Consider the following 71,576-nt stretch of genomic DNA (forward strand, 5'->3'; position numbering starts at 1 on the left):
TCAGATCCTAGTTCTGAAGTCGGGTCTCAATCCAAATTTGGATCGGGTTCTAGATTGGGAGTTGGTGTTGAAAGTCGGGTTTCGAATCAATGTCGGGTGTCAGATGTCGAGGTAAGATGTCGAGTCGAATTTCGAGTTGGGTCCAAGATCGAATGTCGGGATGAGATCAGAGGTCAAGCCTCGAATTGAGTCTTGGGACAAATGTTGAATTGCATCTTGGGTCGGGAGTCGGGGTCGGGCCTTGATTCGGAAGTTGAGTCCCGATTTAATTGTCGGATGTCGAGGTCGAATTTTGAGTTGGATGTCGGGAGGAGACTCCAAATTAGTCATTGAATTTTGTTTTGTATGATAATTTATTGGGTGAACACCAGTATATGTATCTTCTAAAAAACTTGAAAAGCAAAGTTGAAACTTGGGATGAGTTGCTAATTTTGTAAAACTCTGAAAAAATTAATTACTTGGAGAAACGTATAGATATGGATGTCACGATCCAACCCCGTAGGCCGTAACTGGTGTCCGAATTGAGCATCCAAACGTACCCTTATCCCAAATTAACATTTTAATCGAATAAACATAGGTAGTGATTAGAAAAGATTTCTAAATAGATCACAAAAATAGATGTAGGCACGAGGGCTGACAGGCCGTCACAAAACACACAAAACCCAAACCATAAATACAAAACCCACAACATAACTTTGTCTACAGACCTCTACAGATGATAGCATAGCCATATGACGGGATAGGGCCCCGTCGTACCCCTGACTAAAATATCCAAATATACAGAGATAAAGTCAGTACCAAAATACAAGCTCCGAACAAGGAAGCACTGTCAACGACGCAGCAAATATCCTAAACAGGTGGATCAGCAAATCGAACTTCGGTACCTGCGGGCATGTAACGCAGCCCCCGAAGAAAGGGGGTCAGTACGAAAAATGTACCGAATATGTAAAGCATGAATTGTAATAAATTAAAATCATAATCTGAATAGTATGTGCAGAAAACGAAACAAATGTTCAGAATTTCAAAATACTTATCATAATCCCAAATCATATATGCAAATACATATGCCGTATCCGGCCCCATTTCATGGGACTCGGTGAACAAAATGTGGTCGCCCTCCTGTCATTGGCGCCACAGCACATCATAACACCAGAGTAAGAAATATCTCCGTAACAGATCATATCATATCAGATGGCCATATCAAATCATATCAAATCAAATCATATCATATTATATATGTACATGGCACAACATAACTCCGTGGCATAACATATACCACAACACATGTACTTGTCATACCTGCTCCCTCACGTCGGGGCATGGCGAAAAAAATGCAGAAAAGTACGCTTGATAACATATCCTGGCCCAGGCTCAGTGAAAGAATGGTTAGAGTATGCACGAGTAGAGTAGTGAGAAACTAAATGCAATTTAAAATATAAAAATATTTATAGAGACTCAATAGCTTAATCGTGATGACAAGTCATATAAAAGAAACTGAGCTATAATCATAGTGTACTTCTTTCGGATGTCACGATGGTCTATGTCAAAACAGTCTTTCAGAAATTATTTTCCATATTTCGAAACATAATATGGGGATCAATTAAATAATTGAAATAACTATCATTTAAAAATCAAGATAACAGTTATTTCAAGTAACCTTCGATTGTCATTATGAATTATACTAAAGCATGAATTATACCAAAATAGGATGGCTGGAATCAAACTCATGTATCAAAATATAATGATATAATTTCTAGGAATTTACGAACATTAGCCATCCTAGTGTCTCTAAGAATAGGAGCTTCTTTGGAATTTATACCTTCGTCCGTTTGTTTCATATAAATCATGCCAAAAGAAAGAAGGTTAGCTTTACATACCTTTAGTGTTTATCCACACACAACATGTATATGCTGCCTCATACCTATATTAATACGTTAAGCGTTATGGTTAAGATATGGAAAGGCATAAAACGTTTTTATCGTTAGAAGATTATTTCAAACAAAAAAAAAATGGACAGCACCTCCCCTTAACTTCATCACCCTTTTTAGAGTATATAAAAGTAAAACTGGGTTTTAGAGCCTAAATGAAAGTTTTAGCTCTATCAAATAGCTTTCCAAAACATCTTTAATCAACCAAAACGGAGCTTTACACAGGGAGTTATGCTAAATTTACTAACAGCAGTCCCATCCAAAAACGGGTTTGCAAAACACAAAATTCTGGGCAGCAACTCCCTTATATTGCTCACTTTTTTTCCACTTTCAAATCAGTCATAAAATCCCCAAGCAACATCAATAATCACACCTTCAAATTCCATGTCAAGACAAGCCAAGACGATATTCAAAAATACTCCAAATCTGTCCATTTTAATACCAACACTAATCATGGGATTTTCTTGCTTCCAAGTCCATTTAATACAAGTTAATATCTTCATTATAACCTTATTGGTAAGTTAAGTCAGCCCACATTCATAACACTCAACAACAATTCCAATCCACATACAACTACTACATCTTCCAATTATCCTTAATGATCCATAGTGTTAACGTTTTATTGAAACAATCCTAAAACAGCCCAACCAACATATAATGCAACATATAACCTTAATTATCATTAATATTCCAATCTCAACAAGAACAATAACAACCTATCAAAATAGCCCTTAACTAACAACATAAAGATGCTCAAAAACCTCATGAACACATACCACAAGCCAAGCAAACCACCTATAATTTTTACACCTTATTTCATACTACTTTTCATCAAATTTTCGTGACCTATAACAGCAGCCCCTCAACATAAACATCACTCATTTAAATTCAAGAAAGCCATGTTAATATCACCACAAGTCCTACCATAGCCCACAAACGAATTTCAACCTCAACTTTAACCATTTAATCCCTTCATTCTCATCCCAAAATCCATAACAATAACAATCAAATACTAAGCAAAATTAATTCATTATTTTCCACACCAAAACAGCCCCAAATGTCTCCTACCATGCCTCAACATCAACACCCATAATTTCATACATTTATCAACTCACACAAGCTTCAATTACCTTCAAGATGAGGGAAAAACGAAAAAGGAGAAGAAATCTTACCTTAGGCTTTTATGACACAATTTGCTTGAAAATTTTAGGGCTTGGTCAAAAACGTTTTTGCTTCTTTAATGGACTCATCCTTGCTGCCATAAACTTGAATAATCACCAACCTTGACCCTTTAATCTCTCCCTCAATTTCTTTCTCGTTACTTCCTCTATCTTCATTTGTTGAAAATAAGAGTTCTTCCTTCTTGGAGAACTCTCTAGAGTTGGAAAAGAAGTGGATGCAGATTTTTGTCAATAAGGGGGACCAAGTGACTGACCAAGAGGCCTAATTGTCCCTTAAAAAAATGTGGCCCAATAGGAATTGGCCATGTGGCAGTGGGACCACTTTTCATCCACTATTAACTTAATTAATCTCAATTAATCTCAAATTCCTATTTAATAATTCAACCATGGTTAATTAATCCCTAATCTTGATTAATATTTCTATATCAGTAGAAATTTGAAAACAGGTCGAGCCATTTTAAAATTCGGAATTAAAATTCGCAGCCAACACCTTTGTTCAGTAAAACAGTCATATATCTTGATACCGATATCGAATAAATTACCACAATCTATGGTTGGAAAGATAATCCAATTATCTACAACTTTTATTTTATAAGGTTTCCCAAATTCCTGAGCCATGATGGCGTTATGGTCTCCCCAAGTCAGATTGCCCAAAAACATAACTTAAAAACATCTTTTTGGAGGGCTCACACTTGGATTTGGCTCAAGGGTCCTCCTTGAGTTGTGTTTAACTTCACATACATTATCCATATAAATTATCATATGTCCTTTTTATAAAAATCCATTAAGTGGGCTCCACCTCAGCTCACGGTTAAGCCATCTATAGCCATAGTAAGACAAAAAAAAATTCTGGGGTGTAACAATGGAATACATCCATCAAAATAAATTCTTTAAATATTAATTGATAAGCAAATTAAGGTATACAAATTTTTAATTTGCATTTACTTAATTGAACTCTTACTAGTACTACAAAAATAAACACGAGATCTCAGTAATTGCATCACCTTTCTATCAATTATCATTCAAAATGAAAATGATCTATTGTGTGACTAGGTTGTTATTCTTCAAGAGCTCGTTAGGCGGAATAATAAGTTATTTTGAGATTAATTATCTCGAAATTAGTTAGTTATATTATAATTGTTATTTGACCTTTAATATGGATAAAAATAACATTACAATCCCAAAATAAGTTATCTCATAAATTTATCTCAATCAAATATGAAATAAATTTATTGTAAAATTAATTTTAAAATTAATTATTCATTAACAAATACAAATTTAACAAAAAAAAAAAAGAAGAAAAATCTACAGAATATAGCAATCATCAATATTTATTTAATATAAATAGCTATAATTTATCTTTATTATATTATATGGATATAGTTTAATATTAAATATCAAAGTCAATTATAAATAAATATATTTTTTTAATTTTATACATAATTAACAAATATTTAATACCTAAAAATAATAAATGCACTACTAATCAATTATCGTACTCCTAATCAATTACCAGACATTACTCAAGACATGTGCATGGTTCCCAAAAAAATTTTACCATCTTGAAAGTATTCTCTTTAATTATCCCTAATTCTTCATATATTTTTTTAATCCAGATTTCCATCCATATAGACATTTAGGAAAATCAAGGATGCAATCCATTCTCTTATAAAAAATTAATGTATTAATATATCAAGAAAAGTATTATAACATGTTATCATATAACAAACGCGACAATTAAAAATACATTGCCCTTGAGAATATTGTATTATATATGTATAATCTTGATATTCAAATTCATTATCTTTAAGAATACAATAATACAGTGTGCATATTAATGTCCATGTTATTAAAGAAGAAATTGATGTATTGGACAAACTAGAAAAGGTGAGAAAAATAAAACATAACACAAAACAATATAAAATTGTATTCAAATATGTTAGCATAAGATTACTTATATTTCAAATGAATATAAGCATTTATATAGCTAATGTATACATGTAGCCCTTAATATATTAATATATCAAAACAAGATAAAATCTCGTACATTGGACAACCTCCATAAACAAGATATAATGTATCACATCGTGATTATTCAAGAAAAAGTATTCAAGTATGTTTGTAACGTAAAACAAATTCTTTAATTTAAAATTATAATGAAAAAAAAAATCACTGCTTTATGACGGCTGAAGAAGAAAAATGTAGACAACATATAACAAACAGATGTATCCCTATCTTTTAGGTTAATCTGTTAACAATTTATTTTTGGGGAGTGAATAAAGGGATGTCAGTTACCGTATCAATTTTTTATCTTATTTACTGTAGTACATTTAAGAGTATATTACTGCATAAATTAAATTAAAATAAAATTATACTCTAATACAACAAAAATCTGTTATAAATTATAGTTATTTACGATAAATTAGATACTTATAGCTATTCAAATTCAGTAACCTTACAACTATAACTATTTATGTAAGTTTCTCAAAAAAAAAAAAAAAAAATCGGGCCTAGTTCTAAGATTTACGTCTTATGGGCCATCTTAAAAATCATTGACGAAGATTTCGTCGCGTCCAGCTTCTTCGACGCTTTTGCCCTGGCTTCCCATTTTGTATCTTATAAAATTATAAATCTTTTTTTTCGGGGCTTGTTTTCTTTGGCATAATATTTAAATATAACTCTTAATTTGGATTCAACTGGTAATTATGATCTCTAATTTTATTAGTGCACAAATAGGTACTTTAATTATTTAAAACTTGAACAAATAGACACATTCGTTTTATATGACATCCTACATGGTAATAATGTGTCCTACGTGTATTATATCACATATGACACGTGTGTCTATTTATTCAGTTTTATACAAGTTTAAGTGTCTATTTGTGCACATTCAAAATTAGAGGATATAGATGTCAGCTGAAGCTAAATTAAAACACATATTTATGTATGCCTTTTTTATTATTATTATTTTACCATTAAAATTATTTTTGTTTGAAAATATAAGTATTGTAATGTTTCAAAATAATATAAAATTCATTATTAATTTCGATATTGATGGAGAGGACACATAAATAAAATGTATTCAAAAGAGTTAAAGATATTTTGAATCACTTTATTTGGAGTTGAAGATGAAGTTATGCTTGGTTATAGTTTTGTAAATAATATTTAGTTGTTTAAACATACTTTTTTGAAAAAAAAATGAGCTATAATATATATAGATAAATTTGAAATAAAATACTTTTCAAATTAAAATAAAAATATAATTTTAAATTATACTTGAAACTTTCATGAGTGAACATTAATTTATAAATAAAATGAACTTTTTTTCTTAAACCAAATGGATCCTTTATTTCATTAGATGAGAATTAAAAGGAAAGTTCCTCAAAATAATGCCTATTAAAAAAGTAGTTGGGCAGAACGTTCCAGAAAGAAGACTTTGACTTGGAACCACGGAAATAAAAATTCAATGGGCGCCCCGCGGAACCTTTGAAAAGAACGCCTCTATTAACTTAGACCAGGGACCGCCACTTCTCGTTCTGAATTCTGAAAAACGAAAGAAGAAAAAACTAATAATAATAAATAAACCCAGAAACACGAACATCACTCGTAACTTCCCAATGGACCGTCAACTTTCTCTTCTCCTTCTCTTTTCTCTCTGTTTCCTTTCCATTTCCCCTGATCTCTCTCGTTCTACTTCTCTACGATTCTCCGGTTGGCAGGGCGATATAAAAACGTATCATTTCCGTTTCTGTTTCTTCGTTGATTTTTTTGCTTAAAATGTACGTTATTTGTATTTATCATTTGCCTCTTCTTTTTTTTCTTCCAGAAAATCGTCGGTGTTGAAATTGGTGACTGGTGGATCGTCTCCTATAATTGATCCGACCCGGGTGACGCAAATCTCCTGGCAACCGAGGTTTTTTTTTTCTTTCTTTTTGTTTATGTGAATACATTTTGCTATGCCTAATTGATATTCAAATGGCACTGATAATGATATGAATTGTGCAGGGCTTTCGTATATAGGAATTTTTTGACTGATGAGGAATGTGATCATCTCATTATTCTGGTTAGCTTTTTTCCTTTGTTTCTGTAGTACAATAAGAAATGCGTGATTGTTGCCCTTTCTGAGAAAAAAATGAGCTATCACTCAATCAACTACGCTGCAGTCCCAGATTAGTTTGTATAACAATTTAAGGCAATTAGGATTAATGAATGAACTATTCCTGTACGGATGAATGAACAAATCTCAAACCAGAATGAAAAGGCTCCTGATGAATATTGGACACATTGTATGCGTAGCAATAATAATGAAGACTTAATCCTAGCTATTTTATATTGTCTAATTCCCTGGTGTTGAAAGTGACAAAATATCTCAATTTGCAGAATTAAGACTCACTTTCATTCCACATTTCAATCAATGAATAAGTACAAGTATGTGAGCACCTATTTATATACAATCACAATGCTAAACAGCTGATCTATACAACTAACTACCAATACTAACTAACCAAAGAAATGCTGACAGCTGGATAACTAACTCCACTCGATAACTAACTCTTCTAACAACTTTAACAACTAACTCCAGCTAACACCTCAAGCCTTAGCAATGCTCTTTGCATATTCCTCAATAGAAAGATCTCTCTTTTGCTTAGCAGTTTAACCTAAAACCTCACTTGACATCGTTTATGTTCTTGTGAAATTTGAATGAGAAGGCTAAAGATAAGCTGGAGAAGTCTATGGTGGCTGACAATGAGTCAGGAAAGAGCGTAGAGAGTGAAGTTCGGACAAGCTCTGGCATGTTTCTTAGCAAGGGCCAGGTTAACAAAATACTACTTTGTCTGCAATTTCAAATGTTTGAAGGTTTTCCTCCCTCTTTTGTGATGTATCAATCTTGATGTGCTCTGTCTTCTTCCTTGTGCCAGTTAAATACTATTATATTGTGATGCCTTTGGTATTAAGTATTTTGATTTCTAGTTACTTTTGTTTCTACTTTTACCATCAGAATTTGTCATTTAGAAATAGTGGCATCACATCTTATTTCATATTTATGAAACCATTTGTATGTGAAAGAGCTGGGCACCACCAAAGGTTGTGTGGGATGGATATGATCCCGCCACCCTTAAACAGAAGGGTAGGTCTTGGGTTTGAGCCTTGGGAATAGAAAAATTCTAATTGGGAGTGCTTCCCTTCTTAATGGACCACGCCTGCGCCAATCCGTATTAGTTGGGGGCCTGAAGCCGATACCGGACACCAGTAAGAAACCAAAACAAAAAAGAAAGAGGTTGAAAGATCTCATAAAGAAGTATCTTCAATTGGTTGTGAACCTCATTGGTTACACTACAAACATGATCACTGGATAACTAGATTTAAATCTTCCGGATCTTTAGCATTGGAACCTTTTCTAATGATCAATTTTAATATGAAATTAGTGTTTAAACTTCCTAATAACCTTAGCGGACCATCTTTTGTTAATATTTCCCGTGAAGGGTCTACCCTTGTGGTATTGTGGAACTTTGCCTATTTGACCCAATAAACATTTTGATAGTGGTAGGATATGATCTACTTTCCCTCATCAAGATTGTACTTCCAATTTGGCTATTGTTTATTTGACCCAATAAACATTTTGATAGTGGTAGGATATGATCTACTTTCCCTCATCAAGATTGTACTTCCAATTTGGCTATTGCTTAGATAGGAAGAGACTAAAAAGTGGTAATTTAATCTTTGTTATCGAATGATAATGGACTAATTATTAACATATGATTGATTGCCATATTCCAAGGAATTTGTGTCAAAGCTCTGCCCCTGTACTATCTCTATGTCACTGCTTATGGCCAGAGGTGTGGCTTGTTGCTTAATTTGTCTAATTAGTCAATTGGTCCCCTGTCAGATTCAGTTTACTGTCAGGATTCTCATTTTTGAATACCAGGTCTGCAAGTAAAAAGTTCTTTTTGATCTTTCTTTTTTGCAAACGTCAAAGTAGTCCAGTTATGGGTTTTGTGATTACCGAATTCTCTGAGGAACTCCTTACAGCTAACACTGATGTATGCTTTAAGAGTATGTGGTGTTACCCAGTTGAACTAAAGTAACGAGCTTGCCAAACTGTCCCTGTCTAGTTAAGGTTTAATCCTGTTAGAAAAGACAAACTGGAAAATATAAATGAAGTTTATATCCAGAAAATTGTACCTTTTCAGGTATTTCAGGTTCTTCTTAGACACTAATGGTATGTCTGAAGATTATTTAAGGATTCATCTGGGATAGTGTCAATTCAAACAGTACACCAAGTATGATGCTGCAAAATAATTGGAACTGGACAACTGTTACATGACTGCGAACTTAGAACATACTTTGTTATGTATTTCATAGTTTCTACTAGTTCATATGCATTCTATGAAATGGGTAGCATCATTAATCATGTACCATTGAGTGAACCAAGCATAACATGAACCCTCAGTGATCTATACTTGAGTATTGGAAACCTCTCTTGAGCATTATGCTGTTGACATTCAATGGTTTTAGAAACTCTTAGAGATGGCTTGTCATTTTAACATCCCCTTCAGGTTGAGTCAATGACTTCCCTCAGATTATATTTTCTCACTGGAGTTTTCCTGCTTATTTCTTCAACTGGGCATACTTGTAATTTCATGTCCTCATATTGACTATATGGAAGTTCAACTATCTCTGTCTCAAATGGAAATTGAATTCCTGAATCTGTACCTATGCTGCTTTACTTCAAAAAAATTTCCCTAGTGGATTCATATTAGTCTATGTAATTTTTGCTGAAATAGACCACTGAAATTTGTTTTGTTTTTCTCTTTATAAGGATGAAGTAGTGGCTAATGTGGAGGCTAGGATAGCTGCCTGGACATTCCTTCCTAAAGGTACTACAGTGCTTCAATGATGTTAAGTGGCTTTCATCTCAATGTCTCATGTGTGCATACTGTATATGTATATATATGCATAATCGAGATTCTTACTTTATTAAGTTGTAATACAGAGAATGGAGAATCTATTCAAATACTGCATTATGAACATGGCCAAAAGTACGAGCCACATTTTGATTATTTCCACGACAAAGTCAATCAAGAGCTAGGTGGTCATCGGGTGGCTACTGTTCTTATGTATTTGTCAGATGTTGAGAAGGGAGGGGAAACCGTTTTTCCTAATTCAGAGGTAATCAATAATTGTATGATTAATCCTTTTCTGTTATGCTGGTGATTATGATGCAGTATTTTCTTTTTTCCCTCATTTAACGGGAAACCTGCAGGCAAAAAAATCTCAGCCAAAGGATGATGACTGGTCAGATTGTGCTAAAAATGGATATGCAGGTATGTCTCACACCATGAATAGTTTGAGTATGACATCTATATTTATAGAGGTCCCATCGGTATTCATGTATTATCCATTGTTTTGGAAGTGCATATATTTGGATTCATGATGAGGGATTATAGGGAAGAAGATAAAGGAGGTGCTCTTGCAAATTCTTTGTAATGTAGCATTTGCTTGTGCTTACAATGCGAATAACATGTTCCTTTTTTCTTTCTTTCAAAAGTAGCAAATAACATGTCCCTTTTTCTTCATGTCCATCGAAAGGTCTTGTAGTATGGTAAAATCTCCACAATTGTGCAAACGACTTAATAATGTGCTTCTTTGAATGGTGTCATATTGGTCAATGGATTTTATTTAGCTGCACGAGTCCTTTCTTTCCTCTGTCTGACGACTGCGTAGTCATTGTTGTATGGTTCAACATTAAGTATCTTTTTTCATATTCTCTTGATTCTTCTTGATTTAATGGAAAGCAAACTAATTGCTGTGGTATGCCATTTTGGTTGTGCTTCTCCTTGGCCTAGAGGTAAAGAGCAGTCTCAGTAGTTATCCATTTCACCATCAGCTTACCACAACCTTCCTGTCACTATATAGAGAAAAGGATCTCAGGGACTTGTGTGAGAAGATGGAAGAATCAGTACAAAACACCTTATCCTGTTTCACAGACCACCATAAGATGCTTAAGGGAAAAAAATTGTTGTTAACACAGTAAAACGGAAATAAAACTTGTCATTATAACAACAAAAAAGTCAGTGTGAAATAAAGCTTGTTCATGTCTTATATGCAGTGAAACCTAGGAAGGGTGATGCATTGTTGTTTTTCAGTCTACATCTCAATGCAACAACTGATCCTCTAAGCTTGCATGGAAGCTGCCCTGTTATTGAAGGTGAGAAGTGGTCTGCTACCAAATGGATTCATGTGAGGTCCTTTGAAACTCCATCTAATAATGAATGCAAAGATCAAAATCCGAGCTGCTCCCAGTGGGCTGTTAATGGTGAATGTGAAAAAAATCCTCGATACATGGTGGGTTCTGAAGACTCTGTAGGTCATTGTAGGAAGAGCTGCAAGGTTTGCTCCTGATAGGAATATGTAGACAAAAAATTTCTATTACATATAAATATAACTAGTTGAGTTGTCATCATTCTTTGTATATCCAGGTTTGTACATTTAGCACCCTCAGACAGTTTTAAGGAGATCTTTTCGAAACATGGGATTGATTAACTGAATACTTTTGTAGTCGCACTGAGTAGATCAAGGTTTTGATATTATCCTCAAACTTGCCTGCCTTGTTTTTTCTGTCCATGACTGGACTTGGAACCCAGGGTTGGCCTAATGGTTAATAAGGTAGGAGGAGAATTATGAGGTTGTCTAAATCAAATAAAAAATCACTCATCTTAGTTATTGGTGAGCAGAGTTATATTGAAAATCACTAGGTTTAAAAGTCTTTTATTTCTTTAATAAATTTCGTGTTTAATCAAATAATGCCACATAAATTAAAAAAAAAGGAAATATATAATCTTAGTTGCGAATGTATTCTGACAAAAAAAATCTTAATGGAATCAAAACATAAATGATGACACCAAAAGAACTTCAATATGAGTACTGGTCATTAGGGGTGTTCATGGTTCTATTTGGATCGGGTATTAGTTAAAATCAAAATCAAATCAATTTAATCGATTTAAAATTTTTAAAATCAAATCAAAAAAATAATCGTAGGTTTGGTTATTGTCGAATCGGTTCAGTTTGTTTTTTTTTCTTGTGTTTTTTTCGGTTTGAAAGTAACAAGTTTGTTGAGGGCATAAACATCTTGATAGATACAAACACCTAGTACAAAAGCTATTGTGGATATTAAACAATACAAAAGTTATTATTACATGAACAAAGTAATTTAGTTAAGTAATATTAAAGTCATTATACACTAAAGATCAAATCTTTACAGCAAAAAAATAACCTCAAGCTTAAGTTAATTATTCAAGTGTTGGACTTGAAAAAATGATATAATTAAAGACTTAAGTTAATTAAAATTATATATATCGGTTTGGTTTGGTTATTTTTGCAGTTTTTTTTAGTAAAACCAAAATCAAACCAAATAATATTGGTTTTCAAAATTTAAAATCAAACATAACCAAACCAAATCAAATATCAAAATTTTTAATCGGTTTAATTCAAATTACTGTTCGATTTGATTTTTTAACCATAACCATAAACAACCCTTGTTCAGGCTAGCCAGGGCACGGGAGAGAAGGGCACACGATGTGGATCAAGTGAAGTGCATTAAGGACGAGCATGGAAAAGTATTGGTAGAGGAGACCCTCATTAGACAGAGATGACAGTCATATTTCCATAAACTCTTGAATGAAGAAGGGGACAGAGAGATTGTGTTGGGAGATTTGGAACATTCAGGGAGGCGTCACGATTTTGGGGGTTGCAGGAGTATTACGGTCGAGGAGGTTAAGGGTGTTGTTCGTAGGATGCGCTGGGGAAGAGACCGAACCTGATGAGATTCTTGGAGAATTTTGGAAGAGCACGAGCTCGGTAGGTTTGGAGTGACTGACTAGGTTATTTAATGTCATCTTTAAGATGGCAATGATGCCCAAAGAATGGAGATCGAGCGTAATGACCCCCCTATACAAAAATATGGGGGATATTCAGAGCTGCAACAACTATAGAGGTATCAAGCTTCTAAGCCATACTATGAAAGTGTGGGAAAGAGTGGTGGAGATGAGGGTGAGGAGAGGCGTGTCTATTTTAGAGAACCAGTTCGGGTTTATGTCGGGACGCTCAACTACAGAAGCCATATATCTTATAAGGAGACTGGTGGAGCAGTATATGGAGAGGAAGAGGGATTTGCATATGGTATTCATCGACCTAGAAAAAGCTTACGATAAAGTTCCACGAGAGATACTATGGAGATGTCTGGAGGCTAAAGATGTACCTGTGGCTAGGGGTGTACATGAATCGGGTTGGTTCGAATTTTTTACAAATCAAATCAAATCATTTGTGTCGGGTTATTAAATCTATAAACCAAACCAAACCAATAAAAGTCGGGTTTTTCGATATTAATTTTTCTCGAATTTTTTGGATTTTTTTGGGTTTCTCGGTTTTTTTTATAGTATCTAATAAAAAGCACAGAGCGGTGCTTCTTAAAAAGAGTTCTAGTACAAAATATCAACATATAAGATGGAGGCAGAATACTGTTTGAAGTTTTAACTTTATAATATAACTTTATAAGATGGATTTTTTTTTATATTATTTAGATGGGCTTCTCAAGTCCAAATCTAAATGTAAGAAAGAAAACAAAAATTATGAAAAATTTTAAAAATATATTTATAAATTACATTTTAATAAATATTTTTATGTATAACATAATTTAAAAATAGTATATCTATAATCGGGTCGGTTTGGGTTCGGTTTGACTTTTTTTAGTTAAAATCAAACCAACCCTTTAATGGTCGGTTTTTTTTTCAAACACCAAATCAAGTCAAACCAAATCACTTGTCGGGTTTTTTTTCCGGTTTGGTTCAGTTTGTCGGTTTGGTGCAGTTTATCGATTTGTCCTGTACAGCCCTACCTGTGGCGTACATTAGGGTGATCACAGACATGTATGAGGGTGCCAAAACCAGGGTAAGTACAGTAGGAGGGGATTCAGAGCACTTCCCAGTTGTGATGGGGTTGCATCAAGGATCAACTCTCAGTCCGTTTTTATTTGCCTTGGTGATGGATGGATTAACGCGAAAAATTCAAGGTGAGGTGCCATGATGTATGCTTTTTGCGGATGACATAGTTCTGATCGATGAGACTCATAGTGGAGTTAACGCTAAGGTGGAGGATTGGAGACATACTTTGGAGTCTAAAGGGTTTAAGCTGAGTAGGACCAAGACAGAGTACTTAGAGTGCAAGTTCAGTGAGACACCTCAAGAGGTTGGCGCGGAAGTTAGGCTTGGTGACCAGGCCATCCAAAAGAAAAGTAGTTTCAAGTACCTTGGATCTATCATGCAAGGCAGCGGGGAGATTGACGATGATGTCACACACCGTATTGGGGCAAGGTGGATGAAATAGAGGCTCGCTTCCAGTTTGTTATGTGACAAGAAGGTGCCACCTCAACTTAAGGGCAAGTTCTACAAAGTGGTGGTTAGACCGGCTATGTTATATGGGGCGGAGTGTTGGCCAGTTAAGGTCTCCCACGTTCAAAAGATGAAAGTTGCCGAGATGAGAATGTTGAGATGGATGTGTGGGCATACCAGGAGCGATAGGATTAGAAACGAGGCTATTCGGGATAAGGTAGGAGTGGCCTCGGTGGAAGACAAGATGCGGGAAATGTGACTGAGATGGTTTGGACATGTGAAGAGGAGAGACACAGATGCCCCAGTGCGGAGGTGTGAGAGGTTGGCCATGGATGGTTTCAAAAGAGGTAGGGGTAGGCCGAAGAAATATTGGGGAGAGGTGATTAGACAGGACATGGCCCAGCTACAGCTTACCGAGGACATGACCTTAGATAGGAGGGTGCGGAGGACCCACATTAGGGTAGAAGGCTAGCACATAGTCACATTATTCTACCTTATTAATAGGCGCATTAGCGCACTATAATTTCATGTGCTCTGATTTCTGCTATTATCTATTACTTTCTTTACTTTTGTACTTTGATTATTCTATTTTATCTGTATCGCTATCGTTATTTGCTTTGCCATATTGCCTTGAACTTCTTAACTTTTTCGCCTTATCTAACCTCTTTTTATGCTTATATTGAGCCGAGGGTCTTTCAGAAACAGCCGTCCTACCTTAGTAGCAATAAGGTCTACGTACACTTTACCTTCCCCAGATCCCACGTTGTGGGATTTCACTGGGTTATTGTTGTTGTTGTAACCATAAACAACCCTACTGGTCATTACTCATGAATCGTAAATTGTTAGTTGATTTGTAATATTGATTATTGCGGATATTTGAATAAATTTATAAATTGGTCAAATTAACTTCTAAGTATTTTTTAATGTATTTTAAACTCAAGTGGTTATAATTTATAAGTTATAATCAACAAAAATAATAATTTAATGCTATAAATAATTTTGGTTTAACTAAACTTATTATTTTTAATATTCATTTTTCAATCGTGAAAATGATCTTTCTAAAACAAAATTCCTAATTTCTTTTCACAATTCTTTTTTTTTCATGTAAAAAATACATTTTAATTAATTTAATGATAACTAAATTATTTGAATATAAACAAATAAAATTATCAATGCTTTTTTACCAAGCTTATTATAAGTTTTAGCAAATTTTATTCAAATACACAGTTATTTATTCGTAGATGAGTTTTATTAGTTCAACATTTGCTTATCAACTGCAAATTCTAACATGTTCCTTATTTGGGAAAAAAATTTCCAATTTGACTAGCAATTCAGGTTCATGACTCGTGAGAATGGAGATAAGAGGGGTTGGGAAAAGAAAAAGATAATTCAGAGAGAAAACATTTTGCTCAAATAATTCCCCAGTTCCAACCCTATCTAAGTCAACCAAATTCTGCTCAGTGAGACAACACTGCAATTGAGGCTGTACAAATGGCGGTTTCATCATCACATACTATATTTTCTTTTCTCTCACCTCGTCGCTCAGAGACCAGTTCGCTTAGCTCCAATCCTTCTCTCTTCGGATATCCTTTCACAGCCACCAATCGTCGCCGGCCGTTCATTATCACCGTTTCTTACAGTAAGTTGTTTCGCTTCCTATAGCTTCTTCGCAAAATTGAATGTTTTTGTTGCTAATCTAACAAAAAACATACGGATTCCTTTTACCTGCTATTTGTCAGAATCCAAAAATGAACTCTCAGTTGATAAGAAAAGACAGTTACTTGAACAATACGGGCTTAATCCGGATGAGTTCTTATCTGAACCATCTCCAAAGGTATGTAATTCTCTCCTTGTCCTTTCTGGAGAAAACACACAAACATTTATTTATTCTTGCCTGAATAAAGGATAATGCGAATACTTCATGTAGCTGACATTAACTACATTGAAATTGAGCTTTAATTGATATTAACAGTAGTGTTTTCATTGGAGTTATAGACGAAGAAGAGAAGAGAACAATCCAAGAGCGGAAGAGGGAAACAGGTTCTAGTAGAAGAACCTAGGCCTCCACGGGAGACACATAAATTGCTTCAGGTTTGCATTTCAATGATATGTTAGCTGAATCTGTGGCTGCTAATGAAGGATTTCTTTTCTTTTCTTTTTTAAAACCTGATCCATGTGAAATTTTTGAGTTAGAGAAGACTGATTTTTTGGTGCAATGTATGAAATATTGTAGTATTGGATGCGATGGTGAGATACTTAAATGTGTACCTGAATACTTTCTTCTTTTGTTGCTTCATGAAATGATGAACATGTAAAGAAAAGCTGCAGTAAGAACTAATGCTCTATGCGTACCTAATGAATTTAAATTGCAAGTTGATTAGTGGAAAATCTTTGAATCAAGGAGACTGCTATGATGCATTTGTTGATAATTCAAGCATATCTATGATTCAACTGCAAACTGTTAGTAATTTATTTTCCAAGTACACATGTCATGTGAGAATGCAATTGTTATCAGACAAGCAAGTAGTTGTGATATTTTTGCTATTACAAGGAGATTTTGTTCAGGTTGTTGGGGGGACGGCTCGAAGGAAGAAATTGCTCTCACCAAAGAGCATGGATGTGCGTCCCATGATGGAAGTGGTAAAAGCTGCTGCATTTGGTATTTTGCAGGTGAGATTCTTATTAGCTATTAAGAGCAGTTCGTCTTTCAAGTAATGCAAGATACACCGTTTTAATGTTGTTAAATAAAAATTGTGCTGTCTAGGCAGCCGGTGGTTGCCCTGCATCTTTGAGGCCTGGCCGTTGGTTGGACCTGTATAGTGGGACAGGATCAGTTGGTATAGAAGCCATCAGCCGTGGGTGTTCTGAGGTTAGCATTAAATTTGTAACAAACCTTTCTAGAACATATGCTAGATTTTATTTACTTACTACTAGTGATCCTTTTATTGGCTCCGTATGATTTTAAGTTCGCTGTTGATTTGTGTAGCTTTATATATTATTCAACCTTTCTATGTCATTTTTCTCTCATAGCATTTGTGTTTCATATTTCTGTTTGCAAACTCCTAGGTGCATTTCGTTGAGATGGACCCTTGGGTTGTCTCAGATGTTCTGCGGCCTAATTTAGAATGGACTGGTTTCCTTGATGCGTCAGTCATACATACTGTCCGTGTTGAAAGCTTCTTGGAGCGGGCAGAACATTTTCTTGGTAAGAGCTTCTCTTCCCGTCGATCTGTTAGCCCACAAGCGAAGTAAGTTAGGGAGTTACTAGTATCACGAGTCAGTTTCACATTTGTTGTACCCCATTTTCGACTAGTTCAAAAATGGGACACGGCAGCTTGGCGACTCTGCTGGGGAAATACCCAATGTACTTGACATTTTAGGTTTTAACCTTAGTAGAATTTAGTTTTAGAACGAAGGGATATTTGTTTATTATTTGTCTATTATTTGCTTTAATTATTTCATTGTAATTTATTATATCACTCTTTATTTGAAAGGATGCAAGCCAAATCCAAACTTGCGTCCTTTATTTGTTTGAAAACACTACATGTTACTGCTTTTCTTACACTGTCATTTGCACTTTCTATAGAGTCCTTGGCCGTACACATACACATACTGTGGTTCACGTGAGGAGTGTCTCACACTACTCTAAATTTTCTTTTGGATTCCTTAGTTTCAGAGTCGAGGCAATAACGTTAGTGTGCCTTCTCGCAAATTTTCAGTCCTACTCTTAAAGATCTAGGGAAAAATCCTATCCTATCATGTTGCATACACCTTAGGCGAGACGATTAAAGGCATCGTCTTAGCAATTAGGAAACCACCATTTGTCAAAGGTTACACACCTAACGACATATTTTATGTGAAAGTTGATATGAATGATCCAAACTAAAACATATGACGGATTTGGAGTAAACATACTTGTCATACCCTTTACCTTTCTTTTAGATGAATATCAACCAAAATCTACCAAATATTTAGATGGTTGTTTTAGCCCTACACAACCTACAAAACTAATGGTGAAACATCCGCGGGCACATGGAGCCGAGATTAGAGAGCATTCAGGTGCATTGTTATCACTCATGGGGACCCGAGCCAACAAAACCCTTATTACTCTACTGATGGGAGTTCTGGGATCCAAGCATGGTGACCTTTAAATTTTTGGATGTTGAGATCACTCCTACATTGGAAGAGTTTAGTGTTTTTGCTAAGCTACCAATAAGAGGAAGAATGCCGGTTCTCCCGTCAACCATAAGCAAGGGAGATTTTCTGAGGCTTTTAGGGTTGCATGTCTTTCCATCATTAAGGAATATGGAAAGGTAAAACTAGAATATCTCTTCAAAAAGTATGGTCGTCTCGAGAGCTTTAACGACCAATCGAGAAGAATTCACCTGCACCCGTATACAATGGGTATACATGAGGCCAAGGGTCTTCGTGATGGCCTTTTTGGAAGCCATGGTCTTCCCAATGAGATTTCACTCCATCGACATCAACATTTTGTCGATAGTTATGAACCTCTTCGCAGAGCCGCAAATATATTCCTTGGTGCATATGATTCTCGCCAAGGTATTTCGATTGTTATCAGCATGCACGAGAGGGCATAACTTCTTTGGAGTCTGCAACCTATTGTTACAGATCTGGGTGGTAGAACACTTATATCGTCGACATCCGCAAATGGACTACTACATAGACGCCCATAGCAGGATCCAGAGCCACGAGGATCGTCTCAGATATTGGAACGCGCCCATTAGAGAGGAAGAGTGACGTTTGTTTCTGACCAACCTTATAGGAGATTTCATCTAGTGGAAGTATTCTTGGATGGCAGGATTGGCCTTTGTTAGTACTCGACATCTCTACTTCATTCAGTTGATCGGGCTAGGAGGCATTCAGTCATATGCGCCTTTTCGACTTCTGTGATAATTTGGAGTTGTCCAAGACATACCATTATGGTCGACCATAGCATTACTGAAGATGGTTTTACCTCAGTCCCAGCAACTCGGGCAAGGAACCTGCAAATTGAGTGGGATTATATAATCACACTAAATATGGGAGAGGAAAGATGGTGCATGCCGAAATATTACGCATGGCGGACCACTGTTAGCCGTCTGGCTCGACCAAGTGCAGAAGGAGTCATAGGGTTTTCAGGCAACTAGTGGATCGATTGGTCAGACAAGAAGTACTTCCTCACATAGAACTCACAACATCTATGTATAATCAGATAGTTCCAGGGTCTGCAGATCATTTGATACAAGTAGTAGAGGAGGACCCTGAAGAAGATCCAGATGAAGACCTAGAGGAGCCGGAAGAAGAGATGGAGGAAGATTCGGAAGAGGATTCTAGAGAGCCAACTGAGTAGATGGAGGAAGATTCGAAAGAAGATCCTAGAGAGCCAAACAAGGAAATGGAAGAGGATCCAGAAGAAGATTCTGAGTATGACCTTAACATATATGACCCTAGGGATGGAAGAGTGATGTATATGGGAAATGAACCTATTCCAATAGTAGAAAACGTTCACTCTGAGTATGGTTTTGTAGGGTTTAATGAAGGGGAAGGTTTAAATCACCAAGGATGGTAGATTGATAAGTCCCTCGAGCACCACCCAAGGCCATATTATTATATAAGCGATTAGGAAGATGACGATGATACTCCAACATGGACTTAGATTTGTCATTTTCTTATTTGTACTCTTGTCATATTTCCCCAAAGAGGCGTAAGGCTCATCTTTTTGTATGCCTTATGGCCACCCGTCTACTTCATTGTAAGATCCAAGCTACCTTTGATTAATGGAAGTATGTTTGTTCCGAATCCAAAATGTATTTAAACTGATCAAAATGCACTACAACACCAGATCGAGTCTCTGATCAAAAATGTCACTGCAACTTTTGGGAGATATATTTGGACAGTCAGAGGCTCCTTTAGTTGAACGGTGATAACAGGTTGCGCTAAAGATGCAGTTGGATTGCATTTTATTACTCCTCTTTTGATCAGAGACTCGATCTGGTTCTTCAATCCATAACAATCTTCTGTGTATGTCCTTGGATACCCGAGTGGTAAGCGCATCACTTGTTTCCAGCAAAGTTGCGAAGGATTGGATTAGGGAGTTTTCCTTCAACTGGCTACAACACTTCTGCTATCCTCAGCCTTCCAAACAATTGGCATAAGGTTCGACAATGGGTGTGTAGGTGCGAGTATTTCTGGCTTCGCGATTTGTACGTGGTCTTGGCGCATATGCTGGTCTATTTTGGTGGATTGGTGCTTGGACGTGGAAACTAGTTGAATACCTAGACCATATATTTGGTTTGAAGAGAAATAATGATAAATCGTATATTTTTTTTATAAAAATAATCTAAATAGCCCAAATAATAACAACAAATTATTTTTATAAGGCAATTAATTAAAAGAATCTAAGATGACCTAACTATTGGGATTCATTCTATAAATATATTAGTTTGCAGAAATATGGTATGGGGCCATATCTATTCTTGATTTTTTTTAAAAAAATAAATCTCTAAAGGGAATTTTCTTAGCCTCTAAGCTAGTTTCAAATAAATTTGGGATATCTAAGCGTTAAGTTTTCTTTGGCCTTAATGAATATTGACAAGTAAACTAAATGTTAACCTATTCTAAGAAAATACACTTTCTCATCCTTGATTTAAAAAAGTTGTCTAGAATTTGAAAGACACTATTAAATTTATCGACGAATAACATTGTATCACACAAATAAACTCAAATAAAAGAGCAAGGGATTAATATATCAAAACTTAGAGTTATGCAAACACAGGTAAGAATTATTCAATATGTCAAAGCAACGTAAGCAAAACGGTAGAGGGGCTAAGAAAGGTTGGATTCCTAATTTACGAGACTCCAAGCGTTGTGATGATCCTAATAGCTGTTGGCCCAATATTTTAGGCCAAAAACGTGTTTCAAATTGGAACTCCAACTCCCAAGAGTGTACATGTAGCATAAGAAGAGGAAGGAATTAATATGACTTAAACTTAATACTTGTACAATGTAAATGGTAAAGCAGGTACAAAGCTAGAATTTTTCAAGAATTAAATTTTTTTTAAAAAAGCTTCAAGCTTTATGATAATGGACAAAGGAACACCAACTATAGGAGACATATTTGGTCTTTTAGCTAGAGATTAGAGATTTACTCTAGGACAAAAGGGGAGGGGTTCAAAATTTACTTGAAACAGAGAGATTATGTGAAAAAATGGATAATGAGAATTAGTACTCGTTCATGTCATATTTGAAGGAAAATAAGAGCATCATACCAGAATAAGAATGCACTGGCAGATGTATTAATTATTCAATCAATTCTTATGTATTTAAAAGAAAAGGAAAATGATATGGATAACTAGAAAGAGATAGGCTAAACATAGTTTTTAAGAGAAAATAGTCAAATGACCCCCCAACCTATTGTCGGATTTCCAATTACACACTTATACTTCACGGGAGTCCTATTATCCCCTGGATTATTTTAAAGTAAAATTAATTCCACCCTAAAATGTCATTACCAGTCATGTGTCTTGTGGTGAAATACATGCGCTTGACACGTGTATTTCACCAATTAATAATTTTTAATTTTTTTTTCTCCTTCTTCCTCCTCCTTTCTTCCTCAATCATTTCTTCAACCCTAATCACAATAAAACACCATTGTTGACCTCAATTTTTTTTATGTCTCTAACAATTTATAAGAACGGAAGGTCAGCCTTTCACCCACTCCAAGTCCACATTGCTCCCAATTAAATCTTTCATTCAACAAATTCAACAATCTTTTTATATTTTTTTATGTTTCGTTCTTCTTTATTAAAAAATTGTAGATACACATCAAATGGGTCATGGAAATTCGAGACCAAATTCATCCTTTGACGATTTCATCGACGGTTCAAAATCGTCGCGGATGAGACGATCAATTTGAGAAACCCCTCTCTTACCCATTGTTTCTCTCTCTAAAATTTTCTTGAATAATTTATAATTTGAGTTTTTGGTTTTGATTTTTCATGGGGTTTAGGAGAAAAATTATTGTTCATAAAATACATGAATTGTTGATAATTTTTATACCAAATATCCATTGATGAAGCTTCAACAATGATAATGGTGGAGAAGGTGTAGTTTGTATAGATAAATAATAAGAAATAAAGAGAAAGTAAAAGGAAAAGAGAAAAAACGAAAAAAATAAAATAAGATAGGCAACTCACTCTCTCAAAGAGAGTGAAATACACTCTCTATGCCAACTCAACACTAAGGGCTATTTATTCCATTTTAAAGTAATCTAGGGGGGTAATAGGACCCTCGTAAAGTATAATTGTGTAGTTGGAAATCCGACAATAGGTTGGAGGGTCATTTGGCTATTTTCTCTAGTATTTAATTATTTTCCTTGACATAGGGCATACTGAAACTAGAATGGAATGATACTGTTAAAAATAGATGTGTATCCTGCATAACAGAAAATCAATTACACACAGCATAAAAAATGGCATCTGGAAACATATGGTATACAATTACCTGAGCCACATTCACAAGTTGAAACACTAGCACAGTCACAACTACACAATTGATAAGTCACAGTGGTTCGTAACATATTTACACCCTTAATCCTATCACCACAAGGTTACAAAGATGGCCAAATAATAACAAGAATAGAAATCGCAGTAGAATAAGCAATTAGTTGCTAACAAAGTCAAAACGCTTAGCCGAAAGAAGAGTGTAACCAACATATCGATAGATTCACACCTTATTATCGCCCTTCTTATTTATAGGAAAGTTCAATGGCATCAGGAAATATCAATATGCATAGTTATCATATAGTGAAATATAATAAGTAAAGATTAAAACCTTGCAATCCTGTCATTGTGACATATTGGCAGTCCTTTATTAGTAAGAAGAGAAATATTTTGACTCTCTTAAATGCATAGGAGAGCCATTCAACAAACACATAACTATACACACACTAATCAAGCTTTAAAGGGAAAGTTTCAATAAAAGTTGAGACAAATCATGGAGTTGACGACGAAATAAAGAATTAAATATCGTAAAGAGCTAAGTAAAATACGAGGTGAGGGACAAATACATAGAGCAGAATCGGGACGAAATTAAATACATAGGGGCGAGAGCTAAATTCACATAATCATGTATAACGCTAAAACGACAAATAACTTAGGGGTCGTTTGGTAGAGTGTATTAGCAAAATTAATGCATGCATTAATTAGGTGTATTCGTAGTACCTTGTTTGGTACACTTTTTCATGTTAGGAGACCCTTTTTTTGTCCAATCAAAAATGATTTTATCATTTCGGAATCCACAAGCATTAGTTATACACTCTATTGTGTATTAATGACACGCTTCGGGAGGGCACCCTAGACGTGGCCGACACTCGAAGACCATTGTTGGTCCTCAAGCAAACCACTTAGTCCAATCACACATTCGTTCAATCACATTCTATCAGCGGAAGACTCAACTCATTAAGATTACCATTCATAAATTAGGCCAAAGGCCAACCATCTATCTTATTGAAAACTAGAAGAATGAAACTAGTCAAAACAGAACGAATCAACATCATCAACACTCTAGTCTATGAAGCCTCTATCAACAATCTAGGAGGTGCCAATGACAGGTTCATGGCTACCACAAATCAGATAAAGGAAAACTAACTTAAAGATGGAAAGATAACTGCGGTTTCCTCCGAAAATAGGGAGGATTCACCAACTAGCTGGAAGCAAATAGATCCTCAACGATGCGCCTGTCTCTACATCATGAAACGATGCAAGCCCAAATGGACGTCAGTACATGGAATGTACGAGTATGTAAAATAGCAGAATGAAACATATATCAAGGTAGAATCAAATCAACTCAGAGATCTCAAATCGGGAAGGTGAACAACTCAATCAAGATATTCTAAGTCTAAACAAGAATAAGATTTAGACAACGACCAATCATATGCAATCCAACTCAGATTACTATCAAGGTCTATATGGAAGTCTCTCTTAACCGAGTCGTAACGTCTACTAGTCGTCATCTTCAGTCGTGGAACTGGGATGGAAAATGTTGGGGTCTACGAGTCGTCAAAGACTCAACGAGTCGTAGACTCCACTCATCCTGCAGGTTTTTGAATTTCCTGAGAAGTCAAGTCTCTGAACTTTTCATACGAGTCGTAAGAACGACTCGTAGACTCTTTGACGAGCTGTCGAATCAACCTATAGAAGTGACGTTCGAGCTCTGAAATTTGGCTAAGTATTAGGTGTTTCTACGAGTCGTTCCTACGACTTGTAGAAACCTTTACGACCCGTAAAGTCAATCGTAGGTGACTTTTAAGAGTCCAAAAATTTTACTATGTGTTGGGGAGGTCTACGAGCCATTCCTACGACTCGTAGAACAGTCTATGAATCGTAGACCTCCCTCGTGGTCCATTGCTCAGTCTCTTTTTTTCCATTTTTCTCATTGTCATCGAGCCTAGTTAGGATAACACAAGATGTTATAATTAAGGTGTGTATTACTAATACCATGGATTTCTAGGTATTAGTAATGCAAGGGGTTTTAATGCATGCATTAACATGATTAAAGACCCAATTACCCCTCAAAATTCTTTTTACATCTTTTCTACCATAATTGTTGAGTATATTTTTGTAAATAAATATTTGTATACAATGCATGTTATTTTTATTACACTAAACCAAACAATGCATAAGAAATATTCTATCTATATTTAATGCAAACATAACTAATACAAGCATCACTAATACATTCTATTTAGCATTATTTTTATGCACTCTACCAAACGACCCTTTAGACTATTAATAGAAGGATATAAGTTCAGATGCATAATATTATGCGTTAACAGATGATTCTTCCAGTCACAAAAGAGGGAAATTTTGTTTCTAAACTTAACCTTGTAGACAAGTTTTTAGATAGGCTAGGATTTAAGAAGAAGAAATAAATATCATACGAGAATACATATGCTGTTACGGGGATTTAGACGAACCAAAGTTATCAACACAATGCATAACTCTTGCTTGACACAAATTTTGTCACTACCAGATCTTAACGATCAAGTTCGAAGCCAAACAAATTTCTTACTCTTTGATTCATTTAAATAAGACTAATAAGGAGCCTTCAAGAAATAATCTGTATAGCAAGTGTTGAGGGAATGCAAGATATGGTTCATACAGTAATAGGACAGCAGCAACTGATCTAAATAATAACATTTCTTATCTATTTAAGGAGCAAGAGACATGATGAAACAATAAGGCAGTAATCATTCATATCTTAGAAGAAAAACTCTTTAACTTTCAAAATCTAGACAAGAAGGCATTTAATAGAGCACTAACGACAGCAAGCAATAAATATTTAAGCTAAAGAAACACACTACATACACCTACTGATTTCTACAGCAGAAACAGAATAACTCGAGGTAGAACTTCAATTAAATCTCTATTCAACTACGAATTGAAATACCAAGAAAGAAGAGATTTTACCTTGTGTTGACCAACAAACTAGAGCTTTTGACGTCCAAAGATTCCGGCCGGGAACTCGAAACTCAAAAATCAGAGAAGACCAAAAGAAAGTAGTAACACTAGTTGATTCGTGAATCTCTCTCTCTTCCTGTGTTTTTTTGGATGCCTTGGAGTGAAAAAATACTCGTGATTTATAGGCAAATCCAGACTTGAAAAAGTTCGGACTTGAACCAAATACAGTGACTTCTTATGTGAACAGAAAGAAATTGAAAAGGGTGGAAAGGACCTCACCAAAAAAAATCTCACCTATTCTTGGATTTAAACTTTGTTCATTAGTTCTTCATCAAATCTCTGGTTCGATGATGGAAATAATAGTCCTAAGGAAAAAGAAGAGCGGAAATCCTGCTGGTGGCAGAAGAAGTTGAGGGAGGGAGCGGCCATTTGAAAGTATTAGTAGGGTGGCGATGGTGAAGGAAGAGAGATTAGGGGTGTGGGTCTCTGAGTTTTTCTGGGAAAGGAGGAGAGGAGCGTGGGAAAGGGAAAGGGTGGTGAGGGGTCTGTTTTTTTTTTTTTTTTGGGGGGGGGGGGGGCGGGAGAGGGGAAAGTGTCTGATTATTTTGGGCCATCCGAATTAATCAGGAGTTATATATATCAAATTGGAGGGCTGAGATTAAAGATGAAGAAGCACACAATTCATGTGCTTCCTACGTGGCATACAATGATTGGTTGATATTAAGGGACTTGAATTGTCAAGTTTTTATTCAAATTAGCCCATTTAAATTAAAAAAACACTTATTTATTAAGTAGCCATAATTTATTAAATCTAAAATAATTACTTTGTAAGACTAATTTATTTGATAAAATTGGTCATTCTGAAAAATAAAACGTTTATGAATTAGTAACTAATTAATTAATTAAGTTTCCTAAATTCGAATAATATTTGTTTGCAAAAAAATAGATAGCATACTTAATTGAAAATCGATTTAAGCCTTAAGAACGATATTTACTTGGTAAAAAAAAATCTCAAAAAAATGATAAAGCATGTAGTAAATATTTATATATACTTATATATTTAATCTATAAGAAACAATATTTATGAAATAAATTTGCCGAATGAAATGAGAAAGTTTATCAAAAAAATATTCATATTTTTATGAAGGTATTATTATTATTATTATTTACGGAAGCTTAATTAATTAAATATGGAGAGCAAAAATTGGGTATCAACAACGCTCAATTGGAGATCTCTCTCTGCATAAAAGGTTCATTAAATATTTTATCTGATGTTCTCTTGTACAATTTTGTACAGAAATAATAGGTTATTACTCGCTCGAAATGTATTAAAAATAAGGTTCATTACTTGCCCTGGAAATGTACAAATACAAGGTTTGTTGGTTAAGGAAACAGAAAAATGAAACGCCTTGAACATTTTTACTCAAGTTAAATTCTTAAAAAACCATAGGCTATCCTGATGCCTTTGTATCACTTCTGGTATCTCCTTGCTCAAACTGATACCTTTTCACAATCATTTGCATATGTCAATCAAGGTGCAGGTTGTAGGTAGGCCTTTCTTTCTTGATGCCTAACATGGTACTTACAATAGACTGCTTCTAACGATTACCATTAATGGGGTTCCTTATTCCATAGCATGGAAATACTATTCAGCAAATGTGGACTACTTTATATTTAGGTCTTGTAAGTCAAAACAATCAGTAAAGGTAGTTGTGATCTGCATACCACAATAATCATATGTCAGTAATGTTGCACGTGGAGGTCTGTAAATGAAACTTAACCAGACATCTAACATTTATCACCTGCAGTTGGTGTTAGTAATTTCCTGGTAGAGGAGAGTGATACGAGAGGTTTGATGTTTGGGGGTGTGTATTACAAATATGGTTGGTGCTAACTTATCACATGCTTGGTGCCAGACCAGCTCAACCCACTTTATGGAGGTTCCCTCAATATTGTTGTTGATTGAGGCAAATCAATCCTTTATACCTAACTTTACCAATTCTGTACTTCCGGAAAATTTGTAAGCCATATAGTTTCTCTTCTCTTTCTTCACTCGCGTGATTTCTTTTGCTATTTCGTTGGTCAGTGTTCAAGAACTAAATAGTTAGTTACAACTTTGAGGAATGATGTGTTTCAAAAACAAAGCTCTAACCATGAAAATTATATGCTGCTCTTTTACTGAAATATAACAATCTAGGATTTTATTTTATTTTCAGGTGAAGACGGGAGCTTTGATTATATTAGTGTCACACCACCATATGCTGCAGTTGATTACAGTCTATTAATGAATCAAATTTCAAAATCATCAATAGTGAGAGAGAATACATTTATAGTAAGTGTTTCAGTTGTGCTTTATAACTTATAAGTCCATTGTGCTCCTTTCTACCCACATATTTCTTTTGTGGTATTAGTCAGCATATTTTTGTGTATTCAGCTGGTGGAGTACCCCTTGAGAACTGACATGCTAGATTCATGCGGATGCCTTGTTAAGGTATTGAGCAGTTCATTTTTTTCAGTATTAAGACAGCACTATCCCCCGCCCATGCTTCAGTGCATGAACTAAGACATTTCATTTTTGGATGTTATCATTAGAAATGTTGTCGATTGCTTTCTCCGTTCTGTCTTTAGTAGACGTGTTTGGGTGGCGTTTTCTCTCCAGCAGAAACTAAAATGTTTTGGAGAGCTAGCCGGATGTATGGATGTATGGTTCAATCATACATCTACAGAAGAACTAATTCTCTTTCTGTTGTTACTTAAAACATACAGATATCTGATCGGCGGTTTGGTCGAACGCATTTGGCAATATATGGACCAAAGTGGGCACAGAAGAAAAAATATGTAGAGAAGATAAACAGAAAGCGAGAAAAGCTGGATTTGCTTAGGCAAGTGGAGATTTCAGCATCATAGTTTAGCTACTGAGAATTGCATAACACATCTTATAGTCAAGAGAGGGTGTAAAATGTTGTCAGACAGTTGATTGCCTCAGTTCTCAGCATTTATTCACATGGTAATTTTACTTTATCACTCCTTTGTCCTGATACATCACTTAATAGTCTCGCCAGGGATATCTTCTGATCAATCTAATGGATCTTTAAACTGCAGGTCAATTTCTTCTTGGGGGCATTCTGCATCCCTAGTTCACCCATTGGTATGCTGTACTTGACTCACTCATAATGAACAGCCATCCGTAAGAAGGCATCACGAGTTTTCTGGAGGATTTTACTAGTAATGTAGATATATATTCGTATTACCTAGTATTTTATACAGAACGAATTTTTAAGTTGTCATTTATATGACATCCCTTTCTTATCCGTGCCTTGGCTGACATGTCTTACATTATTATGCTAATGGAGAACGCCAAAGATATTTTATTTCAAATTTCAAAGCGTTGATCCCTATGAACTTCGTCCAACATTCTCTTTCCAACATGAAATTGAAGTTGTATATGGAAAAATTGGTGTATTTTTTGAATTTTCGAATGAGGTTAGTATTTAAAAAGCTGAATAGGGAGTATGATTTCTTTTGTAAAGGTAGGTCAAGAAAGATGGAAATGGACCACGTTATTTAGTACCTTGAGTTATATCAGAGGAAGCCTTTTTGTCCTATACCTCTGATCTGAGGAGTTATGTCAGTATATGGGTTTCTAGTAATTGGGAACCCCCAGGATTCAGTCTGTTCTCTTATCTAATGGAGCAGATAAGTGTGATTATAATGCTTTGATTATTGAATGTGGGTGTCTTTAACGTAAATTGAATATACAGTCTGATGCGCTACTAAACTTTTCTTATGCTGAATGTTGGCACTATGGATGATTGAAATTGATGTCATCTTTACATCAAAATTTGGATGGTATCAGTTGTAAAGGGTTAAAGTTATTCTACTTCATCACTAGTGTGCCAAACTGTGTAGTCATTCTATCTTTGATATTCTCATGTACACTTTTATATCTCAGAATCTCTTTTTTCCTTGAAAGCTTTAGATTCGATAGGGACCATACAATAGTGGCCCTGATAGCGATTAGAACATACTGGTTAGCAAACTCGCGAGCATATGCTTGCTTGCAGATAATAGACGGTCCTAATGAGCAAGGACTTGATAATGTGGTCTCTTTTGCCGGCACTTCTTTTCAGGAATTCCCTTTACAGATTCTTCGGATGAAGATACAAGACGTCAAGTATATTCTAAGTTTCTGACACATTCAAATTATTTCTGGAATAAAGAATAAAGTTTTCTTTGATTTGCTGGAGATGCAATGATTTTGAATCTGGTGGCTCCTTCTGTGTTTCCAAATCACCTTTTCAATGCCAGCAATCATGAATGTCCAATTCTGTCGTAACTAAATTCAGAATTTAAATTTAAGGAGTTTAACCAAAAAAATTCCTCAGATTTTCAACTCGATACCCTTTTTTACATTTGAAATTACAGATTAAAAATTGAATTTAATATGTTGATATTTTTGTAATAAGTTCTACCGTATTTAGCAGTGAGGTTCCGTTGGCTGTGTTGCACCTGCACACTAATGGAGATATGGAAAGAGTTGCCAGGGAAACAATAAAACATAAACAATAATTGGACATCTTACTTTGTTATGAACTCTTGTCAGCCTATCCCTATGCCTAATTATCTACCCTTTTTACCCCACATCTTCAACTATCCCCTCCCTTTTGTTGCTTTTGGACACAACCAACTTTAACTTTTCCATGCTATATATTAAAATTATGGCAAATAAAAATCCTCCATTTAAGAGCATCCCAACAACAGAATACGATTGTACTGTTTGTAGTTTCTGTCTGCATAGTACCAGAGGAAACAATCCACTATATCCTTGTACAAAATTGGGGTTTGGGTGTTCCTCTGATCCACAATTGTGCATTGAAGATCAAACACAGGAGAATTTGAAGTAGGAATACTAGAGTTATGGGTGGTGATGGCCGTGGCAGCAGTTTCTTGATGGCTCTTCTTTTACTTAGTTTTCTGTGTTTTGTTTCTGCTAATACTTTAGTAAAGCCGGCAGCCAAAACTGTCACCAAAACAATTACTGGGACGACAAACAATCAACATTTAGACGCTGGGAGGACAATAGAAATAGAAAGGCATTCCCTGCAAGGGACCAATCTCAATTATGTCAGCAAAAGAAGAGTACCTAGCGAACCTGATCCAATACACAACAGGTATTTTCAATGTTTTATGTTCCACCTTTCAACATTCATGAGTACGACGAGCATACTTCTATGTTCACACAAATCTACTTGCTTTTGAAAAGGGTCAAAAGTACTCCTGTACTGTACGAAATATAACATGAGGTCATTTTAAACTGTACTAAAAAATAGATCGGTAAAATTGAACTTCTTTACCAAGATATTCTAACATGTAGATTCCATATAGTCCCTGCTGGAGCTCTGTTAAAGACGAGGACAAATATGAGATAACTTGCTGACAGACCTTTCCCTTCATTTGTTATTAGATTGAGAGATATTGTTTTGAAATATTATAAAATGGCTTTTCAGGGAAGCAGCAGAGCACATGGAAACGCACATCCGAGCTTGAGCTTAAGGGAAAAAGTAAGAGGCTTGATAACTACTATTGCAGAGAGTTTCAACTGTCAACAAGATTTATTTTTTTTCCTACTTGGAAACTTTAATTGTGCATTATGTTTCTGAGATTGTAAATGAATGAAAATTTCAGCTGCCAAATCAAATTCAAGAGGGCACAGCCTATTCAACTTCCAGTTGAGTGAAAATTATTCCCAATCAGAATCACAAAATTTGCAAAAGGACCTATAATTACTAATCAACATCATCCAAAATTAATCAGCAGGGCTAATTACTAATAACCCTGCTTGATTGCATTCCGATTAGATGAGTTGATATCAATGTGGAGGCAGATATTCTACTGAACCAATCCATTTGGGAAATCTATTGTGATGTGATCTTACAAACCATAAATGACTGTAAGGGACGCACGGAATATATCTCAACCCTAAAAAGGCCAATGCTCAAGTCAGTTGTAAACAACTAAATTAGTAATATTACAGCTTTCGATGAACTGTGACAGCTTTTGCTTAGTGTCTTGTTTAATGCATAAGTATGAGCAGGAGGGAAAACATAAATATAAGACACCAATAATATTTGCTATCTGTATGATAAATTTCGAGCAGAACACGTCAGAATGATTTGACACTTCACAGTATAACACAGCAATATTCGTGGTAGTACTTCACAGAACCATATGTATCATGCCTGATTCCACTTGCACCTAAGGGAAGTGAAGAACTTACCATAATGCATTTGTGTTCACCAGATGTGAAACATCTAGTCATGCTTTCCCATTCATGTATCAAATGGGACTGCTGGTCTTTTGTTTGTTGAATAGTAAGGGAAACTCGTCATACTGTTCAGATAAACCTTGTTTCTCAGCCATGCTCTTCAGTGCTTCATATACCTGATAAATAGACCACCGCTCCTTGGACCGAGAAACTAAACAATTGCAAGCAATTTTAAGGAATTTAACAATCTCCTCATCATGTCCCTTCCCGCATATGTGCTTATCAATTGCATCTTTAATCCGACCAGAAACAGAGAGCTGATTTACCCAGTCCACCAAATTTCCCTTAAAACCTTCATCAGCAGCAGTGATTTCTAGAGGTCTTTGCCCAGTAGCCAACTCCAAAAGCACAACCCCAAAGCTGTAAGCATCCCCTTTCAGTGAAGCCACCATAGTGCTTGAGTACTCTGGAGCAATATAGCCAAATTCACCCAACTCCCCGTTCACAAAACTGGTCTCTTTTGCGTCTGGAGGTGTCACCAGCCTTGCCAACCCAAAATCCATTATTCTAGCATCAAAGTCCTCATCAAGAAAAATAACGTTAGAACATATGTTTTGGTGCAATATTGGTGGTTGGTAACCATGATGAAGCCAAGCAAGGCTCCTTGCAGCACCCAAGCCAATCCTAAACCTCGTAGGCCAATCCAACACACTCCCGTTCCCATTCAAGAATGAATACAAAGTACCATTTGACAGGTGCTTATAAACCAAAAGTTTTTCCTCCTCCACAACACAAAAACCCAAAAGTGGCACCAAATTAGGATGCCTAACTTGTCCTAGCCCATTCATCTCCATTCGAAACAGCTTCTCACTCAGCTTGCAAGTTTTAAGCCGTTTAATAGCAAGTGCAGAACCATCACGTAGAACAGCTTTAAACGTAGTCCCCGTTCTAGTCGAGTTTATCACACTCGACATACTAAAATTGTTCGTGGCAGCCAACAAATCCGCCAACTTAACCTTCACAAGCGGTTTCTTAAACAACGTAACCTGAGTAAGCCTATGAGCCCTCAACTTATCTGCCCACCTTTCCGAGTCAACTCTCCCTAACCCATACCCTGTCTTCCTCCTTTTCCCCGCCTTCGTAAAATACCAATACCAAGCCCCCAAACCCAACAACATAGAAGCAGCAGCACCAAACACACCAGCAGCAATAATAATAGCTAAATTTTTCTTACTAAGCTTCCCACATTTCCCCAACGGACCACCACAAAGCCCATCATTTCCTCCGAAATCAAATGATTCAGCCGAATCAAAAGCTGCCGGAATCCTACCAGAAAGATCATTGTTTGCCACAGAAAATATCTTAAGCCTCCCCAAACTAGAAAACTGAGGGGGTATATTCCCAGAAAGCTTATTATCATTAAGCATCAATTTATTCAAATAGGAGCACCTAACAAGATCAGCTGGAATAGAACCGGTAAATTCATTGTTGGACAAATCAAGGGTTACCAAGAAAGGTAGCCAAGTACAAATATCAGAAGGAATTGAACCAGAAATTCGATTACCAGAAAGATCAAGATTTTGCAAGCTTCGACAATACTGTAATGAATCTGGGACTTTACCTCCAAGGTTCATATCCCGAAGTTCGAGGTTTATAAGGCGATTTTCACGGTCGTTCCAGCAAGAAGCACCAACAAATTTACAGATAAACCCCACTGTAGAATTGGCAAAATTCCATGAATTCAAGTTGCCTTTTGGATCTGTTAAGGAGTTCTTGACTCCTTTTAAGCACTTTATATCATCTTCAGCTACAGCAGCAGAAGAATGAAGGGGTTGAAATGGAAGAAACAAAAAGATCAATATAAAGGAAAGATGGAAGAATCTGAAAAGGATCATCCTGAGCTTTAGGGACTAGAGATTCATCGAAGGTGTTTGATGAATTTTACATGAGAAATAGGTATGAAAAAAGGAAAAGGATAGAAGATGGCATTGACTTTGAATGATGAAGTGGAACCTTGGAATTATGTACATGGGGAATTTGTATGTGTTTAATTTATTGTTCCTCGTGTTAATGGAGTGGACTCCTTAAGTAAGCACCTAAAATATCTCATTTTTGTTACGCAACCTCATTTAATTTGTTTGACTAATTTTGAGTTTGCACGAGTTTAAAATTAAAAAATATTTTAAATTTTATAATTTTAAATTAAAATATATTAAAATATTTTTTAATTTTGTGATTTAAAAAAGTATTATATTTGAAGAGGAGCGTATGAATAACTGGTAAAGTTGTTATTTATGTAATTAGGAAGTCATGAATTCAAAACTTGAAAACATCTTCTAGGAATTGCAGGATAAGGCTGCCTATAATAGGTTTATGTGGTCGAATTCTTTTTCGGATCATGCACATAGCGGGAATTTATCCCGACTTTTTTGGTAATTACCCGAATTTCCTTTTTTTTCCAGATTTCTGATACATACGAATGATGTTGATACATCGCGATTTGATACATAAGTCATTTTCATGATACATCGCTAGTTGATACAAACCAAACATTGTAATATCAATAAAACTTATGAATCAACTTATAACACCTAATATATCATGAACACAAGAAAAATAGCAGTAAAACTTATGTTTTACTGATACATTTTGTGTTTGGTTTGTATCAACTAGTGATGTATCATGAAAATGACTTATGTATCAAATCGTGATGTATTAGCATCATTCTTATGTATCAGAAGAGGGATTTTTGAATTTTTTACAAATGGTAGGGAATAATTGAAAATATAGGAATATAAGATGTGTAATTTGGTAAAAAAAAATTATATATTTGAAACGAACGAGGAAAAAAAGAAAGGAAAACTACACAAATTAGACCCATGAGGTAAAGTATTTATACAAATTGGATTCAACCCAAACTATTTATCTTGATTGGACCCACAGCCCAAATTACTTAGCCGATTGCCCCCTTGTCCTATTCACTAAACTACTACTTCTTCATCCTCGATTCCCACAAATTCGACCCATGAGACAAAGTATTCACTCAAATTGAACCCAATCCAAACTATATATTTTGATTGGACCCACGATCCAAATTAGTTACCCGATTGTTCCCTAGTTCTATTCACTGAACCACTACTTCTTCATCCTTGATACCAACGCGTGTATATATACTCTGATGGCATCTATATACTTTGATGATATCAAGCAGTAATTGAGCAGTCTTTTCACTGAAAAACTGCATATTATATATATACTCTATTGATATCAACAAGTAACTGAGTAGTGTTTTTAGTGAAGCATTGGCTCTTTCTCTTTGATACCACCAGAGTATATATATATATATATATATATATATATATATATATATACTAGTCAACTTACCCGCGCTTCGCACGATCATAAAAGAAGATAGTAAATCTAAAATATGTTTTTGTATGCAAGACTCTAAAATATGTTTTGTACACAACACTATTACTCCTTCATAGGTGCACATACTATTACCAACTCTACAACCTCTTATATACAAATTGGTAAAGTAAACGCCTCTAAGTATAGATTTGATTAATGCATAATGATCTATTATTGAAATCGAGAAGATAGATATTGTTACATAAAATACATTAAGACAACAGAGTTTCTTCAACTAAATCATGTTTATTCATATATTTATTGGTTGTTAATCCAAAAAAATAATGGTAAAACGTAGCAAAAATGATTAATTACATATCTACGATGTCTAATCTTTATAGATATTGCTATATCATAAAGTATGAAGTGTCACAAATTGACTCAAAGGAGAAAATGTACCTCAGAATAGTTGAGTTCTTCATTTCCTAAATGCGTTACAACTTTGTATCATAATTGTTGCTTCCTTGAGGATATTTAGCTTGTTGGCTTTCATTTTTCTGGCTCCCATAATGCCACTAGTTGAATTTTAATGTACCAAATCTTTAGGTGAATCATTGCTACTTGAGGATTGAAACCAACAAGGCTATAACAGTTTATTACCTGTTGTCTATTTTCAAAAAAAAATTAGAGTTCAACAAATAATTATAGTTCCACGCTAAGTAATGCAATTTATTCTCCCTTTCTCCCAATAATTATTACATACTGAATTCGTCGGTGTAAGGGGAGTTTGGAAAGCGTTTTTGGATCCTTTGTAGCGCAGATTTGGGGAAGCGATTTCTGGGTTTGAAGGAATTTATGTTGAGATCTGTTTTTGTCATGGCATGGACAATTATAAAGTTGATAAGTGCGTTTCCATGAAAGGACACGACTTTTTCTTTTAAAAAAAAATTGAATAGAGGCATAAAACGGGTAAAATAAGTAACTAAAAAAAATTAATAAAAGATAAGTGAGTATCCTGGCTTGTGATGGCGCCACGTCACCAGGCAAAAGATTGTCCTTTATATATATAAGATTGATGGTATCAAGCATAAGTTAAAAATAGGAGAAATATAAAAGTAAGGGTTAACCGCTTAAAAATAATTTTCTTTTTTGAGATATAAATATTCTTTTTCCAAAAATAAATAAATAAATTAATTATTTACTGCTAATTTGTTTTCGTATCCGGGATAAAGTACTTTTTAATAAAAGATAATTTCATACTCCGAACTCCTCGAACCAAAATATTTATGTAATGCTAATTTCCTTGAATGCTTAGAAGCTCATTGAAAGCAACATTACCCTTTGGTCAAAATTTTATACTTCTGTCGTTAGGTCAAGTCATATCACATACCCAATTCAAGATTTGATTGCCTAGAAAAGAATAGTCCAACTACCATTCACAATATCTGTTTCACTTTTTAATTATTATATTATATTTCTATTATATAATATTTGTAATTAACATATTATAAATCATATAAGGTTGTAAACAATAGATTTTCGAACCGAGAAAAATAAATAATCAAGATCGAAAAATTGGAATAACAAAGTGTAATATTTGATTTCAAAATATAGTGCGGGTTACAATCTCTATGATAATCCTCTGATTCTTCAAATAATATGAAACACGTTGAACTTGAATTTGATTTAGAGTCAAGAGCTTGAATAGCTTGATCTTGAATCTTTGTCTTCAAATTTGGATTTGAATTATTCGTCACGAACACTTGTATGGTTATGGCGAACAGTAAATACGAACAGGTAACTTGATCTTGATCTTCTTGATATTCTTCTTCGTTCTTGATCTTGAACTTGAACTTGAATTTGATTACTTGAACTTTGTAGCTTTGTAGAGAATGGACCCCTATTTATAGTTGTAGGGAGTGGTATGAGGGTGTGATTTGATTGGTTGGTTTGAACTGACCAATCAGATTTCTTTGGTGAAGAGTTTTAATTTGATTGGTCAGAACATGTCACATATACACGTGGCATTATTCTAGTGGGTCATTTAATTTGACTTAGATTGCCACATAACTTTGACACGTGACATGATTTTAGTGGCTTATTTAATTTGACTTAGATTGCCACATAACTTTGACACGTGGCATGATTTTAGTGGCTTATTTAATTTGACTTAGATTGCCATATAACTTCGACACGTGACATGATTTTAGTGGCTTATTTAATTTGACTTGGATTGCCACATAATTTTGGCACATGGCATGATTCTAATAACTCATTTAATTTGACTTGGATTGCCATATAAATTTGACACGTGGTGTGATTTTAGTGGCTCATTTAATTTGACTTGGATTGCCACATCATTTGGACTATTTTCTTGAATTTAATATAGTCTAAATTAATTTACGGATTTAAATCCAATATAATTCTAATGTTTACAAAGATCATTAATTAAATCTCTAATATTCGTAATTCCTTTTTAATATAATATAATATTTTTAAAAATATATTATTTAATATATATTACTTTCATCCGAATTAATAATATTTCTAATATTTTTTTAAATTTTCATCAAATATTTCAAATAAAACATTTATGGGAGCAACTTAATAATTTTGAAAGTTGAGTATTCATGTAATGTTTATGTCATTGTATTTCATTAATGATTTCACTTTTATTTGAATTGTCCATTAATATGAATATTATATAATATTTATTTGCTATTTATATTATTTAGAAATTTAAAATATAATATAATTTTATATTAATAAAAAAATTGAAAAGAATAAAATCTTATATTAAATGAAAATTATATATGGTGATTGTTTCGGGAAAAAAAGAAAAGAATTATATTATGAAATAAGAAAATAAAAATGAAATAGAAATAATAATAAAATATTAAGAAGAGAAAAGAAAATTTATTTTTAGAGAATTGAATTGGAGTTGATTGTTTCAAAAAATAGAGAACTCTATATTTGGAGAGTAAAATAGAGGATATGATTGGAGATCCCCTAAGTAATTGACCTTATTATTCTAATTGTAAAATCAAATTATTGAATATTTTCGTAATTTTATCTTTCACTACGTTAGTGCGTTTTCATGTAGTAATCAAGAAAAGTTCCCTCATCAACAAATTCTGATATTTCACCAGATCCCAGGGCTGCTTTTTTTTTTTAAAAAATGTTTAAGTTATTTTTTGTCCATTAAAAATTACTAATTGGATGCTGCACTAACAAGTAAAAATAATCCATTACTTTGCGTTTTACTATTTGTTAAAAAAAAAAGTTGAATATAAATCTTACCTAACTACACTTAGATTCAGTGCTAGCTCCTGTTACACCACTTATTTGGCTGTCCCCAGTTAATCCCTACACAAACTGAAAATTTGAATACAATCCCATGTATTGTTCTATTAATTTGTGTAGTGGAAACGTCAGGATGATTGGAATTACGCTACCATTAACTAGCATTTCACGTTTGAGTTATGAGAATGAATTTGTCTTTTTCATAGTAAACGCATTGTGCCTACTTGGCGCGAATTCAAATTAATCGAATCAATGAATTTCAAATATCAAATGGTTAAATGGAGGAAAAAATAGCTGGTTAAATTTTTTGTTGAACTGATTAATTTAAGTCTAACCAAATCAGTGGATTAGTGAAGATTTACGAAAATGTAAAACTCATTCATAGAATTTTTCTAACTTAGGTATAATTTATTGTTACTTTTACTGTTACTTACTGTGAGTGGCGCCTTTTGGACTTTTGGACTTTTGGAGAGGAATATAATGGTAAATGGAAAGCATCGTTTATTTATTTACCATATAAAAAAGCAATATCACCTGCAAATGCACGATTATTTTTAACATATAAAAAAGAATAGTTGGTAAAGAATAATCAAACAATATGATTACTTTGTTTTCACGTTTTGGTTCTTTGACATTTGCAAAGAAAGTGCCCCATATTATTAGTGCATATTTATGTTTTGGCAGAATATGGTTGCTTGATTTAGACTTAAGAGAAGCACTTTCAAAATCGTAAGCTTAAGCACACTTTCGTGTTAATTTTGAGTTTTCGAACCTTTAGAATAGAATTTTTTTTTCTCAAGGTTGATCTTAAACAACGCAAATCTATAGAAATTGAACAAGTGAGTTTAGGAAACCGATTTTTTTTAAAAAAAAATGGAAACAAAAAACTTGATGTGTAAAGAAATTAATTGTTCCCGAACTATATAGAGACTATTGTTTAGTTACGCTCTTTCTATTAGAAATGGGTAGCAATAAACCTTTGCTTTTACCAAATGCAGCATATTACTTTTTGTGTGTGGTTGTTTTCTAGCAAAGCTCAATTGACTAATTTTATCCATGCTGGATATGTATAATAAAAATAGTTTTACCCATTTATCCGTGTAACAAACTCGAATTCTTTAATATATTAATAAGAGAATTGGAACACGATTACAACTTTAAGACCCTAATTGCAATACTCAAACTACTAACTTACAACGGAAATATTGAACAAGTAATTAAGGATAAAAATAAGAACGGAGATGAAAAATTTAGACGCAAAAAGAAGAAGGAGAGGACAAACATTTTCTCTTCAATATGCATAAGTCTAATTTGCTATCACAAATCGTATTTATCAACCCGGATCCCAAACATAGTCTCTTAACTCGGTGTTGGGCTGCTTTGCCCATACTGGTCCTGGCCCGTTCATAACAATACTCCCCTCCTGAATACAAACCTTGTCCTCAAGGTTCAAGTAGAGCAATGGCAACGATGAAAGACTATCACTCTCGTAAAGTGAAACATGCTTCTCTGTCTCAATTCCATTAGGAAGTAGTGTGATAACACTTCTGTAACTAAGATGCAATACAGATACTCCCTTTCGTTTTCCAAACCAGAGCATTGGTTGATGATCATTAATAAATGGTTGATCCAACTCCTCAACAGCTTTGATGGAATATACAATGCGATGTCTTTCACTTAAATCAACTATGAAAACTAGTAGAGTTGAAACAAGGGGAGATATCGAAGAGACAAGAGGCTTGGCATCTCCAGAAGCATAGAAGTAATCAACACTGCTATTGAGTAAACGAAAGATTAAGCTGGCTGTAAACATTTGACGAGGAATGAATAAGATCTCAGTGTCTATTCCTTCAGATTTGCAATGATGAAAGTAAGCTGAAATTAGCAAAAGGCCAGTAAACCAAAAATTTGTAGTTATTAGAGAACATGATATCATTCTTGAACCTCCACAAATGAAATAGAAACAAGGAACCAAAGGGCCAGCACAGTTGTAAGTGAAAGAGTGAGTATTATTACTAGAGAAATATTTGGAAACAGGTGCAAGGCCAAAATCAACATTCCAAAGCAGGAGCATGCCGAGACTTGCTGAAACAGTAACCTTGAGCACACATGTCTCTAAAGTATGCGTAGTGAAGTGTCACGCCTTATGTTCATCAGCACATGCAGAACATCCATGTAATTGTAGTGCCTCCACTTTCACTGGATAACCCGATAGAGCCATGGCCTCGAACCTTATTCCAGGATCCCATGCACAAAGATTCGATGTAGTTATAGGAATGGGTACCATAAAGAAATTAGCACCAAGATCAAAGGAAAATTGACTCAAATTATATTTGATCGTTGAATCTACCAGTAGGAGGAATGGAAACCTCATTCTCCAAAAAAAAATTATCAAGATATAGAGCTGCAAAAATCTTCGTCCCTTGTAGAGATAGTGTTAACTCTTTGTCATTCAATTCACCACTATATGCCTCGTCACTCTGCACAACAGATGTTGAGTCTTGCAAAGCCCTTAAAGAAATCGCCCTTGATCCCATTATCCGACCCAACCAAGTGACACCACCAAGAGAAAAAGCCAGAGCGTTGCAATTCTTGTAAGCACATAAATAAGACAACAAAAAGCGAGAGGGTACACCTCATTTTTTTCTCCATTTTTCATTCAACTTATCAAATAAATCCAACACATAAAGCTGAGGAATTCGAAAATTATATTGTTTATGTAGGTTCAAATTTCAATTTTTTTTATATATATTAGATATTGCACCCCTTGAACAAAAGATTAATGGATGGTTTATTGGTGGAATAGCTTAGGTTCCCCATTTCACTCGATATTGATTTTTGGTGAGTCCATTTTTTTTCTAGCGTTTTTGCTTCATGCTCAAGCTTGTGAACGTATTTTTTTTGTCTCCTACTAGCTATTGGCTGCTATGTTGTATGCACCTTCATTCTAGTTCTCCTTTTCTAAAAAAAAATTAATAATTGAAAAAAACAAATATATATGTAAACATTACTCTCTTTTCTTTAATTTTTCAAAAAAAAATATATATTATGATTTTAAAAAATGAAATTCTGAAAACTCCTTTATTCAAATTCTTCAATTTATGGGTTTCTATTAAAATTTTAAATTAACATTTAATAATAATTCAATCAAGAAATTGATTTAAAAGTAAATATTATTATAAATTTAATAATTTTTTTAATTAAAATTTATTTTAGATAAAAATTACTGAATTTATGCATAGTTCATTCAAGAAACTGAGAAAGTGATTAAGGGGTTGTTTGAATATTATATTGTTGGTTAAAAAAGTGTATATAAACTCTCTCATTATGATCCGATTTGTTCATATCTAATTTGACCTGTTCATTTGTCAACACTATTAACATGCTTATTTTTTTCGAACCTTCTGAACGAAATTTCTGAATCCGCCACCGTGTGCGAGATTATATGTTTTTGTTATGAACTTATTTAGAGAGACGATAAATTACGTTAGGGACTCCGAAGGAGACTACGAAGTTGGGGTTAAATAACGTGTGTGTTGCTATTGTAATGATTTACTCTTTTAAGTTTATGAATTACATTAAGCATTTCCCTTGTTTGCTTTGTGCTGTGAAATTGGGTTGATTCTAATGTTCTTGTCTTTTGTAGTCGTCATTTGTTTATCTTCGATCATAATGCAAAGATAAAATTCTACGAATATTTTGAGTACCGAATGAATTTCTTTCTTGGAAAATAAAGGTTACAGATTTCATAGTACAACAATGAATGGATCTTTTGTAAAACTGCAGTACTATCACATTGAAGTGAATAAGCATCCAAATTGTACAATTTGCCCAGCAAATGAGGCAAAGGCTAATTTAAACGATGTATAGTCTTATTTGTCCCGCATCGAAGATAACTAAGTGCAGGGAACTGAGGGATGATATAAATAACAAGGCCCATCATCTTAGAAAAGCATACCTTTCTCGGCCTTTTGGCTAAGATCAAGTGTAGTATCTGTTCTTATCAGTTTAATATCTGATATGTGAGCCATTGGTTCACACGATATTAACTCAATTTTTTAAGGGGGAGAGTCTATGAAGGTAGCTTGCTACCTGGGCTCTCGACCGTCGTCTAGGCTTTGCACTACAGCCCAGTTCTGGCGCACCCCACCAGATTTAGTCCAAGTTTATCAGTTTTGGCCCATTGTGTGACTGGCTTTACTACTTTGTTTTATGTAAACTTTACTTAAATCCCATAATGGAAAAGTCTAATTACTATACATCCCTCATTGTATCAAAATTACCCGATATCCCCTTTTTTCCAACTTTTCTGATACATTAGTTTTGTATCTGATACATCAATTATCTAATGAGTAATTAATGAAGATCATCTATTTATGGATAATATCTTAATATAAGGGATGATTGGTTCTTTAAATCAATTACTAATCTAATTAATGAGATTAATTTGGTTAAAAAAATAACGGTTGTGAAGTTGAAGATTCAAGCCAAAAAAACAGAGCATAAATTCAAACCAACTTCGATTTCAATTTTTTTTCAGTTTTGGTGATACATAATTTATGTATCTGATACATCAATTGTTAAAAAAATCAATTGTTATGTCCATGAAGATTCAAGCCAAAAAACAGAGCGTCGTCTCGAATGGAAAAAACAGAGCATCAATTCATACCGAATTTGATTTCAGTTATTTTTTCACTTTTGCTGATACATAAGTTATGTATCTGATACATAACTTTAGCTATAGAATAGTTAATGCACATCAGCTATTTATGGATAAAAGATTGGCTCTTTATATCAATTACTGATCTATTAAAGAAGACGACAGTTATGTACGTGAATTTTAAAAATTAATGTATCGGAATCATTAAATATTGAGAAATGAGAATCTGATACATGTGCATGATGTATTATAATAAATAAAACTTGATTCATGTATCAGAATTCACAAAATGTGACATTTATGAATATTATACTCGATACAAGTTTGATACAGTAGAAATATAAAACATAAACTTTGATTTTATATTCGATTTTGACACCAGAGAAAAACATAGTAAATCTGATGTATGGAAATATTAAAACATATTAAATCTGATACATTACAGTTTATGTATCAGATACATTAAAAGAATCAAAATCACCTAATATGTTTACTATAAAAAAAAAACTACTGGACATCAATCAGTTCTCCTTGGTTTGGAGAGATGTCTCTCCTAGTTTTTTTTGGATCGTCGTTATCGCTAACATAACCATCCATGGCCTTCTGACAACAATATCTCCACCTATTGATGATTCAAAATCATCAAGAAAATTAGCCCTATATGCCATTCCGAATCTCAATGGGTGAGACGGGATCTTCTTGATGACGTATTTCATTCCCTGCATTGACATGAAAATGATTAAATACAACTTGAACTTTATACATAAATACGATGTATCATATGCATTAAAATATCTGATGCATGAGATGAGAATCTGATACATACAGAAGATGTATCAAAAACAATTATATATTATATTCTGATACATAAATGTAGAAGTATCATAATCATTAAAACTTGAAACATCAAAAAATGACACTTACACATGATGTATCAGAAATAGTAAATCTCCAAAAAATTGCATTTGAAAAAAATATTATGTATCTGATATATAAATATATATGTATCAGAATCATTAAAACTTGAAAATAACAAATACTGAGACTTAAAGATGATGTATCAGAAATAATAATTCTAAAAAAATTGCATATGAAACAGACATTATGTATCTGATACATAAATGAAGATGTATCAGAATCATTAAACTTGAAATAACAGAAACTGGGACTTAAACATAATGTATCAGAAATAGTAAATCTCAAATAATTGCATTTGAAAAAGACATTATGTATCTGATACATAAATGTAGAAGTATCATAATCATTAAAACTTGAAACATCAAAAAATGACACTTACACATGATGTATCAGAAATAGAAAATCTCCAAAAAAAAATACATTTGAAAAAGACATTATGTATCTAATACATAAATGTATATGTATCAGAATCATTAAAAATTAAAACAACAGAAACTAACACTTAAAAATGATGTATCAGAAATAGAAAATCTCCAAAAAAATACATTTGAAAAAGACATTATGTATCTGATACATAAATGTATATGTATCAGAATCATTAAAAATTAAAACAACAGAAACTGACACTTAAACATGATGTATCAGAAATATAAAATCTCCAAAAAAAAATCCTTTTAAAAATACATTATGAATCTGATACATAAATGATATGTATCAGAATCATTAAAACCTTCAGAAAATTTTCATTCTAAAATAAAAAACTTAATTGAACACATACCTTTGGGAGATTAGGGCGTGTTGTAACCCCTTCAATCTTGTTGTCTATTTCTTTGGGTGCATGTTTAACTGTAGTTTTCGACTTCAATTTCTCACGTAGCTTATTCATCACTGTTGGATCGTTACGATGTTTGGATCTAACTTTGTTGTAACCTTCCCAAGACGAATCAGAACCAGGAGAAACAAGAATTCGTTGATTTTTAGTGGACTGTTTGAGACCATGAACGGATTCCATTGAAGGTATGGGAAACAAAAACAGAAAGATTTACAGAAGAAAACAAATGATAAAAATTTAGAAGATTTTTCAAAGATTTTCAGAAGAAATCAAAATATACAAATTTTAGGAGAAATCAGATTGAATAAGGATGAAGTAAAATTCCATATAAGGAAAGATTGAAATATACCTTATTTGGAATCTTGAAATTGATTAACAGTTGAAGAGTAACAAATTAACTAGAGCAAATTAGGGCAAGAATAAAGAAATAGGCGGATGTATCAGAGAAGTATAGAGAGAGAAAGGAAAAAGAGGGAATTTGGAAATTTTTTGGTGTATATGGGAATAAAAGTAAATATATTAGGAGAATATGTGTAAAAGGGTAATTTTACCTTGTTTTATTGTTGTTTACATACGTCTTTAACTAATTGGCCCACTTGTATATCATAGTAACATTTTTAATTAAAGAAAGTACACACCTATTATACAAATTTGTTATATTACTAGTTTTAGTGTTGTACTAGATTTTACTTGAAAACTAATTCGTTTCAAATTTACGTCATGAGAAATTGTAATTAAACTTATTACACAACCTCTTTTCTAAAATACTGGAAAATAAACAAATTTCTCTAATAACTTGTTTCTATAATTTTGACAACATGCTAGTTAATTTTTTTCTGGGTTGCTAATTGGTATATTCATTTTCAATTTCTTAATTACCATTTCAAATCGTTTTTGCTGGAATATGAATTGATTGTTAAGCTTACTTAGAATATTGATTTTTTTAATGTTTTGTATGAATGTGTAAAATAAGGTTAGAATTTTAATTTACTTTATGAGTTTTGTATTTTAGATAACTACTTTAAGTGTTATAATTATCGCAATCTAGATTTGATATTTTAAAAAATATATATTTACTAAATTTCATAACACAAAATATACGCTTTGAACAAAAATTATTGAATTCAATTCGAACTAAGTTAAGCTGTTAATGACGACTTTATAAATTTGGCAAGCTACCTGTATTTTTTCGGGGCGAGCTTTTATGATTTTTCTGTTCTCTCTATTCTTCTTCTTAGTTCATCATCCCATCTACTTTGAATGTCATTATCTATTCTAATGTCTGCTATTGTAATGATATTCTTTTCAAGTTTATGAATAAATCAATCATTCTTTTGTTTGCTTTGTGTTGTGAAATTGGGTTTTCATTCCAGTCTTCTCTTCTTTTCGGGTTGCAAAGGGTAAATTAAATAAAACAATATATGGTCTTTATTTGTCCCACATCTAAGATTTACTAATATGTAGACAACCGAGAGATGTATAAAAAACGAAGGCCCATTGTTTTTTTAAAGCATACCTTTCTCGGCCTTTTGGCTAAGATCAAGTGTAGTATCTGTTCTTATCAGTTTTATATCTGATATATGGGCCATTGGTCCATACGATATTAATTAAGTTTTTTGAGGGGGAGAGTCCGTTGAGGTTAGCTTGCTACCTGGGTTCTCGAGCGTCGCCTAGGCTTTGAACTTCTGCCCAGGCCTGGCGCGCCCCACCAAATCTAGTTTAATATTTTCGGCTTTGTCCCATTATAACTGCGCATAAAGTTTTGGCCCACTGAACAAATCTGTGATCTAACTGGTTTTATTATTGTACTTAAATACAAACTAATTTGTTGAAAATTCATTATAAATATATTACATGAGGGATTTTAATTCAACTTGCTATTATAATCTTTTATCTACAAGCTGAAAATAAATAAATTGCTCCAATAACTAGTCTTTTCTAAATTTTAACATGTTAGTTACTTCTTTTTCACACGTCTTCTTTCTAAAATAATCATAAGATCCACTTTGATGTTAGGATGTGATGTAATACTAGAAGATTAACTATGTTCTAAAATAATCTAAGATCCACTTTGATGCTAGGATGTGATGTAATACTAGGAAATCTTCTTATTGATGGGTTGCTAATTCTAAGTTAAATTGGTATATCCAGTTTTAATTTCTTAATCACCAACCCTTCTACTGGAGAGACGAATTGGTTGTTAAGTTTGCTTAGAATATTGATATATTAAGAGTTTTATGTGAATTTGAAAAATAAAGTCTGAATTTTAACTTAAATAACCACTATAGGTGTTTAATTCAAAATTTCACTTTTATAATTTTAGTGTTAATAAAGGAAATATTGGGTATTCATGTGTGAAATCATACTTCTCAAGCTAGTTGAAGTCTTTTGTTTATCTTTTTTTTGACAAAGAAATTTGCCATTGCTATTTTTCAAAATGCACAGAAAGACAATTTTTTTTCCTAATATAATAATCCATTAACTACACATAACATACTAAATAATTTTTTATGCGATAAGCTCAATCATAAAATCAGAAACTTAAATTATTTTAGAAACAATCTCAAATCTTAGAAACAACAGTCCACTAAATTAGTTTGAATTACTATTGTACGAAGACTTTAAAAAAAATTCTTCAAAATAATTTTTATCAAAGAATTTTTCTAGAACATCATACAATGGAAGTTGAATTTGGTCAAAGAATTCGACCTCACCGTTTAAGTTTTTCTAAATCATTAAATATAAACTTATCCAAAGTAGTGAATGCTTATCTCTGGTGAAATGACAATGAATGTTCTATATAATTACTATAAATACTGTATTATCTGAGAATTAGTTACAACATTACTTATTCCATACCATCACCCAAAGGACCCTTCTAAAGTCCAACGTATAGTTGTCCTTGTAGGCGTGACAAAATTTGTTCAAATCCATCTAATGTGTTTGGTATTTTTACGTGACAAAATTTGTTCAAATCCATCTAATGTGTTTGGTATTTTTACGTGTTAGATTATGATTCATTCATTGAGTTGATTCAACGAATTTAAACTCAAAATGACCCATTAAATAATTGGATCAAAATAATGTAACTCGCCAAGTCAAAATATAACCCAAATAAACAATTAGTAGAATTCTTTTCCTTTGTTATACTTACATTCACAATATTATAGTTCAATTAAAATAAGATCAAGTCATTAAATCTCAAGAAATAATGTCATAACTCATAACAACTTAAAAATTAAAATGCACGTCCTCATTTCATTCCTGTCAACATGATAACAAAACAACACCGAATAAAAACCTTAACTTAATAATTATATTAATCTGTTTGATTTGGTCAAATTTATCCCAATCCATCAATTTGTCACTCCTAGTCTTGTTATCTTATCTGCAATAGTCCTATAAAAATTATAAATAAATAACCATTACTCATACATTAATGCTTAGTTTGTTCCAACCATTTTGTTAGGTGCTCACTAAAACAAGTTTTGAGCACTACCACCATTTTTTAGGCATAAATCAATATAATCCTACATTGAATTGACCTAAGTTGTATTGATAAGTGTTCTCTAATTGATGATTGTTTTATTTAATACAATTCAATTTACTTGAAATATATTGCTTTTTGATATCAACACAATATTTATCTTCTTTTTCCTAGTAGATATTGGCGTTGAAATATTTTTAGATGTTCAACACACATAATTATGTGTTAATTACTAAAATTCAAGCGGTATTTCAAGTAAGCTAGTACCGATAAATCAAATAAGGAAATGTTAATTTATTTGTGATCACCTATAAACATATTTTTGTCGGCACTTTTAATATAATCTTATTTCTAAAACATAAAAATAAATAAATATAAAATAGTGAATTACACGTAACTTGAACTAACAATTTATGTAATGAAGTCAATTTGCATTTATGCAAGCACTTTACGTAAATATCGAAATTTTGTGGTATTTTATGAGGTAAATTCAATCTCTCTATATATTAGAGTTCTTGAAAATCACTTTACTTTAATCATAGTTCATACCTATATAATAGGTAATTTTTGTTTTTTTAAAGAGGCGTCTCAAAATATCATAGAATTGTGGATATTAACAAAGAGATTAAAACATCAATTAGTTTCTACTGCTAAAAAAAAATCAAGGAATATAATTGTACTTACAACTATTCATTAATAATATTATTGTTTCATCATATTTTATTTTTAATTGCAGTTTATTTTTTTTATCACTGTACAATTTGTTGCAAACATATTGATACACCAAGTGGACCTAATCTGCTCTCCATATCTTTTTTCACAAATCAGATATGCAAATTTAGAGCTACAAAGACATCAAAATTTTGTTGGACTCAACAAGATGAGTCAAATTTCTATTGGAATTTTTGGAGAATACTCTACCCTAAATCCTAATTCATACATAAAGGGTAACATATTCACGAAAGAGGCATATCAAAATCCCATAAGTTTTTTGGGATGTTTGCAAAAAGATCGAGACATCAAATATCAGCCTTGTCAAAACATCAACCTACATTCCTAACGATCAAATACACTATAAGAAGGTCTCTATCATCCTATATTCAAAAAATACACTAGCTACTAACAACCCTCAAATCATGGAGAAAATTCAAAGAGAAGAATCTAGAGAGGAACATAATTGTACTCTCATATATTCATCAATAAAATTTTTATTTCATCATATTTTATTCGTGATTGTAGTTTATTTTTCATCACTTTAAAATTTCGTGCAAACACCCACCCTATAAGTAAATTTCTTTACTTTTATAATTACATCGTACACTAATGATATAAATCTCGTAAACTACAAATCTTTTTTGGGTTATCATAACTTGTGTTATAAGAAATAGATAATTTTTTAAATATGCAATATGCATGCCTTTCATTTTTTTGTACGCGAATGTTTTTAAATAGTTAAACGATAAACACTAAATCTTAAAACCATGTTTGGATGGTTGCAACATATTATTTCATAATGTATCGTGTTATAGTGAATTATATCATATTATATTGTTTTGATAAATAAATCACATGGATAGATTCTAATATTTTTTGTCGTTAGACGCGATTACACCAAATTGATCATTACACAAAATGAGACTTTTTGTCGTTATCTAATGATAAATTTAATAATACAATATAATAAAATTTAAATAACAATTAAAACGCAATATTATATTTAAACTAAAAACACAATGTAACCCCATAAATAACAACCATATTCCGAACAAGCCGTAAACCTATCAATCAATCAATATAACTCATGTTAAACATTTATCAATCAATCAATTAGAGAGTTGATTTAAGTTAAACAGTGAAATAATATTTGGGCTTATCTACAACCTCAAACCCAACTCGAGCCCAAATGAAAGAACACATTTGAAACCCAACTTCAAAATTTAAGAGCCCAAAATATAGGTCAAGAAATTTGAAAAAACTGAAGCCTTTTTTGCTAAATCAAATTAATTTTGGAAAAAATACTTATAATATATCGTGTTATTAGTGGAGTATATAAAAAAAAGTGCGTCACGCTACAAAGATAATACTATACATTTTATCATTTTCTGTCATGTTAATTCATTTTCACTACCCTCTTTGTTTCTCAAATTTGTGTTTGTGTTGTTCTTCCTCGACGTTAGAGAGAGAAAGAGAGAAATAGAGAGAGAGAGGAGAAAAGGCGAAAATCATAGAGAATAATAATTATTTCTTTTTTGATCCAAACGTTTGAACTGTTTTGCTCTTCAACCACTGGTTAGATCTGCTGAGAATTTCCTCAGAAAATCTGAGGAGGAAAAATAATTCAAAGGTGAGTTTTTCTAGTTTCTAGATAATGAGATGAGTAATTTTTTTTTCTTTTTCTTTTTCTTTTTTTGGTTTTGAATTTTGAACTGTTATGGACTAGTTTTTGTTACTGTTGTTTTTGCAGAGGCTATGAAGCGATTAAGGGATGATGGATATGCTAATCCTCAATTTAAGCGGCCATTTGGTTCTTCTCGTGGAGAAGGAGAATTGTAAGCTCTTCTCGTTTTGTGTTTCTGGAGTTTTATAGGTTTAAATCAAGTTGTTTTGATGTGAAAAGTTCTTTGCTATGGTAGGTTTTTTTAGCTTCTGAATTTGCTGAATTTTTCGTTAGTTTTGAGTAAATTAGAGGCTTTTAGTTCATATGTAGTCTATGATGGCCAAAATTTCTGCGATCAGAAGTTGTTAGATGCCGTCTTCCTCCATACCTAAAGATTTATGCTTAGGTCATATCCTTGTTTTCTTTTAACTCTCAGAATTTCTAGGGGATATTTAAATTAAAGTTTTGATCTTTATGTGTGCTACTTTTAATTTGCTACTGTATCTCTCTTTAAAGTTGTTTTTTAGTATTAGCAGACTGTTTCAACAACAATCTAATTAAGTAGACCCGGTTTGATTCGCAGAAATGGAACTTGGGTTGCTAAGGTAGGGACTGGTTAGTACAACTGTCCTCTAAGGATTTGAATCATCAAGGGACCAAAGTGGGAAAATGCCACTGTTGGCTCCTGGACTGGGGTTCTGGGGTGGATTTACCATATCTAAATTGTTTTCCTATTTTGCTTTAGAACTACTTCTTTAGTCAATCTCTTGGGCAAAGGAAAACTAGAAACAAAATCAGTATTTGTTTGGTTTTGTTTTGTTGAGTTGTTCACAATCTTGAGCGAAGAATTTAAAACTATGACTTATGGGTCCAAATTAACCAAGGCGTTAAGAGTGGATGAGAACTATACTTAATCTCATTTAAAGTATATAGTGGGAGGAAAATCGTCGATTATATGGTTTACAGCAAAAAAATGGCGGCTATTTTTGGTTGGATTCTTTGTATAATTTTTCTTTTTCTCCCAATGAAGGTACGGCCAATCACAGCTTCCTGGAAGTGGTGCTGGTGGTGGAGGCAGTGGCGGTGGCGGCACTGGTGGAGGGGGTGCTGGTGCCAGTGCTAGTACCCAAAAGTTGACAACTAATGATGCATTGTCTTATTTGAAGGAAATTAAGGACATGTTTCAAGATCAAAGGGAGAAATATGACTTGTTCCTTGATGTCATGAAAGACTTTAAGGCTCAAAGGTTTGCTGTCTGCCCTTCAGTATTTCCTTTTTTTTTTCCAAAAAAAGAAGAAGATAATCTCCAAATCTGATGATTTATGGGGGACTTTTGCATAATTATTTTGATTTTCCCTCACAGAATTGACACTGCGGGTGTCATAGCAAGAGTAAAAGACTTGTTTAAAGGGCATTCAAATTTGATCCTTGGCTTCAACACTTTCTTACCAAAGGGCTATGAAATAACCCTCACTGATGAAGAACAGGCTCCTCCAAAGAAAACAGTTGAGTTTGAAGAAGCAATCAGCTTTGTGAACAAAATAAAGGTAATAGTGTTGGTGCTTCTAATTATAGTGATAATAATGTCAGTTCATTCGTTAGAAAGTTCACTAATAATATGTGAGGGTTCTGATTCCTGCAGAAACGTTTCCAAAATGATGATCATGTGTACAAGTCTTTTCTAGACATTTTGAACATGTATAGGAAGGAACACAAGGGCATCACTGAGGTGTACCAGGAGGTACTACACTTCTTATTTGGTGCATAAATATGATAGAAAATTCTTATATTTTAAATGTATTCGGTACTCTGTATATGAGTAGGTTGCAGCGCTTTTTGAAGACCACCCAGATTTGCTGGATGAGTTCACAAGATTCCTGCCAGATACTTCAGGGACTGCATCAGCAACACAAACATTGTTTGGCCGCTCTTCTTTCAATCGTTATGATGAGAGGAGCTCTGCTATTCCATCGCTGCGGCAATCACACATGGACAAGGTATTCTGTAATTCATCTTGTTATCTAATTCCAGTTTCTTATAGTTCTTCCACTACCATATTGATGAGTCTGCCAATTATTTGTTCTAGCAACGTTTCCGTCGGGATAGGATTATCAGTCCTCATGCAGAACGTGATCCTAGTGTTGAGCCTCCTGAGATGGACGATGATAAAACAATGATGAAGTTGCATAAAGAGCAAAAGAGACGTGCTGAAAAAGAGAACAGGGACCGCAGAGGTCGCGATCAGGATTACAGAGAACCTGAGAATGAGAATAATGGAGATTTAAGCATGCACCGCATTGCTGATAAAAGGAAATCTGCTCGGAGGGTTGAAGAGTTTGGAGGCACTTACGATGATAAAGATGGCGTGAAAAGTGAGTGCATGGTTAGGATTCTGATTGTTAGTATACAAGGATGCCAATGCTTTTGTATATCATTTGTGTTGTTAGCATTTTCTCCCTTTCTTTCTTTAGGTTTATGACCCCTCAGTACAGTCTGTTCTGCTGTATGATTTTCATTTAACCTAGATTTCTATTTGAGTTTTGAAGTTCTGATTGTTGTTAGTTCATAGTTAATCTTAAAAATTCCATCTTATGCTGAAAATTCAAAAGGGTGATCCTTTTAAAAAAATCCGTGTCATTTTTGCTATAACTTGGCCTTTGGAAGCAAGAAATCACTTGCTCCTTTATTCTGGTGGAGGGTGTTCTTATCCTGCGAGTTTCACTTTGTTGTTTCATTTTAGAGTTCTTAATATATGATTTTTGTATCCTGCATAGTGTCATTAGATTTGATGATTGACCTTGGATTATGATTTGCTGTGATCGTGCCAGATATGTATAGCCAAGAGTTCACTTTCTGTGAAAGAGTAAAGGAGAGACTATGCAGTCCAACTGATTACCAGGCATTCTTGAAGTGCCTCCATATTTATAGTACAGAAATAATTACAAGAAAGGAATTACAAAGTTTGGTATGTCTATCTTGTCCTTTTTACTCCTTTATTACGGTGATCTTTCTTTGTTTTATCTAGCAGATAAGAGACATTCAAAAATTTAATATATCATATTATGGACATTGATTAGGCTTAAGCCATGTTGGTAATACAAATTGGTTCTGAGTTATCCAGCCAGGGGTGATCACTTTATCCTCTCCTTGAGGTGGAAAACTAGCTGAATGACACTACAATATTTTGAATCAATATACTAGATGATTTGCATTTAAGCATCACAATTTGTAAGAAACGGTTATTTCAGGTTGCTGATTTACTTGGAAAACATCCAGATCTTATGGAGGGTTTCAATGAATTTTTGGAGCGCTGTGAACGAATAGGTAATTCTGGTATTTTAAGTTTGTATAATTGCAATGTTACGTCTGTGGGACTCTGAATGATACCTACTTTGCAGATGGATTTCTGGCAGGTGTTATGAGCAAAAGTAAGTAGCACAACACCCGAAACTTAACCACCAAGAAAAAGAAAACAGAAAAAGAACAGAGAGAGAAAGGAAAATCACTTATTTGTCTTGTTGGGTGCCTTTTGCTTACCACTATAGTCTGATGAAGTGTTCTGTTACTAACAGAGTCTTTATGGAATGAAGGGCATACATCAAAGTCGGTGAAGGAGGAGGAGAAAGACAGAGAACAGAAGCGTGAAATTGACGGAGGTAAGGAAAAGGACCGGTACAAGGAGAAATACTGGGGAAAATCCATTCAGGAGCTTGACCTTTCAAACTGTCAGAGTTGCACTCCCAGTTATCGACTTCTTCCTGAAGATGTAATTGTTCCATCTTTTTTTCTGATTAGATTTTATGTGGAGGAATCTCTATCCATTCTGAACTATATATTGACTTGAACCTGTTAAATCTGTGTTCTGCAGTATCCAATACCTACAGCGAGCCAAAGGTCAGAGCTCGGGGCTCAAGTGTTGAATGATCACTGGGTATCTGTGACCTCAGGAAGTGAGGACTACTCATTCAAGCACATGCGTAGAAACCAGTATGAAGAAAGTCTGTTTCGATGTGAAGATGATAGGTAGGTTTCTTAACAAGTGTTAATGGGTTAACCCTAACCCATTACAAACCAAAGAAATGAGAAAAGAAAAAGAAAGAGAAAGAGAAAGAGAAAGAGAAAGAGAGAAACCTGGGAATGATGAGTATTAGAAAACAAAATAGATCCGACTGAAACAATCAATTTAGAGGAGTGTAGAAAATCTGGCCTTTCTATCACTTCTACGAACTCATCTCTCCTTTGTGAGCTGCAATTATCATGACAAATAAGAATTATCAAATGTATATGGTTCTTGAAATAGCTTATTGACTCATAAAACCTTCTTTATTATATTCTCTTAAGGCTTGCTTTAGTGGTTTTCCTCTGTATTTCATAATGATGGTTTGTTGCATTCTGTTAACGTCAGGTTTGAGCTAGACATGTTATTGGAGTCAGTGAGTTCAACCACTAAGCGTGCAGAAGAGTTATTGAATTCTCTTAATGATAATTCAGTTGGTGTGGATGGCCCTATCCGCATTGAAGACCACTTCACAGGTTTGACATTTCTGATATCACCAAGATGCTTCTCTCTTTCTTTTTCAGTTCATCAACATAAAAGGTATGTAGCTCTGTAGCTTGCTGATACAAGAAGTTCTACTTTATGTAGCATTGAATTTAAGGTGCATTGAACGGATCTATGGTGACCATGGTCTGGATGTGATGGACATTTTGCGGAAAAACCCGCCTCTTACGTTGCCTGTTGTATTAACCCGCTTGAAGCAGAAACAGGAGGAGTGGACAAAGTGTCGCTCAGACTTCAACAAAGTTTGGGCTGAAATTTATTCTAAGAACCATTACAAATCACTTGATCACCGAAGTTTCTATTTCAAGCAACAAGATTCAAAGAACCTTAGCACAAAATGTGAGTTCCGGTGTTTAGTTTGTATGTGATGATCATGGTTTAAACTGTGGATTTTTTCACAGTTATTTTGATTCTTAACCTGCAATTTTCATGGTCGTATGGAGCTAACAAATGTTATTTCTATCAGGCTTATATTAGTGCACCATAATGTTTGTGTGCCTTCCATTATTCATTTGTTCTGTTGGTTCCATAGCTTTCCATTCTTTTCAATTATTACACCTTCAGGACAAGCCATCAATTCCTTCTTTCCTTTACACAGTTAAATTATGTTGTCTCTTTTCTATTTTTGAGATAGATGCAGCCTGAACATACTACTTTTGTCCATGCCGAAGATCTGTTGCTTTAGTTTTGTAGTGTGACTTGTAAAGCCTGTTTTATTTGTCAGTTAGATGTCTTCAAACAACAAGTTGGTGACTTACTGACACTGCAATCATCGTCTTCTAATTTCTCTAGCGACTTTACTTGATATCATCATTAGCAACATTGCTGATACTTTCTCTCAGAAACTGGCATTATAGTTACTGAACCATTGCATGTAATAATACTTTCTCTTACTCTTTTTCGAGTTACTATCTAGCTTTATTCACATCTTAATTGGATATTCACTCCCTTTACATGCTAGCCTTTAAAGCTGCACTTTCATGTATGTTCTTTCTGCCCTTCTTTCCCATACAGATACTACTAGCATTCTGGTGTACTAGCTACAGGCTTCATTTATGTCTTACCGTTATTTCGGAAATATAGGCTGCTTGTTCTAGTGAGCTTGTCACACTTTTCAAGTATGTTTCTCCTGTTCTCTTGTCCTAGTCATTCTAGTTTCTTTGCTATATGTTTTTTCTATTTATTTTGTGCTACTCCTACATAGTCCTGAGAATTTGATTGTGAGATCAGTCAGTAATGTAAAGCCTAAGTATCGCATGACTGTTTAATGTATCAACATTGATATTTTCAGTTAAATGCTTCCTGTAGTTGTTTCTTATAGTTTCCATGTATCTGATTGACAGCCTTTGTGGCGGAGATCAAAGAAATCAAGGATCAAAAGCTGAAAGAAGATGGCATGATTCTTGCTATTGCTGCTGGTAGTAGACATCCAATAAGTCCTCATCTTGATTTTGAATTTTCTGATCCTGAAGTGCATGAAGACTTGTACAAACTTATCAAGTATTCTTGCGAAGAGGTCTGTTCCACAGAAGAGCAGTTAAATAAAGTACTAAGGTTATGGACCACCTTTCTTGAGGCAATGTTTGGTGTTACTTATCGTCTTCATGGCTCTGAGGCTACTGACGATGATGTCTTGTCAAAGCATCGTGGTTTGAAGAGCAATGGAACTAGCATTGGTGAAAGTGATGGAAGTCCTAGTATGGATGCTAACACCACTAAGTCCAAGCAATCAAAAGTTATCTGCGATGGAGATGCTAAGTGTTCCCCTCAACGAGTAAATTCTTCCAGGACAAGCTTCACAAATACAGATGCTCACCCCAAGGAAGATGGATTAGCGGTAGATGGTGAACACTTAATTAGTTCTGATGCAGCTGCTTCCCTCGGAGCAGATAATGTTTGTGCAAGAATGGAAAGTACTTCAGGTATACATATTTGGACCTGATTTGTGGTGATTGATGGATGTTTCTTCACTCTTAACCATCCTGAATTTGTTGGGCTTACTGGTGTTGTTGTTTAGTTTTGACCAAGTTCCTTAATTTACCAAGCTGATTTTGCTTATCCAGGCCGTGATACACGACCCCATAATGGTACTGCTGAGGATGGCCAAGGAGTCAAGTCTAATATTGATAACTTACCAACTTCAGAGGTGTGAAGCTCATAACTATGTTAAGTATGATTTATGCTGATGATCATGATTACTCAAAGGTAAATGTGTTTCTCTTCTTTGACACAGGGTGGCATTTCTAGATCACTTCCCTTGGTAAATGACGGGTTTGCTGAAGGTTCTAGAATTAATGGGTATAAGGCTGAATCAGTTGATCCCTCCAAAAATGAGAAAGAAGAAGGTGAGTTGTCGCCTAATGCGGACTTTGAAGAGGAAAATTTTGTTGGCTATCGAGATGGTGCCTCCCGCAATGGAAGTATGCAATATCAATCTGGGGGTGCTGAAGTTATTGGTTGTCAGGATGTTGCTGGTGATAACGAGGCAGATGCTGATGATGAAAATAGTGAAAATGTTTCTGAGGCAGGAGAAGATGTTTCAGGTAGTGAGTCTGCTGCTGATGAGTGTTCCAGGGAGGAGCACGAGGAAGAAGATGATGGAGAGCATGATGAGCTTGATGGTAAAGTTGAGAGTGAAGGTGAGGCGGAGGGCACGAGTGAAGCAAACTTTATTGGAGGTGATGGCACTGTGCTTCAAATGTCTGAACAATTTTTGCTTACTTCGAAGCCTCTCGCTAAACACGTGGCTTCACCTCAATGTGGGGGTGTAAAGAATGGCTTGCAGGTCTTTTATGGAAATGACGATTTCTACGTGCTTTTTAGGCTTCATCAGGTGAGGAGAGTTACTTTTAAATTGTGGTACTGCTAAATGTATCTCCCTTCGAACCTTGCTTCTTGTCTGAACCTAAAGAGGTGTAAGTTGTATTCCTTGTTTCCCTTCTATTTTTCCAGATTTTGTATGAAAGGTTATTATCAGCAAAGATAAATGCAGCATCATCTGAATCAAAGTGGAGAACTGGAAAGGAAACTGGTTCTGATCCCTATGCCAGGTGAGTTGCAAGTTTGTTTTTCTTTTGGTTTGATTATTAGGTCATCTGCTTGCTTATTTTTTAACAACAGTGGATGTGTGTGCAGATTCATACATGCTCTGTATAGTTTGCTAGATGGATCTGCAGAGAATGCCAAGTTTGAGGATGATTGCAGATCAATCATTGGGAACCAGTCATATGTGCTATTTACTTTGGACAAATTGATATATAAACTGGTCAAGCAGGTATTTTCGCTCTAATTATTTAAACGTAATCTGGTATGATATGACTTGGTGGTTCTAGACCATAACTTTGGTTTATTTATTTATTTTTACTTTAGCTTCAAACTGTTTCAAGTGACGAACTGGACGGCAAGCTGCTTCAGCTATATGAATATGAAAGATCACGGAAACCTGAGAAGTATGTTGATTCAGTTTATTACGAAGATGTGCATGCCCTCCTCCATGAGGAGAACATTTACCGGTTTGATTCTGTAGGTCCCTCGCGACTTGTCTGTTTTTGCCTTTGGACCCCTCTTCTTTTCATTTAGGGTACCGTGTTCAAGTACATTAAATGCTGTGTTATTATGTGATTCTTCTTGCAGACGTCTTCCCCGACTCGCCTGTCCATCCAGTTAATGGATGATGGAAGTGAGAAGTCTGAAGCTGTTGCAGTTTATGTAGACCCCAATTTTGCTGGTTATCTGCATAATGACTATCTTTCTGTTGAACATGGAAAGAAAGAGTCGTCCGCGGTTATGCTGAATAGGTAATTTGATTCCTATCCAAAGATTAAGTTCGGGAATGCAGCTTGTGTCGAGCTCAACCAAAAATTCAGATATTCTTCTTGGTTTAGAGAGTGGCAGTAGGGAGGACACGGGTTGTATGAGATGATGTCCGCCTAACCTTGTGATTTTGTAGGTTAATGTATACCCTTTCAATGAGGGAACCGTTAAACTTTGTGGAAGCTACACATATTCCATCTTTATATTCTACTCTTGACTGTCTGGATTTGTTACTCAAAACAAATTGCATAAATTTCGTCAGCTTTTGTAAAATTGAACGTGGAACTTGGGTTGTATTCTGCATCTTCAATTTTATGGAAAAAGAGTTAAATTTGAGTTGGTCCCACCTTAAGAAGTATAAATTTTTGACTCCTTGCATATACAGTCACTATAGTTTAATTAAAGCAGAAGGTACTGTTCCACTCTAGTAAATGTCAGATATGGACATATCATGTGGACAGAGGCGCAGACCATGATGCTTTTTGGTGCTTACTGGAAAACCATGGTTGACTGCCCTAGGAAGTTTTACTTGAGAGAGGAGGCAGGGGAGCACACTTGCCTTTGCGCTCGAGTCTCGATTAACTGACTGATCTAATTAGAATAAGCATTCAATTCTTTGGACCGTATGGATAGAAATAAATTATAGGTGTTTTGAGGTTGGTAATTCATCCTTGCCATTTGTGAGGTTCAAATGCTCACAGAACATGTTTTTATGGTGTAACAGAGATGTAGCTAATGATTTAGACAACCTGGTGGCATTTATAAGTTCTCAAGAAGAAGACACCTCGTCTCCCTGCCATCCTTTTGTACTTTCAGCACTTTCTTGTTGTAATTTTATCAAGGAAATATTTTGTTTTAATGTATCAAAAAATAAGAATAAGCATTCAATAGTTTCCATGTCTGATCTGCTTTTTTAATTTCTTTTTGTGAGATCTGTCAGCAGAAACAAGAGAAAGCATGCCAACCATGACGTATCTTCTGCCCTGTGCATGGTGATGGAAAATATTATACTCGTAAATGGTTTGGAGTGTAAGATGGCTTCGAATTCATCAAAGGTACATGGATTTCTACTTTGACTTCAACTGCTGAAATTGCAAATGTTAGTACAACTTTGTGATATTATTAAGTGGGTTTTGCAAACCCCGAAGAATATGTACTTTTAACCTTTAGTGGCGTCGGTTGTAACTAGAGCCGGTAATTTCAGCCCATATTTATAAAATCAGTCCATTTAACCCATATTTAATGAGTTGGATCGCTTACATTTTTATTGGGTAAATATGGACTTCAATCTATTTTGAACCCATAAAAATATGGATTTCATATCCATATTTTAACTATCCGAGTGAAGACATATATTGCAGCGTCGCATTTGACTAAAGACAAATCTCAACACACTATTCAGCCGCATGGGTCTATTCCTACAGGAAAAAAGTGAATTTTTTCTTTTTATAACTTTTTCCTATTCAGGAATATTACTGCTAGCTTAAATTATCCGACATTGACATATCAAAAATAGCTGCAAAATTTATTTGCTTAAAGAATAAATATTTACTATGATTGAATCAAATATGGAAGCAAAATAACAAAAACACAAATGGAAGGATAGAGAGTCAGTAGAGGACCAATTAAGGAAACTGAAAGAACATTTGAATCAAGCACAAATATCCTATCGATTTAAAACTATTGAGTCAAAACTATTGTACACGTCTAATCATTTGCTTATGAATACTCATAAATTTATCATAATTACTAACCGTTTCATGTGCTGTGTTGAATTTATAGTGTTGCCTCACAATATATTTGACAGTTGTATATATAGTTCTATAAATAGTGTCAAATATAATATATTATTCTACATGAAAGGACCGAAATCACACATTTTTATTAATTGAAAGTTAAATGTGCTGAGTCATTACTCGAAATTAATATGCTCTTATCAATTTGCGTTTGTCTACTTTTTATCGTATTTATTTTGAGAAGATTTAATTTGCATATGTCTAGTTTTTACTAGATTTCTTAAACTAATATCTTGTAAATTTGTTTAAGAATAGAGAAAATGGCTAAAAGCCTACATGGGCGTCCTCTTACCCCCCCGGACCTTTTTTTTTGGAATTTCGTAACCCCTTACACTCTGTTTGGATGGTTGTTGTGTTGTATTATATTATTTTAATAAATACAATGCATGGATAGATTGTATCGTTCTCTATCGTTACTTAATGTCACACATCAACAATTTAAATGATAAACCTACAAGAAAAGCAGCGTACCGGATAGAGCTACTATAAAAAGGTAGGGTAAAGAAGAAAATAGGATTATTAAATAATAAGCAAAGACAATGAGAAGAAAATATTAAGGTAACAACACAATCATACTAAATTGGTTGTTACACAAAATGAGACTTTTCGTCGTTACATAACGATGAATTTAAACACTACAATAAAATTTTAGTAACAATCAAAACAAACGTGGTATTTAAAATAACAATACAATACAATGGGTAACAACCATCCAAACAAGATGTAAATGCTGGCCCATCCAAGAAGGTGAATACACATCTCTTGTAGGCGCGCAAGGATTGAACGGAAAGACCTAAAATTGCTAAAATCAAATTAAATAGTTCATGTGTTAGTTCCCAATTGGAGATTCTACAATTAATGCAACTCTTTTTTTAAGCAAATAAAACATCCAAATGTTCAGTCAAATTAAATGACAGATCAAGGCCTCGGAGTATTTAAAACATAGTACAAAATAAAGAAGGGATGGACCTTTTGAGCTTTGAATTGCAAAATTGTTTGAAGAATGGAAACCGCAGACCGGAAAAGCCTCATCAGTGATGGAATCTCATCACTGAGCGATAAATCCAAGCTCAAACCATGACTCCCTCACCTCGACATCAACGAACCAGACAGTAAAGAACCTAACTGGATTTGGTCAAAATTTTACCCAATCACAGGTTGTAGAAAGTGAGCTCTGTTTTACTGCATTTAAAATGGCTTCATGGTGTTTTCGGGTAGGTGACAAGGATGAGAATTTCGGGTTGAGATCCAAATTGTGTGTAAGATTGTGGGGAATGGAGATCTTTAGAATAATAAAAGTGAAGGGAGTGGGCCCAACATGTGTGATTTTCTTGGACAGGTCAGCATTTTAAGTGTTGCGAAATTTTGAAAATAAAAGGTTCAGGGGGTAATAGAATTCCCATGTAGATTACATGTGTAGTTGGTAAAATGGCAATAGGTTTTTGGGGCCGGCAGGGGGTTCTAGCCTTTTACTCTTTAAGAATATATTAACATATATCTACTATTCTACTCCACAACTTTGTTTTGATTGTCAGTTATTTTTCCTGAAGAAAACTAACAGAATGGTGTTGTGAAACACGTTTTAGGGTTTGTACTATGTGTAAACCGATTTTAATTAACTAAGTTAAAGGTTTAAAGTTTTTTGGCTTTGGGAGATTAAAGTGGGTTAGGACTTCGGACCATTTTACCGAATATTTTTACTTATATTCATATGGGTGGATTGCAATCCAATCCATTTTCAATCCGCCAAAATCATATCAAATCCGCCCATTTGCCACCACTAGTTGTAACTGAAAGTTGGTGCCTTTATCAGTTCTCAGCTTAGCTAAAAACAATTTTAGGATAATTCATTCCACTGATAAGACAAAGCTTTGCAGATTTCTTATGTATTGGACACGGAGGACTTCTTTTACCGTCTTGGAAGGAAGAGAAGAAGCATTTTGGCTGGCAGATTATCATGTCATGGCCAAGCGAGAATAGAACGCTTTCACCGTGTTTTGACGTCTTCATTATGATGATGCGTGGTTTTCTTGTTAAACGTGTGGCAATCAAGGTATGCACCATCTATCTAAGCCATATCACTATATAATATCGAGGTCTATTCGATGTACTTATTGTAATTCACATCAGTATTTGTTGCTATTTCAAAGAACTTGTCTCCCTCATTGATCTCAAAAGAAAAAAAAAAGAACACTTACTCTTATTCCCTTCTTATTTCTGCGTACTTCAGCTTTTCTTGGTTTCTTTGGTACAACAACTTACTTGACCCAACTGGTTGAGCACTCGGTGGCGGAATTCTCTTGAATTGACTTCACCTTCAGAACAAGGATCAAGTTGTGGATCTTCTCGTTAACTGTATTATACTTGTCAATGGCATTCAAGCCATCTTCTTGTAAATGTGGGTTTTGCTCGTGATGTTAAATTGTTAATTATAGAGTTGTGTTTATTGAATCATATTGCTTCCATGGGAGCGCATAGGAGCCTAGATTGCATTTCCTCAGCAGCAGTCTGTGTACAAGCGGCCCCTGTTAAGTGAACTAGGTGAAAGTGGTATAGTGAAAAGGCTTATGTTAGATATTTCAGTGGGGTTTAGTCCCTAATCTTGTACATACTCCAATACTGAACTATGCTAAAACATAAGATTTGTTCCCTTCTTGACAAGTTGTTACTTCAATCATTCATTTGTGTATTGGTTTAGTTATATTGAAGTACATGTATTTTCATCCCAAGCACAGAGGTCTTGAGTTTGGGCTTAGGGTTGGTGAACCTTTTGAAGGGGAAGCATTTTACTTTCATTAGTGGGCTACTCTGTACAAATGTGTATTAGCTGGGCTAGTGAATTTTGAATACTTGATATCTAAAATGAGAATAGAAGTACATGTGTTTCATCCATGGCAGGAATATGCAGACTGGTTTTCCTTCACTCCCCATTCTAGATTTTGAGTCCCAACAATATGAAGATGTGTGTGCTCTAATAGCTGGATGGGTTTTATTGATTTGATATATTACCAGAGGCTTGTAATGGGAAGGCTGATAGTCTCGGTTTTGCAGTGAAGAAACTCACAATTTTTGAAGTCACTAGTCAATTTTATAATTGATGCTCTCATGAAAAAAAACAATTGAAAACTGTCTACTTGCCGTAAACTGAATTGTAAAGCACCACCATATGATTGGTGATTAACAAAAATCTGTCCTTGCAGTCATTTGATTTTCTAAGCTGGTCTTGGAAAAGACTATTTTTAAAATTGTAATCTGTATTTGGAAGTTTGAATGATGTTCATATTCAAATATTTGGTGTTTTAAATTCAGACAAAGAAGGTTTGAAGTAGGAGTAGCTCAACAGTACTACTACAACAACATAACCAGTGAACTTTTATAAGTGGGATCTGAGAAGTGGTGAGGTATACATAGGGGTGTGTATTGATTGGATTGGTTCGGTTTTAAATATTATCGATTTTTGGTTTTTAAATAGGTTAAATCGATAACTAAATCAATAAGATATTTGTTATTAATTTTTGGTTTATCGATTTTTGGTCTTTAATGGTTCGATTTTCGGTTTAACCAATAAGAAAATGCTTTCAAAACAAATATATGACTTCTCCAACAATTTTCAGAAATTTTGAACATTATTAAAAAAGGAAAAAAAGTTTCTTAAGGAAAATATTTAAATGCTCATCAGATTTTGCAAATATTCAATATAATCATTATGGTACGAAAATATTCAAATGCTCATCAGATTTTTCAAAAAAAGTTTTGATTCGATTTTTGTACATCCCTAAATATACACAACCTTTATCCTATTTTTATGGAATAAAAAAACTATTTTTGATAGATCTCTGCCCAAGAAGATTGGTTTTCAGCAGTAGCTCAACGTTAGTTGGTTCAATTTGAAGTTTGTTAAAATTGATTAAAACTCTAATTAATTTCTGGAATTGGATATGTATTAAATAGGAGTGCTACAACTGTCTTGGTTATTTTCTACATATTTTTGTGAGCAAAATGATTATTTTTAGAAGGGAAAAGACTCAAATATGCCATCAAATTTTGAGAAAAAGTTCATTTATGCTATCCGTTAAAAATTTGACCCATTTATGTCATTTTGATTTGAGAAAAGACTCATCCATGTCATTATTTGTTAATTGAAATGGTATAGATGAGCCAAACGTTTAAGGGATGACATAGATGAGCCTTTTCTCAAAGTTTGATGACATATTTGAACGTTTTCCATTTTAAATAATAATTTAGTTAATGACGTGACCAAATCATAATTGACCACGTGTCAAAGTAGTTTTGCAAAACAAAAAATATTTTTAGTTTACAAATAATGACATAGATGAATCAAACTTTCCACGAATGTCATAAATGAACCTTTTCTCAAAGGTGGATGACAGAGTCTTTTCCTTGGAATTTGATTGTGCTTTTGCAAGTTGCTCCAGTCAGCCAAATGGAATTCTTGATAGTCGGTCCACTATCTGCGTATGTATTAATTTTATATATTACTTATGGCATTTTGATATTTGAATATTAAAGGTAATATGATTGAGCCAGAAAATTCTTCAAAGATAACAGTGTTGGATTATACGAGTTTTTATGAAATTATTTTCAGTTTAAGTGATGAAATGGTTCTCATAATAGCATGTGCAATTTTTAGCCTTTGACGGAATCCATGTCGACAATCGGACAGGCACAATTATAAGTTCGGTATGCTGGATAAATATAGATATAATTGGAAGATTTTTTTTTAAATTTTTTTGTCTTATATTTGATTATTAATTTTAGAATAAATTATATCAGAATTAATAAAAGTATCAAGATAAGTTATTCTGTAATAAAACAATGAAAATGACTCAAATACTCTAAGATATCTCAAATCTTTTTTTTTTAACTATTAAATAAGATAGGAAGTATTTTTTAAATAAATAACTTCTCAAAAATTATACAATGCATATTATTTAATACAATAATTTCAACATAACTTGTCCTTTGACCAAAAGACTTAAAGTACTTCACAATTTAATATTTTAATACTTTTAATACCAATAATTAAATTACTATTTGCGAATATAAAATTTCGCATTTAAATTAAGAAATAATGTTTGGGGCTCACTTAAAATCACGGAATGTCTTTCTTTTTCCATCAATTACGTACAAAGGAAAAAAAGACACTCTTTCAACAAAAGAAAATAAATACTCTTTTTATTCTAATTTATATAATATGATTGAAATTTTATGGGTTCACTGAATTTTATTTGATTTTTTTTAATTATTATGATTTTAAATATATAAATTTTATTTAAAAAATTAAAAATCTTATGCTCAAATTACCATCATAATTTAAACGGCACCACGTGAATAGAAATGAAAAGTGCACTAAAAATCACGTCTTACGAGGCTAAGTGAGAGCCCGCATTTTTAAGCTCAGGTCTGAGTATTCAAACCATGGGCGTCTGCGTACAATGAACTAACAACAAATTGCAGCTGAGAAGAACATTCCAGATTAAATATAAATATTGGCAATCACATTAAGCTCATCGCCAGTTGAGCTCTGTAAGTCTGAAGCAAGTACTTCTGTATTTTCCGATTCTGCCCATGGTTTCCTCCACCGTTAACCGATGGCTGAGGCCCGAGGTTTGTTACTGTCTTCAAGTTTTGTCCTTTTTGTCCTTGGAAATTTTGCTATTTTACTGTTTGGTTCATGGATCTAGCATCGAGAAAATGGGTGTATGTGTAATATTATAGTGCATTTACTAGTTCTACAAATAATAAGGGATTTTGGTTCTGATGAAGACAGTAATGAACCAAAGTGAAGGAGACTTACACAGGAAGAAGAATGAAGAGAGAGGAAGAAGAATGAAGAGAGAGATTAGGGCATCTTTTGTATTGAAGAATATTGAAAAAGTGTGTATCAGTAGACTTCCTAAAGTGTCCATATATACATGTCCTAGATATTTTATCAATTCTCTAACTACTAATTAGTTACAACTAACCTCTTAGTTATAACAAACTAACAACTTTCTAACTAACTACTAAGTCACAACTCCTATTTTATCACTCCCCCTCAAGCTGGCAGGTACAAAAATATCTAGTACCCCCATCTTGGAAACAAGATATTCATGTTGTGATTTGTGTAGCCCTTTTGTCATTATATCTGCCTGTTGCTCATGTGTACCCAAGAACAGAGGCTTGATCAGTCCCTTTTGAATCTTCTCTCTAATAAAATGACAGTCTATTTCTATGTGTTTTGTTCTCTCATGATATACTGTATTTGCTGCTATCTGTAGTGCAGCTTTACTATCACAAAAAAGTTCCACTGGCATCTCCAATTCTCCACCTAATTCTTTATATAATCCAACAATCCACATTATTTCCGAGACAGTGAAAGCCATGCTTCTGTACTCCGACTCTGCTGAGCTTCTTGAAACTGTTGTTTGCTTCTTTGACTTTCAAGAAATCAAGGATTCACCATGTTTGATCAAGAAACCTGTGACTGATCTTCTAGTATTTGGGCATGATGCCCAGTCAGCATCACAGTACCCTGTCAGCTTGTTCTCATTTCTGCTATTCATCAATATTCCCATGGCTGGATTCCTTTTTATGTATCTTACTATCTTCAATGCTGCATCCATATGAGACCTTTTTGGCTTCTGCAAAAATTGACTTAAGGTTTGAACAGCAAAGCAAATATCTGGCCTAGTTAGTGTCAGATATAGTAATCTTCCAATTAATCTTTGATATGATCTTATGTCCTCCAATATTGGATCATCTGTTGCCCCTGTTGCCTCATCCATTTCTGTTGTTGTCAATTTAACATTGGCATCCAGTGGTGTCCATGATGGTTTGGCTCCAGTTAGACCCACTTCCTCAATCATTTCCAAGGCATACTTCCTTTGGTTCATCAATATTCCCTTCACTGATCTGCAGAATTCAATTCCCAGGAAATACTTCAGAATTCCAAGGTCTTTGATCTTGAACTTAGCATGCAGTGCTTTCTTGGTTTGCTCAATTAGTTCCAGGTCATTTCCAGCTATCAGCATATCATCAACATATACCAGAATCACCACAATCTTTCCATGTTTTCTCTTAATAAACAATGAATGATCTAGGCCACTTTGTAGAAAACCAAAGGTAAGTAGTGCATCAGTGAGTTTTACATTCCATTGTCTGCTAGCTTGTTTAAGACCATATAGGGATTTAACTAGCCTACATACTAAGCCTTGTGACTCCCCCTGGCTAGAAAATCCCTCAGGTAGGGACATGTACACCTCATCATGCAAATCACCCTGTAAGAAAGCATTATACACATCCATTTGATGAATGTGCCAGGCAGCAGCAGCAGCAATAGAGAGTACACTCCTCACTGTAACAATTTTCACAACAGGAGAAAAGGTATCTAAGTAGTCAAGGCCCTCTCTTTGATTATAGCCTTTTGCAACTAATCTTGCCTTGTATCTTTCAATGTGACCATCAGCTCTGAATTTGACTTTGTAAACCCATCTGCAACCAATAGGATGTTTACCTGGAGGTAATGGAACTAATTGCCAAGTATGATTATCCTGAAGAGCCTGAATCTCTTCTTTCATAGCTTGGATCCAATGTGGATCTGAACAGGCTTCATGATATGATTTGGATTCTGTAGTGCAAGAAAAAGCAGTGAGGTACTGCTGATAAGAAGGGGAGAGGTTGGCATGACTTAGCACATGAGAAAAGGGATATGGAGTTGATGTTGCAACACTGTTGGAAACATAATCTGTCATCCAAAAGGGTTGTTTTCTTTGTCTGGAAGAAGTTCGAACAGTTGGTACTTCAATGGGAGGTTCAGGAGCAGGAGCAGTAGGAACTGCACTAACAGGAACACCATTGGTAGGAGAATTATTTAGTGAGACAGGATTAGGAATTACCTCATCAGAGAAAGTAGCAAGAGACTCATATGTGAAGGGATCTGTAGAAGTATTGAGAAAGATTGGACCAGTGTGTGCAGTGGTCCGGAAAGGAAAAATGTCCTCTTTGAAAAGTACATCTCTGGATATGAAAAAGGAATGAGTCACCAGGCTGTATAACACATAGCCCTTAGTCACAGAAGAGTATCCCATGTGTACTGCAGGCACAGCTCTTGAATCAAATTTATCACCTGAAGGCAGCTTCTTGGCATAGCATAAGCAGCCCATGGTTTTGAGATGATCAAGGGAACATCTGTGACCATGAAATATTTTAAAGGGTGTTTTACCTTTTAAGGCAACTGAGGATAATCTGTTCATCATGTAAACAGCCCCTAATACACAATGCCCCCAAAACTTCAAAGGAAAAGCCCCTTGAAATCTGATTGCTTTTGCCAACTCCAAAATGTATCTATGCTTACGCTCAACAACTCCATTCTGTTGAGGGGTGTAGACACAACTTTTTTGATGTACTATACCATTGGCCAGAAATAACTGCACACATTCTGAATTGACAAACTCAGATCCATTGTCTGACCTGAACACCTTAATGGTCTTATTGAATTGAGTCTGGATCAGCTGTATAAAGTTTCAAAGGACTACTACAACATCACTTTTAAGTTTGAGCAAATATATCCAAGTCATACGTGAATGATCATCAACAATAGTCAAAAACAATCTATAACCATCAACAGTTTGAACATGAAAAGGACCCCATACATCCAAATGCAACAAATCAAAAACAGCAGAGGATTTAGTTTCACTAACAGGAAAAGCCATTCTAGTGTGTTTAGCAAGAGGACACAATTCACATTTGTCTAAAGCTTGTTTGCAATGACCATGATCAATATCCAGAAGTTTCTGTATTGCACCAACAGAAGCATGACCCATTCTTCTGTGCCACAACATAATATCTACTGCATTTTTTGTAGCAATCAATCCTCTCATCAACTGCTGCTTGTCTTGTGCTCCTTTTATTTTGTACTTCAGCAAATAGAGGCCTTCCTTCTCCCTACCAATCTCCAACACCTTCCCACTTGAGAGGTCCTGGAATATACAAAATTCAGGAAAGAAATTGACTGAACAACATAACTCCCTGGTAATCTTGGCGATTGATAAAAGATTATATCTAAAGTCAGGTATATACAGCACATTGCTTATAGTGTGGCCATCAATGATTTCGCAATTTCCAGTATGAGTCACATTTACTACCTCACCATTAGGTAGATGCACCTGTTTATCAGTAATAACAGTATGCTCTTCTTGTAAGAGCTCTTTATTAGATGTCATATGATTCGTAGCTCCGCTGTCTACTATCCATTCCTCCCTTTTATCTTTTACAGAACATGCTGAAATAGTATCTGATTCCTCATGTACAGTCACATTGGATGCAATAATGTTACCTTCCATGTTATGAGATTCTGCATTTGATAGCTTGCCCATGCTTGCTGAAGATGTTTCTCCTTGCTGTTCCTTGTCCAAAAATTGTATCAATCGATTGTAGCGATAAGGATCCTCTAATAATCTCATTAACTGATTGCAATTGCCCTGAGGTAGAGCCACTCCTCTGTAAGCTTCAATATCAGGTTTCGTGCCTCTAATACCTTCAGGAAACTTAGAAGCTTCCTCTTTCACATTATACACTCTTCCTTTAGGCTCTTCTCTTCTTACCTGGTAGCCATTGTTTCTAGGATCTCCATCACGTGCGTGAATAGGATTGACACCATTTGGTTTCCTTTTAAACTTGTAATCTGAAGGATAACCATGCAATTTGTAGCAATCTATTTTTAGATGACCTTTCAACTTGCAATAATCACATTGCACATCCATATTCTTCTTGAATCTACTAAAATTTCCTCCTCGACTTGTCATGAGAGCTGTTATTTCTCCATTCATGGATGATCCAGTCGCATTGACCATAACCTTTTGACTCTCTCGTTCAATCATCATAGAGTAGGCTTGGTTAATGGATGGCAGTGGAACCAACATCAAAATCTGGCCTCGAGATTGTTCATATAACTCATTCAGTCCCATTAAAAATTACAATAATTTTTGTCTCTTCATAAACTCCTCGAAATCGCGCGATTTCTCGCAATTGCATCCAGGAAAGGGGGCTAAGCTATCAAACTCAGCCCACAGTAATCGCAGCTTCGTAAAATATTCAGAAATGCTGCTCGTACCTTGAGTTGTGGTTGTAATTTCTCTGTGCAACTGAAAAATCCTCGATCCATCCACCTTGTCAAAATGCTCTTTCAGATCTCGCATCAGAAGAATACACAATTCCACTTAACAACTCTTTTGACACACAATTTATTATCCATGAC

At 34.3% G+C, this 71,576-nt stretch overlaps 5 protein-coding genes, 1 long non-coding RNA gene and 2 other non-coding genes across 14 annotated transcripts; 6 read left to right on the forward strand and 2 right to left on the reverse strand.

The window, feature by feature from the left end:
- Positions 1 to 563: 563 nt before the first annotated feature.
- Positions 564 to 3,321, reverse strand: LOC129872013 (uncharacterized). Of its 2 annotated transcripts, none has more exons than XR_008762376.1 (3): positions 3,101 to 3,321; positions 1,878 to 1,921; positions 564 to 884 (listed from the first exon to the last, which is right to left on the reverse strand). It is a non-coding gene; the product is annotated as an uncharacterized LOC129872013 (long non-coding RNA). The 2 variants fall into 2 exon arrangements; XR_008762377.1 differs by having other exon boundaries at positions 1,300 to 1,921.
- A 3,314-nt stretch (positions 3,322 to 6,635) lies between these two features.
- LOC129873092 (probable prolyl 4-hydroxylase 6) lies at positions 6,636 to 11,640 on the forward strand. Its single transcript, XM_055948097.1, has 8 exons — positions 6,636 to 6,842; positions 6,936 to 7,022; positions 7,115 to 7,172; positions 7,819 to 7,923; positions 9,930 to 9,987; positions 10,104 to 10,279; positions 10,374 to 10,434; positions 11,220 to 11,640. Exons 1-8 carry the CDS (start codon positions 6,727 to 6,729, stop codon positions 11,510 to 11,512), a joined length of 954 nt encoding a protein of 317 aa, XP_055804072.1. The 5' UTR covers positions 6,636 to 6,726; the 3' UTR covers positions 11,513 to 11,640.
- A 4,157-nt stretch (positions 11,641 to 15,797) lies between these two features.
- Positions 15,798 to 29,361, forward strand: LOC129872964 (uncharacterized). The gene is made up of 10 exons (XM_055947924.1): positions 15,798 to 16,135; positions 16,236 to 16,330; positions 16,492 to 16,587; positions 17,062 to 17,166; positions 17,261 to 17,365; positions 17,563 to 17,701; positions 28,172 to 28,287; positions 28,390 to 28,446; positions 28,722 to 28,962; positions 29,058 to 29,361. The coding sequence occupies exons 1-9, from the start codon at positions 15,988 to 15,990 to the stop codon at positions 28,860 to 28,862; spliced, it is 1,002 nt and encodes a 333-aa protein (XP_055803899.1). The 5' UTR covers positions 15,798 to 15,987; the 3' UTR covers positions 28,863 to 28,962; positions 29,058 to 29,361.
- Positions 29,362 to 30,872: 1,511 nt separating this feature from the next.
- On the forward strand, positions 30,873 to 31,729 carry LOC129873247 (uncharacterized). 2 transcript variants are annotated; one of them, XM_055948300.1, is made up of 3 exons: positions 30,873 to 31,126; positions 31,463 to 31,516; positions 31,641 to 31,729. In XM_055948300.1, the coding sequence occupies exons 1-2, from the start codon at positions 30,873 to 30,875 to the stop codon at positions 31,500 to 31,502; spliced, it is 294 nt and encodes a 97-aa protein (XP_055804275.1). In that variant the 3' UTR covers positions 31,503 to 31,516; positions 31,641 to 31,729. The 2 variants fall into 2 exon arrangements, with proteins under 2 accessions (XP_055804275.1, XP_055804274.1); XM_055948299.1 differs by lacking the exon at positions 31,641 to 31,729 and having other exon boundaries at positions 31,463 to 31,546.
- Positions 31,730 to 31,959: 230 nt separating this feature from the next.
- Positions 31,960 to 34,268, reverse strand: LOC129873246 (inactive LRR receptor-like serine/threonine-protein kinase BIR2). Its single transcript, XM_055948298.1, has one exon. It carries the CDS (start codon positions 34,113 to 34,115, stop codon positions 32,292 to 32,294), a length of 1,824 nt encoding a protein of 607 aa, XP_055804273.1. The 5' UTR covers positions 34,116 to 34,268; the 3' UTR covers positions 31,960 to 32,291.
- An 8,560-nt stretch (positions 34,269 to 42,828) lies between these two features.
- On the forward strand, positions 42,829 to 43,024 carry LOC129875340 (U2 spliceosomal RNA). The gene has a single exon (XR_008763145.1). It is a non-coding gene; the product is annotated as a U2 spliceosomal RNA (small nuclear RNA).
- Positions 43,025 to 46,796: 3,772 nt separating this feature from the next.
- LOC129875343 (U2 spliceosomal RNA) lies at positions 46,797 to 46,993 on the forward strand. Its single transcript, XR_008763147.1, has one exon. It is a non-coding gene; the product is annotated as a U2 spliceosomal RNA (small nuclear RNA).
- A 3,894-nt stretch (positions 46,994 to 50,887) lies between these two features.
- Positions 50,888 to 64,521, forward strand: LOC129874353 (paired amphipathic helix protein Sin3-like 2). Of its 5 annotated transcripts, none has more exons than XM_055949623.1 (24): positions 50,888 to 51,115; positions 51,236 to 51,320; positions 52,179 to 52,394; positions 52,512 to 52,695; positions 52,791 to 52,889; positions 52,972 to 53,145; positions 53,235 to 53,520; positions 53,977 to 54,113; positions 54,397 to 54,472; positions 54,547 to 54,576; positions 54,721 to 54,914; positions 55,017 to 55,171; positions 55,554 to 55,681; positions 55,794 to 56,048; positions 57,053 to 57,631; positions 57,773 to 57,855; positions 57,943 to 58,542; positions 58,662 to 58,759; positions 58,845 to 58,983; positions 59,079 to 59,231; positions 59,343 to 59,506; positions 60,454 to 60,577; positions 63,196 to 63,371; positions 64,217 to 64,521. In XM_055949623.1, exons 2-23 carry the CDS (start codon positions 51,241 to 51,243, stop codon positions 63,331 to 63,333), a joined length of 4,092 nt encoding a protein of 1,363 aa, XP_055805598.1. In that variant the 5' UTR covers positions 50,888 to 51,115; positions 51,236 to 51,240; the 3' UTR covers positions 63,334 to 63,371; positions 64,217 to 64,521. The 5 variants fall into 5 exon arrangements, with proteins under 5 accessions (XP_055805598.1, XP_055805597.1, XP_055805599.1 ...); XM_055949622.1 differs by lacking the exon at positions 64,217 to 64,521 and adding an exon at positions 63,549 to 63,995; XM_055949624.1 differs by lacking the exon at positions 64,217 to 64,521 and adding an exon at positions 63,549 to 63,995 and having other exon boundaries at positions 60,463 to 60,577.
- Positions 64,522 to 71,576: the final 7,055 nt, after the last annotated feature.

The sequence above is a fragment of the Solanum dulcamara genome, chromosome 11 (genome assembly GCF_947179165.1).
Source record: "Solanum dulcamara chromosome 11, daSolDulc1.2, whole genome shotgun sequence".
Lineage (NCBI taxonomy): Eukaryota > Viridiplantae > Streptophyta > Magnoliopsida > Solanales > Solanaceae > Solanum > Solanum dulcamara.

Bases quoted from the DNA above. Each gene is read 5' to 3' on its own strand.
- LOC129873092 (XM_055948097.1), top strand. From the start codon at position 6,727: ATGGACCGTCAACTTTCTCTTCTCCTTCTCTTTTCTCTCTGTTTCCTT. The intron at 9,988-10,103 runs GTACTACAGTGC...GTTGTAATACAG, and splicing joins CTGGACATTCCTTCCTAAAG to AGAATGGAGAATCTATTCAA. The intron at 10,435-11,219 runs GTATGTCTCACA...TCTTATATGCAG, and splicing joins TGCTAAAAATGGATATGCAG to TGAAACCTAGGAAGGGTGAT.
- LOC129872964 (XM_055947924.1), top strand. From the start codon at position 15,988: ATGGCGGTTTCATCATCACATACTATATTTTCTTTTCTCTCACCTCGT. The intron at 17,366-17,562 runs GTTAGCATTAAA...GCAAACTCCTAG, and splicing joins TCAGCCGTGGGTGTTCTGAG to GTGCATTTCGTTGAGATGGA. The intron at 28,447-28,721 runs GTATTGAGCAGT...TAAAACATACAG, and splicing joins CATGCGGATGCCTTGTTAAG to ATATCTGATCGGCGGTTTGG.
- LOC129873247 (XM_055948300.1), top strand. From the start codon at position 30,873: ATGGGTGGTGATGGCCGTGGCAGCAGTTTCTTGATGGCTCTTCTTTTA. The intron at 31,127-31,462 runs GTATTTTCAATG...ATGGCTTTTCAG, and splicing joins CCTGATCCAATACACAACAG to GGAAGCAGCAGAGCACATGG.
- LOC129873246 (XM_055948298.1), bottom strand. From the start codon at position 34,115: ATGATCCTTTTCAGATTCTTCCATCTTTCCTTTATATTGATCTTTTTG.
- LOC129874353 (XM_055949623.1), top strand. From the start codon at position 51,241: ATGAAGCGATTAAGGGATGATGGATATGCTAATCCTCAATTTAAGCGG. The intron at 51,321-52,178 runs GTAAGCTCTTCT...CTCCCAATGAAG, and splicing joins TCTCGTGGAGAAGGAGAATT to GTACGGCCAATCACAGCTTC. The intron at 53,521-53,976 runs GTGAGTGCATGG...TGATCGTGCCAG, and splicing joins TGATAAAGATGGCGTGAAAA to ATATGTATAGCCAAGAGTTC.